The 72,089-nt window shown below is 37.0% G+C and overlaps 2 protein-coding genes, 3 long non-coding RNA genes and 1 pseudogene across 7 annotated transcripts; 2 read left to right on the top strand and 4 right to left on the bottom strand.

Annotated features, from left to right (window-relative positions):
• Positions 1 to 4,600: 4,600 nt before the first annotated feature.
• On the top strand, positions 4,601 to 6,996 carry LOC110701568 (replication protein A 70 kDa DNA-binding subunit B-like). The gene is made up of 10 exons (XM_021879201.1): positions 4,601 to 4,744; positions 4,840 to 4,969; positions 5,214 to 5,310; positions 5,396 to 5,520; positions 5,592 to 5,676; positions 5,767 to 5,905; positions 6,250 to 6,410; positions 6,495 to 6,615; positions 6,717 to 6,720; positions 6,989 to 6,996. The coding sequence occupies exons 1-10, from the start codon at positions 4,601 to 4,603 to the stop codon at positions 6,994 to 6,996; spliced, it is 1,014 nt and encodes a 337-aa protein (XP_021734893.1).
• Positions 6,997 to 7,550: 554 nt separating this feature from the next.
• On the bottom strand, positions 7,551 to 13,405 carry LOC110700953. The gene is made up of 3 exons (XR_002507304.1): positions 13,266 to 13,405; positions 10,798 to 10,882; positions 7,551 to 7,817 (listed from the first exon to the last, which is right to left on the bottom strand). It is a non-coding gene; the product is annotated as an uncharacterized LOC110700953 (long non-coding RNA).
• LOC110700951 lies at positions 9,859 to 25,591 on the top strand (annotated as a pseudogene).
• On the bottom strand, positions 23,029 to 27,729 carry LOC110700952. The gene is made up of 3 exons (XR_002507303.1): positions 26,198 to 27,729; positions 25,933 to 26,087; positions 23,029 to 23,078 (listed from the first exon to the last, which is right to left on the bottom strand). It is a non-coding gene; the product is annotated as an uncharacterized LOC110700952 (long non-coding RNA).
• A 1,895-nt stretch (positions 27,730 to 29,624) lies between these two features.
• Positions 29,625 to 36,760, bottom strand: LOC110700954. The gene is made up of 7 exons (XM_021878515.1): positions 36,126 to 36,760; positions 33,858 to 33,913; positions 32,863 to 33,758; positions 32,047 to 32,242; positions 31,752 to 31,937; positions 31,259 to 31,632; positions 29,625 to 30,157 (listed from the first exon to the last, which is right to left on the bottom strand). Exons 1-7 carry the CDS (start codon positions 36,338 to 36,340, stop codon positions 30,017 to 30,019), a joined length of 2,064 nt encoding a protein of 687 aa, XP_021734207.1. The 5' UTR covers positions 36,341 to 36,760; the 3' UTR covers positions 29,625 to 30,016.
• Positions 36,761 to 38,121: 1,361 nt separating this feature from the next.
• LOC110700955 lies at positions 38,122 to 39,581 on the bottom strand. 3 transcript variants are annotated; one of them, XR_002507306.1, is made up of 3 exons: positions 39,287 to 39,581; positions 38,833 to 38,928; positions 38,122 to 38,698 (listed from the first exon to the last, which is right to left on the bottom strand). It is a non-coding gene; the product is annotated as an uncharacterized LOC110700955 (long non-coding RNA). The 3 variants fall into 3 exon arrangements; XR_002507305.1 differs by having other exon boundaries at positions 38,123 to 38,698; positions 38,833 to 38,924; positions 39,287 to 39,579; XR_002507307.1 differs by having other exon boundaries at positions 38,123 to 38,698; positions 38,833 to 38,914; positions 39,287 to 39,578.
• Between the last annotated feature and the right edge of the window lie 32,508 nt (positions 39,582 to 72,089).

Below are 72,089 nucleotides of genomic sequence, written 5' to 3' on the forward strand. Positions count from 1 at the left end.
TGCACAAAATTGTTAGCATCTTTAAACATAGTAGGCCAAAAGAAGCCTGACTCATTAATCTTAGCCACCGTTTTAGTGGGGCCATGATGTCCACCATAAGGTGAAGTATGACAACTGGTAAGGACGCCGTGAACCTCCCATTCGGGAACACACTTGCGAAATAATCCATATGCACACTCACAAAACAAAAAAGGGTCATCCCAAAAATAATGTTTAACATCATAAAGGAATTTCTTTTTCTGTTGGTAGGACAAGTCAGGGGGTAGAGTACCACCCACTATATAATTAGCAAAATCGGCGTACCAAGGGTGATGCTCTACAACTGCATACAGGTTGTCATCAGGGAAAGAATCATCTATAGGTAAAGAATCCTTACCCTCATCATACCTGATACGTGACAAGTGGTCTGCCACTACGTTCTCTGCTCCCTTTTTATCTTTTATTTCAATGTTGAAATCTTGGAGCAAGAGAACCCAACGGAGTAGCCTTGGCTTTGATTCCGCCTTGGCTATCAAGTATTTCAATGCTGCATGATCAGTAAAAACAATAACTTTAGAACCAACTAGATATGATCTAAATTTTTCTAAAGCATAAATAACAGCAAGAAACTCCTTTTCTGTGGTGGCATAGTTGACTTGGGCTTCATCTAAGGTTTTGCTAGCATAATAAATAGCATGCAAAACCTTATCCTTCCTCTGTCCGAGCACGGCTCCTAGTGCAAAGTCACTTGCATCACACATGATCTCGAAAGGGAGGTTCCAATCGGGAGCACATATGATGGGTGCCGATATCAAAGCCTGCTTAATCCTGTTAAAAGCCTCAAGACACTCGTCAGTAAAAATAAATGGGGCATCCTTGAGCAAAAGCTGTGTTAGTGGTTTAGCAATTTTAGAAAAATCTTTGATAAAGCGGCGATAGAACCCCGCATGACCCAAAAAGCTTCTAACTCCCTTAACATTGACTGGGGGAGGTAATTGCTCAATCACTAATATTTTAGCTTTGTCTACTTGTATGCCCTTATCAGATATAATATGGCCAAGGACTACTCCCTCTGTCACCATAAAGTGACATTTTTCCCAATTAAGTACTAAGTTGCACTCTTCACATCTTTTCAAAATTTTAGCGAGATTAATTAAGCATGAATCAAATGAAGAACCATATACGCTAAAATCATCCATAAAGACCTCCATAATAGACTCTATGAAATCAGAAAAAATGCTCATCATGCAACGTTGAAAGGTAGCAGGTGCATTACATAAACCAAAGGGCATTCTACGATATGCAAAAGTGCCATAAGGGCATGTAAAGGTGGTCTTTTCCTGATCTTCAGGGTGAATCGGAATTTGGAAAAATCCCGAATACCCGTCCAAATAGCAAAAGAATTTGTGATTAGCTAACCTCTCAAGCATTTGATCAATAAAGGGGAGAGGGAAGTGATCCTTTTTAGTGGCGATATTTAATCTACGATAGTCTATGCACTTACGCCACCCTGTTACAGTTCTAGTGGGAATTAATTCATTTTTATCATTAGTTATCACAGTCATCCCACCCTTCTTCGGTACTACCTGCACCCCACTTGGAGTCAGAAATAGGATAGATGATACCTACATCAAGTAATTTCATCACCTCTTTCTTGACTACTTCATGCATGTTTGGATTTAATCTTTGTTGGGGTTGAATGCAGGGCTTGTAATTTTCCTCTAGATGAGTCCTGTGCATGCAAAAATCAGGGCTAATACCCTTGAGATCATCAATACTGTACCCTATAGCCTTCTTATGGGTTTTGAGGACCCCTAGAAGTTGGGAAGATTGTAGGTCAGTGAGTGCAGTACTGATGATCACGGGGTGTAGTTTCTGCTCATCTAGAAAAACATATTTTAAATGAGAAGGGAGAGATTTTAGCTCAAGTTTCTTGACCTCTGCAGGTTTTGATTCCTGAACTAAATTTACTACCTTCATTGTCTCCTTGGGGCTTAACTCTTCTAAGGAAAGAGCCTTTTCAATATCCTGTATCTCATTACCCCAAATGCTTGCATTGTCGCTAGATAAATTCCCGCAGAGAACTTCCTCTAAGGGATCCTTCGCAAGAACCTGTGGCAAGCTATCAACACAAATATTGTCCATTATATCAATTGTATCAATATAACAACAATTTTCCTCTAACATAGGCCCTTTCAAAACCTTTCCTAAATTAAAGGTAACATTATCGTCACCTACAGAAAGGGTTAGTTTACCATTTTTCACATCAATAATAGCTCCTACAGTGTGGAGGAAAGGCCTACCTAATATAATGGGTATTTGTGTGTCCTCTGCCATATCTCAAACAACAAAATCAACCGGAATAAAAAATTTACCAACTCTGACAGGTACGTCCTCTAAAATACCTAAGGGATATTTTACCGAACGATCTGCCATTTGCAAAGTTATATTAGTAATTTTTAATTCCCCCATATTTAATTTAGCACATATAGATGATGGCATGACACTGACACTAGCTCCCAAATCACATAAAGCTTTATCAATGAAAACATTCCCAATGTGACAAGGGATAGAAAAACTACCAGGATCCTTTAATTTAGGAGGGGATTTATTTTGCAAATAAGCGCTACACTCCTCTGTGAAAGCTACAATTTCTACTTCATTAAAGGCCCTTTTCCTAGTCAGGATGTCTTTCATGAATTTAGCATAGGCAGGTACTTGAGTGATTAAGTTAGTGAAAGGAACTGTTACCTGCAGGTTTTTCACAACCTCTAAAAACTTACCGAATTGTTTATCAAGCTTACTCTTCAGTTGTCTATTAGGGAATGGAAGCTTGATAACTGGGCTCTGCACATCTCCTCCCTTATCCTGCAATTTACCCTGCACAGAAACATTAGTAGGGTTAGTATCTTTTTGTAGCCCTGCAGGGCTAGCCGGATTACCGTTTGGTATAGAGGAATCTAGATCAGAAACTGGTCCATCTTCCTTTGGCATAGGAGGTCCATCATAATGTGAACCACTCCTTAGAGTGATTGCATTAGCATGATCTGTAGGATGGATAGGTTGTGATGGTAGAGCTCCCTGCTGACGGGATTGTAGGGTAGATGAAAGTTGTGCAATTTTATTGTCTATAATTTTATTATGGGCTAGAATAGAATCAATTTGCGCATCCCTACTCTCCATATGCTTTTGCATATTAGCTAGCATCGCTCTAATTTCTGTCATGGCAGGGTCGGTAGATGATGAGGGTGATGCTTGGCTTTTCTGGCTGGCATTAGGATGGTAATATTTTTGCTGTGGTGGGGGTTGCTGTTGTGGTTGTTGTGGAGGTGGAGGGTTTTGTACATTGGTACTCCGGTATGAAAGATAAGGATGGTTTTTATAACCGTCATTGTAGGAATTGGAATAGGGGTTATTTTGCCTATAGGTTTGGAAGGCATTAACTTGTTCCATAGAGCTCCTACAATCTTGCTCCCAATGACCTACAATTCCACAATTTTCACAAAAAGCTTCATGGTTAGCAACAGCAGAAACATTAGCTACAGAGTTAGGAACAACAGTAAGATTATCTAATTTTTGACAAATAGACGTTAATTGGGCTTGCAAAAAGGATACGGAAACGGCATTATGTTTTCCCTTATTTGCAAACCCCCTCGGATTCCCATATTGGAAATTGTGCATTGCCATGTCTTCGATAACCTGTCCTGCATCATCCACATTTAAATTCATAAACCTCCCACTAGCTGCCGAATCTAATACTGATCTAGAAGAATTTCCAAGTCCATTATAAAATGCTTGGATCAATTGCCATTGTGCTAGATTGTGGTGGGGGCACTCTCTCTGTAGATCCTTAAACCTCTCCCAAGCCTCATATAATGTTTCGTCGACCTCTTGAGCGAAGTTCTGAATAGCACTTCTTAGTACCGCTGTTCTCTCTGCAGGATAATATTTATTATAGAAATTCAAAGCAAGAGTTTCCCAGTCACAAAATATATACCGCTGTATATATATATTATTTACTTGGCAAAATTGGTACGTCAATCTATACTTAGCAAATAATCTCTAAAAGTTTATGATTATATCTTATTACATGTATGTGAAAAGGCAGAGAATCACAAAATAATATTCATTCAAAATAATATAGTGGAATATGTGGAATATATTAAGTAAAATAATATAGTGGAATATGTGAAATATATTAAGAATATTCACAAAGATTGTATAGTAAGGATCATATGTTACGAAATATAGTAAGAATCATATAGATTTTTAAGTAATAATATTCACAAAATATATTAAGAATCATATGTTACGAATATAATGGAATATGTGGAATATAGTTAATTTGTGATTTGACAAATCATTTTTATGAACAATATTTTTACTATATTCCACAATTAACGTATCTCCTTACTTAGTTATTTTAGTAAAATCTCAACATTCCACTATCATATAGTTGGTTGATTATTTAATAAAATGTAGTGTTGACATAGTTACCACCCTTACCTTCCTTAAATTAATAAACACTATATTTGAGTGTAGAAAACATATAAATATACACTTATCATTCTAATTGATATACAAGAACCAAAAGTTTGTATTTTATATCATTAAATTCTAAATGTCGTACACCATGTTGAATTATATCACCCCTCTTAAAGAAAATTGGAAGATCAAAGTTAGGATTGTGAGAGTTTGGTATGTTCCAGATTACAATAAACCTGAAAAAATTGGTTCAATTGAATTCGTTTTGGTTGATGAAAAGGTACAATGTTATTTTTATTGTTTCGTAATTTATTCAAACTACTAATGCGTTCTGTTTATTTATGTACATAACAATTACTACAATTTTTATCACAGGGATCAAAGATGCAAGCCAGTATCAAACAAACACTTATTCAGCGATTTGAAAAACTTGTGAATGAAGGCTCAACTTGCATCATTTCTAACTTTGGAGTAGGAAAAAATTATGGAAAGTATAGAGCAACTTGTCATACTTATAAAATCAATTTTTTTATAAGACTTCAATCAAAGATTGCAAAGAAGTTGGGCTCTCCTTACACGGATTAGATTTAGTCCCTTTTCACAAAATACTTGAAAAACAGTTAAATGACATTTATTTAGTCGGTAAATCTCATATTACCTTTTAAATGACACGTATTTTGTCCCTTTTAATTTCTGTTTGTTTAAAAATATAAATTTTTAAAATTTATATATTTTGTGGTGTCTTATAGATGTAATCGGAACGATTACGGGAATTGGTAAGATGATAGATGAGTCGAAAGGTTCTACACCAAATTTCAAGCTGCCACTTGAGATAGAAGATCAACAGTGAGATAATTTATTGTATATTATATTTTGTACAAAAAAATTAAATTTTGCTTAAATTTATTGTTTTCTTCAATACTATTGATAGGAAGAACAAATTGAAAACTACTTTATGGGGCAAGTATGCTGAACAAGTGTCAAATTTTGTAAAAGATGACATTCAAGGACACGTTGTTATCATAATACAATTTGCTATGATTAAGATCTTTAGAGGTAATTCTATTTTATTTCAACTTATTTTTCAAAATTGATATAATTGAATATTGATAAGTTTTGTTATTTAGATGAAGTTACTCTACAAAATTCACTTTTTGCAACAAAGATATTCCTTAATGAAGACATGTCCGAAGTGCGTGATTTTAGGGGCAGGCATAACAAATCACTAAGTTAATTTTATTAAATACGTGTATATTGCCAACTAACTAACATATATCGAACTGATAATATTTTTTTTACTAGTGTTAGCATTATCGGTGGAGATGATTCTCGTTCACAAAATATAACTCAGTTGCCAAGTCAAATGTCACATTCTTTGTCCGATGAATTTTTGATAATGTATGAACGCAAGCAATTGGACGAGATATGTGAGACTAATAAAGTAAGTTAATTTGATAATTATGTGTGTATATAAATAATTAAATATTAACAAAATTTATAGAATTTTTTTTTTGAATAAAAATAACGCATATATAGTTCAGTTATTTTATAGATAGAATATAGTTTAACAAAAATTCTACTAGAATGTGTTCTTTTATTAATATATTCTATAAGATTTTTTTATTAATCCAATCGCACAGGTCGTAATAAATACGGGATAATTAAATATTGCGAGATAATATATTCCCTTTGATATATAATTATAGATTTTTCACTACATTTAAAAAAAAAAAAGAGAGATACATCTTTTTTAAAAATAGTTAATATACTATATGGATTTTACAGAAATGTTATTTTGTGACATTTGCTACCATCGTTGGTATAGAATCTGATACCGCATGGTACTATAATTCTTGCAAACAATGTAACAAAAAGGTTGATTATGAAGGAGGTGGAAGATATTGGTGCCAAAAATGTGACGCACATGTGCAATCTGCTCTGCCAAGGTACTTTTTCAAAATATAGTACATGATTATATGAAATATTTAAATGCTTCATACTTTGCAATATTTACAATTCTATTCATGTAGGTACAAAGTGACTCTGACGGTGGAAGATGATAGCGGAACAACAACTTTTGTCATGTTTGATCGTGAAATATTTCAAATTCTTCAAATATCAGCTATGGATTTGAAGGATAAGCTGTCAAAGGTATTTAAAAATATGAGTATAACATTTGAGTTTTAATACTCATATTGGACTATCCAACCCTTCTTTGTCCAACCATTCTAATACAATTTCTTTTTATGCAGGAAGGTAAAAATGATCCATATCCAAAAGAACTTGATTTACTTTTGAACAAAAAAATTTGTTCAAGGTCCAAATTTCGAAGTACAATCTCGAAAAGAATTGAGATAAGTTTACGGTCCTCAAAATAAGTGATGATGAGAATTTAATCAAATCCTTTTTGGAAGTCAATAGTAATGTGGAGATAACTAATGACATTATAAATCTCATTATAAAATATGGTCAATTATGATGGAAAGTAAATTTTTAAATGCATTTTATTAATCAATATTTGCAGGAAGATGATGTCGATGTCCAGTCTTCCAATAAACCAATAGAAACTTCATCTGAGAAAGAAAAGGTAAACTTTTTATATATAAAAAGTTGATACATAATTAAGTATATGATTTTTAATTATGTATATATAATTAACTATTGTACTAAAAAAATCTTGAAACTTACATTATAAGAATCTAAATCTGTGATTTGTGATAATGGGGATCCAAGTGATTTTTTTATCACTCCAACAAAAATACCTCTTGAGAATGTTTCATCTGTTGAGATTGAAGGCGAATCAAGTTCTGCACAACACTCTACCAATAAAAGGAAGATAGTAGTAAAACAAGAAAAAGAGGACAACACTCGCAAGTTGCAAGGATTGAACTTTGTATGAAAGATAGTTTATGGGGTCAAAGCTTTTAGTATTATTGTTTTGTATCCAAAGAATAATTGAATTTTATCTTTTAGTACAAATTATAATAAGATTCGTGGAATATAACTTTGCCTACTTTTGATTGTAGTAATTTTACAAAGATATTTTATTATTTTATTCATCGTCTAATATTACATTGCCTATTTTATATTTGAATTGAATAGTAATAAGAATAATTAAATAATACACATGAAAAAATTGTTCTCCAAATGTTAATGCAAAAAATAATTCTTTGTTTGAGGTACGTGTAGAATATATAATGAGTTCTGTACAAAAATAAATAAATAGTTGACAGCAAACTTAAAACATATTTAGGCATTATATATTTCCTAAAAAAAAGGCATTATATATACATTTGTGTATTGACGTACACAAGATTCCATTAATCCCATAGAGTGAATTCTGCACAGTATTCCTATACCAAAAAATAAATAAATAAAATTTCATGATCAACTTAGGTAGTAATGAAAATATATACAACAACCAAACTATTTATTTCCTAACTATTTAATTTATTTAATGAAAAATCATAGTCATCATAGAGTAAAAAAATCCACTAAATTCAGTTTTTTTTTTTTTAAAAAATAAAAGTTTATGAAAAAATAATTCAAATGATCTTTTTTACAATAATCAAGCATCATATAGAGTAGGTTCATTTTAGTGCATCTTGCAACTTATAACATAGAAGGTAGATAATGGAATATACACTTGGCAAGGAAATAAGAATATATTTAGGCGGCATACGCATAGTAAATAGATTGTCAGAATGATTTTCTTGATTCCAATATATCTAAAATATATGATTAGTTGATTAAATGACCAATTTAGGTATGTATGAAAAGATATACAACAACCTAACTATTTATTTCCTAACTATTTACTTCGTGTAATAAAATTCAATATATTTATAGGGTAGAAAAATGATCTTATATAATTTTTTGGCCGACTAAATTATGAGAAAGTACCAGTAGCAAAAAAGTAGTTATGGAAAAGCTAATGGAATATACACTGGGAAAGGAATTAACATTATATTTAGGTATAGTATATATGATTAAAATACTTGCTCCGTTAACTATTATTTGCAACATATACTATAAATGGATGCTAACTATTATATGCAACAAATGTTTTCTTTCCTTTTTAGGTTATCATTTCTCTCTATCTCTCTCCTCATCACATGCACCCAACTTTTTCTCTCTCTATTTTACACTCACAAACAAATTTTGCCTAGGAGTCTGCAAATACCCTTTTTGTTGCAAATAATAGTTAACGGAGGAAGTAGTTTAGTATTTCCTTTTATGACAATTTTATTTCATTCTATAGTGATAAGCATAAAATATTTTATAAGTAATACTACTTTGATACATGGTAAGTTAATTATATCATATTGAAAAAAAAAAACCCTTCTAAAAGATTTTTTTTAATTGATTTTGGTCTAAAGGTATTGAAATTCATAAGTTGCATGCGGTAGAACTATACTTATTGCATACAATTTTAATGTTTTATTTTTTCTTTTGATGTCATACGCAAACAACTTCATATCAATATATATAAAGTACGTCACATTAACAAATGAGTTCATCGTATAAAACTTAATTTTTGTTATATAAATAATTTGTCCACATATTGTCAACAGATTTATCCATGAATCCAAATTTTGCACGGCTTGCAAGGCTAAAGAGAAAAGCGATAATCACAAGGAAGCGTAGAAATCGTGATAGTGAAAATCATGGTAATTTCTAATTTACATATTGAATAAAACTACTCTCTCTATGATCGGGCAAATTCAACTAAACATGAAAAATATATTTTACAGGTGATATAGAGCAAACAAAGGATAAAGACGTGCAATCAATTCAAAGGAACCCATTAGGCGACATTTCAAATGGTCAAGTCACTCCTACTTTTAAATTTAGCTACAACACAATAGCTAGCATGTATAAACTACCTTTAAAATCTTTTTTTTTGTTGATTTTTGTGGGTGAGGGGATGAGATGGATAAAATAGAGCGCAACTATACAAAACTAGAAATTAATAGAGCACAACTACATAATAATATACATGCATATACATTTGAAAATTTTAATTAGAAGTAGCATTCTTACAATTACTTGGTTTATAATTAATTGATCTTGAAAATTGTGATACTTAATACAATGTATCAAATTAAAGTAAGAGCTCATAAGTTGAAGTCATTTTATAATTTCCATCATTGTTGTAGATACAATTATAATTTTTTTTTTTTGTATAAAACCACCATTTAAACAACTTTTTGGTTCTTAGTATTTTAACGTGCTCTGTTTGCCGTATTAGTTTTGGATGATTTTTTTAAATCAAGTGCAAATTGTTCCCAAACAATTTAGGAGAATCCATACTTCCACTCTATGTGATGCGGCTCAACTTAGAAGAAAAAGTACCATTTGATGCCCGGAAAAAAAGTAATTCAAAATGGAAGAATCATAATGTCAAGAGACAACAACGTTCCAAACTTGGTAACAATATCAGGAGGTACATACTACTAATTTTTGTATTGTTATTGGTGTTGATTAAAATGTTCGTAGTATATTCTAAATGAAATGAATGTGTCTATTCAAATACAGGTGAGGGTAGCTCTGCTTTGCCTTTAGAGGAAAATTCTACTATGAATGATGACACAGCAGTTAACCAAGGTATTATATATAAAAAAAATATAATAATTATTATTATAATTGAATAACGTTTTAAGTAATGCAGCAACCTCCTATATAGGTGATAGTAGCTCTGATTTTCCCTTAGAAGAAAATCCCAATGTCAATGACGACACTGCAGATAGCGAAGGTATTATATAACAATGTTAACATTATTTAAAGTTTTAAGTAATTCAACAACCTCATATTTTAATATTTATGAAATTTTTGTGTTTAGGTGAAAATGATATCTCAGCTAACTCATTGAAAGGTAATGTGTTTCTCCTTACAATTTATTTTCCTAAATGTATTAGTAATCAACTAACGTGGTTGTATCATAAAACAGAATACTGGGATGTAGGAGATCCAGTATATACTTGTAGATTTTGTGGTGCGATGTTGTGGTATGAGGAAAGACTAGAGAAGAAGCGGAATTCAAGAAATTCTGATGAATTCGAAGATGCAATTATTGATGACCTCAAAACAATGCTTGATCTACACAACCCTATTGCTAAAGCTTTTAGAATGGCAAGAGATCGATTTAATCCTAACGATTCTCAAAATGTCAAACTAAAACGGAAGACTGATGGGAGCACATACAACCTCCCAAGTGCATCTGAAGTGGCAGCTCTCATTATGGGAGATATTGGATGTGCGGAAGATAGGGATATTATTGTTGAAAGACAATCAGGAATGCTACAACGAATTAATGAACTTCATCCTTCTTACCTTGCTATGCAATACCCGTTGTTTTTTCCATATGGTGAGGATGGATATAGCGGTGATATTCCGTTGAGGGACACCGATGAAAATTCTATGAGGAAACGACAACGATTAAGTATTAGAGAGTATTTTACATTTAGGATTCAAGACAGGTTACATGAAGCTGCAACGTTGTTGTTGTTAAGAAAGTTATTTCAACAATTTTTAGTTGATGCGTATACAATGATAGAGGCAGAATGACTAAATTACATTCGAACACATCAGAAGCAATTAAGGTCAGAATTATACAGGAACCTTTCTGATGTTGTAATGTGGGGAGACACAGATCCATCCTCCATTGGAAAACGGGTAGTTTTACCTTCATCATTTACAGCAGGACTCAGGTACATGATGCAAAATTATCAAGACGCCATGGTCATATGTAAGTGTTATGGATACCCAGATTTATTTATCACATTCACTTGTAATCCAAAATGGCCAGAAATCAATAGATTTATCCAAAAGAGGGGACTCAAATCAGAGGATAGACCTGACATCCTATGCTGAGTTTTCAAGATGAAACTAGATCAATTAATACATGATCTCAAAGATAAAAAAAATGTTCGGGAGAGTTAATGCTTGTAAGTTTGTAATGCTATTCTATTATGTCATTTATATGCTATGAGATTTTCGAATATTGATATTGTATCATAAACATATTTGATTATAAGCTAAATGTAATAAGTTTTTTTCTTTCAGTGGTTTACACAATAGAGTTTCAAAAGCGTGGATTGCCTCATGCTCATATCCTTCTATTTTTGCATCCCAATGATTAGATTTCAACCGCAGAGGATACTGATAGAGTTATATCTGCTGAAATTCCGGATCCAATAGAGAGCCCTGAATTATATGAAATTCTTGGGGATAGTATGATGCATGGTCCTTGTGGTGCGATGAACAAAAATTCTCCATGCATGAAAGAGGGGAAATGCTCGAAACATTTCCCTAAGAATTTCACTGAAAGCACAAGATTTGATGAAGAATGGTATCCAATGTACAAAAGAAGGGATGACGGCAAATTTATTGAAAAGAACGGAGTCAAACTGGATAACATATTTGTTGTTCCCTACAACCCGACACTCTTGCTAAAATATCGTGCTCATATCAATATTTAATGGTGCAACCAACACAGGTCGATCAAGTAATTATTTAAATACATAAATAAAGGAAATGATCGTGTTACGAATGCACTTTATGGAGAAAATGGTGATAATGTTGATGAAATAAAGTCCTATTATGATTGCAGGTTAGTTTCCCTGATTACACTTTTTAAGTTTCTTAAAATTATATAGTTATTTTTTTTTTGGATGTATGTTGGTTAAGAAAGTATTTATACATATGTATTAAAAAAAAGTATTTAACATATTTTCTAACAAATTGCAGGTATATTTCACCTTGTGAAGCAACTTGGAGAATTTATGGATTTGACATGCATTATAGATTTCCTCCTGTTGAAAGATTGAGTTTTCATCTTCTAAGATGAGCAAAACATTGTGTTTGAAGACGATGATCCTATAGATTCAGTCATAAACAAACCTTCAATTGAGAATTTAATGTTCTTAGCATGGATGGAGTGTAACAAGACTGATGAGGAAGCTAGACAACTCACTTATGTTGAATTCCCAAAAAGGTTCGTATGGATCGGAGAATAAAAACGATGGAGAAAACGAAAAATTAAAGGAAGATTTTCTATTGGGAGAATCTACCTTGTTCCCCAGGTTGTGGAGAGAGATACTACTTAAGAGTGTTACTAAATCATGTCAAAGGCCCAACATGTTATGAGGATATAAGAACGATCGATGGTGTTCTATATCCTTCATTTAAAGATGCTTGCTATGCACTAGGACTATTAGATGACGACAAAGAATACATTGATGGGATTAAAGAAGCAAGCTTTTGGGGATCTGCACATTAATTAAGAAGCCTTTTTTCTTTGCTACTGTTGTCTGACAGTCTATCACAACCAGAGTATGTTTGGGAAGTGACATGGAATTTACTATCTGATGATATTATTCACAGACAAAGATGCATTCTACATATTGATCGTAAACATCTTCTCTAAGCAACGTGCTCATTTCTTATAATAAGTTGCATATTAATTAGTAAGAAAAACCATCTTCAATTTTCTATGTGCAATCTAGATTTCAATTAGCAAGAAACATACATAAATGTGACTAAGTATACATTTGATCATGCAATATAGAAGTTGGTAGGACAAGCACCAAAGACATTAATGATTAAATTTAATATTCAGCTTAAACTCACAAGTAATAAGTCAAATAGGACAGTCCACAAAGCTTAAACTCTGTTAGTAAGAGAAATAGTTATTCTAAAGCATAAATGTTATGGCTACTTATTGTCCTAAAAGAGATTGCATGAAAGATGCTATCCATAAAAAATAGATATAGTAGAGATAGTAGATATATACTACTTACTTCTCATGTTAGCCTGCTTCTGATCTAACCACATCCTGAACATATCAGCTTGATCTCCCAGTCACGTACAATCTGTTGGGGTTTAGTGAGTCCGACTCACCGCGGAAACAAACCCCGACCCGAGGAACCACTCGCAATAATTAAAATCATAAAGCATAAATAAATAATCACAAAGAAAAGATAACAAATCTTACCCTCGAAGCGAGTTTAGCCCAAAAATCGGGGCTCTTACTTGAAAGCTACGAGCACGTCAAGCGCCGCGCCTCCGACGGTATCCACCTACAAAAAGGGCGAACACAACTTTAAGGTCCGCTACCTTGGGGTTAGCAAGGTCCGACCAAAACCCAAGTGTTATATGAGTTTAAGAGTTTTCCCAAAATTATGGAATGCTCTTTTTAACTCTCACTCAAGCATCATTTCCAATGCCCCAAGTTGGGTATTTATAGGGAATGATGAGAGTATGAAAATATCTCCCATCAATGTGGGACAATGAGATTTTAACATTTTATTTTAAAGCTAAAATAAAATTATTAAGCAAACTAGTAATAAATCAACAAGTGTCAAGCATACATGAGGGAATAGGTGAGGACCACTTGGAGATGGGGACCAAACTTGCTCCCCACTCTCTCCCTCACCTTGCGCCACATGGCAACCCCACTTACTCCCATATTCCAAGCTTCCCCTTATTCACGGCCCTATGGCCCAAGCCCAGCCACGAGCAAAGCCCGAGCCCGACCCGCACCTGGCCCGCACCAGCTGCTGCTGTGGTGCGGTGCTGCTGCTGCCGTGGCGCGGCGCGGATGCTGCTCTGCCTAGCCGCGACTGGCCGTGGCTGCCAGCACGGTGCGCTAGCTCGTCTTGCCCCTAGCATTCGGATGCTCGGGGCACTCCGATGCCAGGGGTATTTTCGAGAATATGGTCGATTTATTATTATTTTGCGCGTCTCGTCTTTTATCATTTAGACTCGACTTCCGACGATCGGTTTCGACGCTCTAAGCTCGAATTACCGACGTCTAAATATTTAACACTCGGGCGACGAATTAATTTCTTTCGAATTAATTCGTCGAGTTGGTTCGTATATTTTTCTTGGGTGTGACCCGAATGGTTCAGTCAAGATTAAGCTGTAATATTAATTATATTAATATTACTGATCGGAAGCGGCCTCCACCCAGGCATTCCGATCACTTGACCTTACTGAATATATTAGCTTTCTAATAATTCTGAACCCGCTATCAGAATAATACACTTGTTCGAAGGACACCATTCCTTTCAATCTCCCACTTGTCCTTCCGGACAAGTGTGCATTTAGTGTATAGCCCTTATCCTATGTCTCTTCATGTCTCTTCATGAACTACAGAGTAATATTACTAGTCATCTCTGTTACGTCCAGAAGTGTTTCTCGAAATCCGAGTTTGACTGTTAGTAAGCAGATGATTTCTAAAATCCATCTGAGCACGACCATGCATTTTTCACAGTCTCGCTCTTCAAGAGGCCTTGTAAACAACAAGACATGTTCCCTATTGTTAATAAGGGGACATTTCCAGTCTTGTAATGTAGCTTCTCTTACTAAGAGGACTCACCCGCCCGATATCTGTCTTTATAATCCCCAGTTACGGCAGACGTTTGGCGGATACCAAAGCGGACCAGTACTCAAACAAGAGATCTCCCACTACTCATGGTCAAAGGAAAAGAGTTCCGATAGTAATAATGAGAAAATATTTATGACGATTTTTAAATCTCTTAAAGTATCCTCATAGGTCGATCCAGTATGGTTCTAAACCAATACCTGTGCAAATGATTTATATCCTCATAGCACAAGAAACGGTGCTACAAATCATACTACACACTAATCTCTGATGGTCATTAATCGTCCATAAAATATGACCTTGATTAGGGATAATTTTCGATTAAAATATTCAATGTTCACTTAATAGGTGTTTCTTTATCCAAGCCATTGACTTGATACCCTATTTTTAATATTTATTAAAATCGAATGGACTCATTATTTAATTCTAAACCACAATTAAATAGAGACAGAGTGATTTAAATTGCATGAAAATTTTAATTACTCCAAAACTGAATGGTTCATCATGGTGCTTTACATCAACATTGTTCAAAATTTGATTAAAACACTATAAAATGGAATTCAAAGCCAGTTCATGACATGCTTGATTCCCATTGCCTCAATGTGTTTGTTGTGCTTCACTTGAGGCAAAGGTTTAGTAAGTGGATCGGCTACATTGTCATCCGTTCCAACTTTGCAAATTCTGATTTCACCTTCTGACTTCCATTCTCGAATCATGTGAAATCGCCTCTGGACATGTTTGACCTTCTGATGTTCTCGTGGCTCTCTAGCCTGAGCAATAGCTCCATTGTTGTCACAATAGAGGTCTATTGGACCCTTGATGGAGGGTACAACACCAAGTTCATCAATGAACTTGCGAATCCAAACTGCCTCCTTGGCTGCCTCAGATGATGCCAAGTACTCGGCTTCAGTTGAAGAATCAGCGGTTGTGCTTTGCTTTGCACTCTTCCAACTAAACGCTCCTCCATTGAGACAGAATATGTATCCTGATTGTGACTTAAAGTCGTCTTTGTCTGTCTGGAAGCTTGCGTCGGTATATCCCTCAACAACCAATTCATCTTTACCACCATAAACCAGGAATTTATCCTTGTTCCTTTTCAGGTACTTTAGAATATTCTTGGTCGCAGTCCAATGCGTCTCTCCTGGGTCTGATTGGTATCGGCTCGTAGCACTTAAGGCATACGATACATCAGGCCTAGTACATATCATGGCATACATGATCGATCCAATAAGCGAAGCATATGGAATTCGACTCATCCTTTCTCGCTCATCAAGTGTCTTTGGACACTGCTTCTTGCTTAAGGTTATGCCATGTGACATGGGTAGGTGCCCTCTCTTGGCTCCTTCCATTTGGAATCGAGCCAGTACCTTATCGATGTAAGTACTCTGACTCATTCCAATCATCCTTTTTGATCTATCCCTATAGATCTTGATGCCTAATATGTACTGAGCCTCTCCCAAGTCTTTCATTGAAAAACATTTCCCGAGCCAAGTCTTTACAGACTCTAGAAATGGAATGCTATTTCCAATGAGCAAAATGTCATCGACATATAAGACTAGGAAGGCGATGTCACTCCCACTGACCTTCTTGTAGACACAAGACTCATCTGGATTTTTGATAAAACCAAACTCACTGATGGCTTCATCAAATCGCAGATTCCAACTTCTGTTTGCTTGCTTTAATCCATAAATGGACTTCTTAAGCTTGCATACCTTCTTAGGATTATTCTGGTCGACAAAACCTTCAGGCTGTGTCATATACACAGTTTCTTCCAAAATCCCATTGAGGAAGGCGGTTTTGACGTCCATCTGCCATACTTCATAATTGTAATATGCAGCAATCGCTAGAAGAATTTGAACGGACTTAAGCATAGCAACTGGAGAAAAGGTTTCATCATAATCAACGCCGTGAATTTGCCTGTAACCTTTTACTACCAGCCTTGCTTTGTAAATACATACATTTCCATCTTTGTCGGTTTTCATCTTGAAAATCCATTTACATCCGATAGGTGTGTAACCTGCGGGTAAATCAACCAAGTCCCATACTTGATTTTTAAACATGGAGTCCATTTCGTATTTCATGGCCTCCTGCCATTTTGCAGAGTCGGGGCTCGTCATAGCTTGCTTGTAGGTTGCTGGCTCATCTCCATCCACTACTAGGATGTCCTGATCTTCGGTTAATACAACACCGAGATATCTGTCAGGTTGAGATCTTGGTCGAGTCGACCTACGTAGGGTAATGGACTGAGCATTTGCATTGTCGGGTTGACTTTGCATATTTTGACTTTGACCAATGTCAACAGCTGCTTGGTAAGCACTTTGATTGTCAACTTGTCCTTGTTGCTCGTCCTCTCGAACTTTGTCGAGTTCGATTTTCCTCCCACTTGTCATTTTGGAGAGATGCTCCTTCTGCAAGAAGACACCATCACGAGCAACAAACACTTTGTTCTCGGATTTGTTGTAGAAGTAATACCCTTTGGTTCCTTTTGGATAACCCACAAAGTAAACCTTGTCAGATTTCGGATGAAGTTTATCAGAAATGAGTTTCTTGACATATGCTTCGCATCCCCAAATCTTGAGAAAAGACAACCTTGGCGGTTTGCTTGTCCATAATTCATATGGAGTCTTTTCCACTTCTTTTGACGGAGCATGATTTAGTGTGAGTGTCGCAGTTAAAAGTGCATGTCCCCAGAAAGAGATTGGAAGTTCACTAAGACCCATAGTAGATCGGACCATGTCTAACAGGGTTCGATTCCTCCTTTCAGATACTCCATTCCATTGAGGAGTTCTCGGAGGTGTCAACTCTAAAAGTATTCCATGTTCTTTCAGATAGTCATCGAACTCTTGGCTCAAATATTCGCCACCTCGATCCGATTGAAGCGCTTTGATTTTCTTGCCGAGTTGGTTTTCAACTTCGTTCTGAAATTCTTTGAATTTATCAAACGATTTAGATTTGTGCGACATTAGATAGACATAACCATATCTACTAAAGTCGTCCGTGAAGGTTATGAAATACCGATAACCACTCCTTGCGGGTGTACTCATTGGTCCACATACATAGGTGTGTATTAGTCCCAACAAGTCACTGGCCCTTTCTCCTAACTTGGAGAATGGTTGCTTTATCATCTTGCCTAATAAACATCCTTCACAATTCTCAAAGGATTCTAAATCAAATGAGTCAAGAATACCTTCTTGTAGAAGTTTCTTGATGCGTTTGATGTTAATGTGGCCAAGGCGACAATGCCACAAATAAGTTTGACTAGACTGTGTAGTCTTAGCTTTCTTTGCAGGATTATTAACGTTATAAATTTCCTTGTCTAGTGATAACACATAAAGACCATTTTCTGAATGTGTCGTACCATATAAAACATTATCGAGATAAAATGAACATGATTGGTCTTTAACTCGAAATTCAAAACCTTTGGCGTCCAACGCCGAAATTGAAATGATTTTTTTGGTAATGTTGGGAACACAATAAACATTGTCAAGTTCCAAAACTAGCCCCGTGGGCAAAGACAAACTAAGAGATCCTATGGAAATAGCACCAATCCTTGCTCCATTTCCTACCCGGAGCTCGATCTCTCCCTTCGCTAGCTTCCTAGTGTTCCTTAGTGCATGTGAATTGGAACAAAGGTGTGAGCCACATCCGGTATCTAATACCCATGAAGCCGAGCTAGTGAAGTTAAAGTCTATAACGTAAATACCTGATGTAGAAGCAACGGTTCTGTTCTTCTTATCTTCCTTGAATTTGAGGCAGTCTCTCTTCCAATGTCCCTTATACTTGCAATAGAAGCATTCGGAATCAGACTTAGAAGATGCTACCTTTTTCTCCTTGTTGTCTTTGGTAGCTTTCGGCTTAGGCGGAAAGTTCTTCTTCCCTTTCCCTTTGAAGCCCTTCTTCCTTTTGCCTGCCCTTTTGAACGGCTTACCTTTCTTAATCATGAGCATATCATGCTTTCCCTCATCCTTGAGCGTCTGCTCAGCTTGCTTCAACATCCCATGAAGCTCGGTGAGGGTTTTCTCCATGCTATGCATGTTGTAGTTCATATTGAACTGGTCATAGCCTTTGTGAAGGGAATGGAGAATGATGTCAATAGCCATTTCAGTTGAATACCCCGCATCAAGCCTTCCCATGTTCTCAAAATCCGATCATTTTGAGCACATGTGGGCTGACTGGCTCTCCTTTCTTGAGCTTAGTCTCAAGGATCTGCCTGTGGGTTTCAAACCTTTCAGTTCGAGCCTGCTCTTGAAACATATTCTGTAACTCAGAAATGATCTCATAGGTCGATTCCTTCTCGAAGAAGGTTTTCTGAAGTTCAGGAGACATAGTGGCTAGCATTACGCACTTGACATCCCGATCGGCTACTTGCCATCGGTTAAGGGCCGCTTGAGTTACCTCCTCATTTGGAGCGTCGGGCATTTCCTCATCAAGGACATACTCTTTCTATTCTTGCATAAGAACGATGCGCAAATTCCTTTTCCAATCAAGGAAATTGGTAACACTCAACTTCTCTTTGTCGAGAATTGAGCGTAATGAAAACTGATTGTTTAGGGTTGAAGACATGATTCTACAATTGAAAGAATTTTAATGAAAAACCATTCAAAAATACTTAATAAGATTGAATTTTATTCATGCAAATTTTCAATACTTATTTAACGTCTTATTCACACGCAAAATTTGTCCCTATTTTGTGAAAATAAGGCGATTCCAAGATCCGAAGAAACAAAGAGTGGTTAAGCATGCTTTGGCTTGTCTTAAACACTCAATCTTCTTGGGTAAGCATTGCTTTGCTAATAGCTCTAAGCCACTCTTGGTTAGATAATCGTCGCATCTAATGCATCTTTGACGATGTATCTCTTTTGCCACAGTATGTGAGGACTCCTCACTCATACCGATGAGTTAAACCAAAACCAACGTGCACACCCGGTGTGCCTTATGCCCCTTGGAGAAGTGATGGCACCTCGCTTTGGCGTAGCCTACCATCACTCTCGTTCGGTTAGTAAGTGTTGTTTTGGAAAGGCAAGTTTGACTCAATATTATTAGGGACCTAGGATTTCTATGTTGGTTGATTTAAGTGAACTTAACTAATCATCGCAACATCAAGAAAACCTAAAACATGCATCTAACGAATAATTCACACATATATATATAAGCATAAAATATAGAGCGAAATTATAGATGCATATTGGCAACTAGCATGACCCCTTGAAATCTTCATATCTTCAAAAGGTCTTCATTTGCAATTCAAAGCTTTGTCTTCCAAGATACGCCGTCTTCAAGACTTAACCAAACTATGCAAAAACTAGTGTCTACAACTAGGAATAATCTAAATATTAAAGTACAAAAATACTTAACGGTGCGTAGACCGTATTTAGATTTACAAAAATACATAACGGCACGTAGTCCGTATTTTCTATCCTAGTCGGGTCCCACTAGTTGCCATTTCATAAAACCTGTGAGAGAGAATATATATATTCCATTCATCCATTCACTATTTGTGAATGGCCCATGCAATTTACAAATTAAAACAAAGTAAAATGCATTTAAACAACGCGCGCACTAGTAACTAATCTAGGTGGTTAATCCGATTAACACGCCTAATTAAAACTAGTCAAAATTGTTTAACCGATTATATAATTTACGTCATTAATAATTGAAGCTCCCACTAAATTTCGCATTTCCTTAATTAATCTAATTAATTAAGTCGGTAGCACCCAAACTTTGTCAAAATGAAAATTTTGCCAATGCCGCTCAAAACCGAGGCCTAGCCTCCCAAAATTTTAATTAAAATAAACAAAATTAATTAAAATAAATAAACGGCAAAATAATTAACATTAAGCCTACTACGGCTAGCCACCTCACCTCACCGCACCAAGCATACGCACACGCCAAGACCACGAACACACGGCACACGGCCGCGAGCTGCTGCCACGGCACAGCCGCGTGTGGCTGCTGCAGCCCGCGTACTGCTGCCGCGCGTATGCTGCTGCCGTGCGTGGCTGCTGCCGCGCGTGTGGCCGCAAGCAAGGCGGCGCTGCCACCTTGGCAGCCACATATGGGCTGCTATGCAGCCTGGCTCGCCAAGGTGATGCATTGCCTCGTTTTGCATGCCACGACCTCGGGATTTGATCCCTTTTCGCGAGATAACAATAATTAATTCTAAATTAATTTTAGAACTAATTTAGAGAGAAAAATAAAATTTTAAACAAGTCTAACTTAATAAAATTTTCAAAGTGCAAATAACCTAAATAATTCTAAGAACCATTCTTAATTAAATTGGTTTAGCTTGGTGCAACATAAAATTGAGGCAATTTCTCACTTTCAATTTAATCAATTTAAATTAAACTTGAGAATTTGACAAAGTAAAGGGAAGTTGGAAAAATATGAACTTTAATGCTCATAATGAAAATTCCAACATCTAATTTTTTTGTGAATCCTTGAAAATTATATCTTCCAACATGAAGATAACCAAATTTCTATCACAAAAATCGAAACTTTATGTTTCCAATCAACTCAAAATGATTAAAACATCAAAGTTTAACACAAAATGACATGGAATTTAGTGGTTTTTTAAAGTTTCAATCACTTATCACAAATAAAGATTGAATCTTTAACACTTAGGAAGCCTCAAAATAAAACTTTCACACTAAAAAGCAATTAGTTTGCAATTATGTGAAAATAAATCAACCTTTAAGCATCAAATACTACCAAGTAAGTGTGCTTTAAGGGGACATAAAAATGCAGAAAATAATGCAAATAATCAACCATATAATCAACAATTTATGCCATTAATTTCAAGGTTAGAAAAGACTTAAAAATTTTCATCAAAAACGAAAAACCCCTCGAAAAAGGAATTTCTGGTCAGAATTTGGCTAAAATCACAGGCCCTTTGGGAGTAAAAACCTTTCCAGAACACGTTTTCCACCCAAAATTCACTAGTCTTGGGCGAAAATCTGGGTTCTGGGCCAAACTCGACATTAAAAACGGGATTAAAATAAAACCGAGCTACTAATCTAATTAGCAACTTAAACCAGAAAATTAAGCCAAAATAAACCTTGAAAAACATGATTATAAAAATAAACGAGCGGGGCTCCAATACCGCTGTTGGGGTTTAGTGAGTCCAACTCACCGCGGAAACAAACCCCGACCCGAGGAACCACTCGCAATAATTAAAATCATAAAGCATAAATAAATAATCACAAAGAAAAGATAACGAATCTTACCATCGAAGCGAGCTTCGCCCAAAAACCGGGACTCTTACTTGAAAGCTACGAGCACGTCATGCGCCGCGCCTCCGACGGTATCCACCCACAAAAAGGGCGAACACAACTTTAAGGTCCGCTACCTTGGGGTTAGCAAGGTCCGACCAAAACCCGAGTGTTATATGAGTTTAAGAGTTTTCCCAAAATTATGGAATGCTCTTTTTAACTCCCACTCAAGCATCATTTCCAATGCCCCAAGTTGGGTATTTATAGGGAATGATGAGAGTATGAAAATCTCTCCCATCAATGTCGGACAATGAGTTCACATTTTATTTTAAAGCTAAAATAAAATTATTAAGCAAACTAGTAATAAATCAACAAGTGTCAAGCATACATGAGGGAGTAGGTGAGGACCACTTGGAGATGGGGACCAAACTTGCTCCCCACTCTCTCCCTCACCTTGCGCCACATGGCAACCCCACTTACTCCCATATTCCAAGCTTCCCCTTATTCACGGCCCTATGGCCCGAGCCCAGCCCGCACCAGCTGCTGCTGTTGTGCCTAGCCGTGGCTGGCCGTGGCTGCCAGCACGGTGCGCTAGCTCGTCTTGCCCCTAGCATTCGGATGCTCGGGGCACTCCGATGCTAGGGGTATTTTCGGGAATATGGTCGATTTATTATTATTTTTCGCGTCTTGTCTTTTATCATTTAGACTCGACTTCCGACGATCGGTTTCGACGCTCTAAGCTCGAATTACCGACGTCTAAATATTTAACACTCGGGCGACGAATTAATTTCTTCCGAATTAATTCGTCGAGTTGGTTCGTATATTTTGCTTGGGTGTGACCCGAAGGGTTCAGTCGAGATTAAGCTGTAATATTAATTATATTAATATTACTGATCGGAAGCGGCCTCCACCCAGGCATTCCGATCACTTGACCTTACTGAATATATTAGCTTTCTAATAATTCTGAACCCGCTATCAGAATAATACACTTGTTCGAAGGACACCATTGCTTTCACAATCTGCAATAACGCAAAAAATAAGCATGTAATTTTCAAGGCCAAATAATAATATTAGAAAAAAAAAAATGATAATAAAATAGCCTTGCTATACTGCTAAAGGCACATTCAGGCTAATTGTAAATTTTAGTTTAATCATTGCATAAACAGAATAATGTAATCATAATTGATAACTATAAGCCACATTACATACCTCTGCTAACCCAGTAAGATACTTAAAATACATAAAGATTCACCAAATACTCTTTCTATATTTGTTTATATATATTCATTTATTAGATGCATAATTTACATATTACATTAAAATGCACAGATTTGCAGCTAAATGAAGATCAATTGAAAGGCTACACTCTTAGTGAAATTGAAAAATTTTTACAAGGTAATGGTGGTACGCTTCGAAAATATCCCATGTTACCATTCCCAGATGACATGCTTATGTCAGAAGGAAGAAACAAGCTAATTCAAGATGAACTTCAATATGATAGACCAGCTTTGCATATAGAGCACGGGAAAATTTTTTCAAGTCTTACAGATGAGCAAAGAAAGATATACATGAAGATTATGGCTGTCGTTTCAAGAGGTCAAGGGGGTGTATTTTTCATAAATAGATATGGTGGGACTGGAAAAACTTTTATTTAGATAACTCTCTGTGCAGCTCTGCGGTCTAAAGGAGAAATTGTGCTTCCCGTTGCTTGAGTGGAATTGCATCACTCCTCCTTCCCAAAGGAAGAACAGCCCATTCTAGGTTTAAGATACCTTTAAATGTGACTGAAGAATCAACTTGTAATATTAAACTAGGAAGCGATTTGGCAGAGCTTTTAATGAAAACAAAACTTATCATTTGGAATGAAGCTCCTATGGTCAACAAATTTTGCTTTGAAGCTTTAGATAGAAGCTTAAGGGATGTTCTAAGGCCCACGGAGAAACCTTTTGGGGGCAAAGTAATCGTGTTTGGTGGAGATTTTCGACAAATTCTTCCGTTTATCACAAATGAAAGTAGACAAGACATTGTTTTTTCCACAATCAACTCATCTTATTTGTGGGATCATTGTGAGGTCTTGAAACTTACAAGGAACTTGAGGCTTCAAGTGGGAAGTTCAGAGCTAAGCAATCAGGATATAAAGGAATTCTCAGAGTGGATATTAAAATTTGGTGATGGTAAGTTAGGAGAGCCGAATGATGGTGAAGGAACAATAACAATCCATGATGAGAATCTAATAAGAGAAGCATGTAATCTAGTTGAAGCTATTTTTGAAAGTACTTATCTGGAAATTTTGCAGAATTTATGGGATCCAAAATATCTTCAAGAAAGAGCAATTTTAGCCCCAACTCATGATAATGTAGATATCCTCAATGATTACTTGCTATCTTTATTACCAGGTGAAGAGAAGGTATATTTAAGTTCTGATAGCGTATGTCGGGAAGATGCAACCATGGGTATTGAAGACATCTACCCAACTGAGTTCCTAAATACCATTAGATACTTTGGGGTGCCGAATCATATAATCAAGTTGAAAGTTGGTGTTCCTATCATGCTTCTTAGGAATATAGATCAGTCCTCTAGCCTATGTAATGGTACTAGATTGGTGATCACTCGGCTTGGAAACCATGTTATTGAAGCTAAATTCATTTCATGTAGTAATATAGGGCATAAAGTGTTCATTCCTCGAATGACATTAAGCTCATCAGATACCATCAATTTGCCAATCAAGCTTCAAAGAAGACAGTTTCCATTGGTTATTTGTTTTGCTATGACGATAAATAAAAGTCATGGACAATCACTTTCACATGTAGGTTTATATCTCCCAAGACCAGTATTCAGTCATGGACAACTCTATGTTGAAATATCCAGAGTGACAAGCAAGAAAGGATTGAAAATTTTAATATGTGACAAGGACAATGAACTTTCTAATACTACAAATAATATAGTTTACAAAGAAGTTTTCCAGAATTTACCATGAGGTATTTGTATGCATACTATTTATTATTATATAGGATTATATTTTCATATGTTCTTAAATTTATTCCTCTTATTTTCTTTCATGCAGCCTTATCTCCCAGTGGAACAATTCTTTACCAAGTTGTCAATGGTACGACTGTACGAGCTACTAATTTCATGCTTAGAATATTTTTGAACTTTTTGAATCATTCAAGTTATGTGTTGACTTGTGGCTATTTTTTTTGGAGATTCTAATTCATCCTTTACTGAATTTTAAAACTTTTCTTTATGAATATGATGCATCTGAAACATATATATAAGTCAATTCTCTATTTTAAATAGTACTCGACTATGCTACATAAGTTTGTATTGTAGCATAATATTAATTCACAATGGAACCGATTATGATTTTTCAATTGCTCCTAAATATGTTAGTTTCAATATAATATTATCTTTCTCTTTGTTAATCTGATTTATTGCAAAACACAATAATTGTTTATCTAAGTCCATGAATTGTACTGTTTGCCCAAATTGTATTTTTATCGATATATCATTAGATTAAAAAAACCCCCTACTTTATTTAAGATCGGAAAACAAACCCCCCCCCCCCCCCTACTTGGTAACCTCTAATTTTCCAAATGTATCCTCTAATTTTACTTTTCCAAACTTAATGTCCAATTACCAAAAACTTTTGAAAATTAGCTATCGCACGTACTATAACATCAAAATCCAAGAAATAAATAACAAAATTAGGCAACCTTTAGTTCATTACAAAACTTGAATTGTCACAATCAATTTAGCAAACTTAGTGAAAATCACATAAATTGCAACTATATTTCAAAAAAAAAATGCAACTACAAAGCAACATAAGAATCATCAGCCAAAATCAAACAATGTAAATAAATATAGAAATCTTACCTTTAAAATTTTGTGAGCTTCTTGAATTAGTCCGAACATCGAAAATGAAGCTTGGAGAAGATGAGTTAATTTAATGGGCTTAGTGGGCAACTTGTGCATGTAGTTGACCAAAAACTTGTGAGAATGATCGGATAGTTTACATTTACATATTGTAACTAACATCAAACAAAAAATTATGAGCTAAGAAACATTATAAATTATGGAATTGAAGAATAAAGATAAGCTAAGAAATTAAATCAAATGAAAAGACAAACATAAATCTAACCTTTTGCAGCAAAATCGAAGTATGTAAACTGCGAATTTCGTGAACATTTGCAATAAGAAATTGATTGGAATTACTAAATGTTGATCGGTAGATTGCTGGGAACCAAAGCAATGGAGTAGAGAGAAAGAGTGATCAGAAAGGTGGAGAGAGAGAGATTTTAGATCTGAAAGCTAATCATATCTACTTTGATGGATTAACATGATTGTAAGATGCATGAAACCAAAATTAAAACTCAATTGCACAATAGTACCCGTGGTACAATATTTAATTTTTTTTTTTTGGCAAAAAAATGGTGCTATAAAATAACTCAAGTACCTAAAAAAATATGGCATTAAGATTTAAAAAATGATGGTATTATGTTAGTTTTTTTTTTTTAAATGGTAGGGTTTTTGTTTTTTTTTTTTTTAAAAAAAAAAAGACAAAAATGAGAAGGGGTAATTTGGGAAAGTGAAATTTATCACCCAAAACCCCCTTTCACTTTATATATAGGATATTACACGTACTCCATAGTAAGTTATAGTTATACATAAGTTTTCAATATATTGGATAACTTGTATTTATAACATGGCAACTTTTATTTATCTTGGGACAATTTAAGTACGAGTACCTTATTTAATTTTTTATGACCACAAGGGACAGAGAAAGTATTATTATCTTGATTAAACCAAAAGTATGTACATATGCATGTGCATGAGTAGTTCTAATCTAAAAGGTAAAATGTATAAAGGGCTTGAAACTTTTTTATATCTCCAAATCTATTTTTTTTTAATTCAACATTGAATTAAATTTATGATATGCAATATCATGATAAGATCGGTTTATATTATTGCGAATGAATAATTAAATAATGTAAGAAAATAACACTATCATGCATTAAGCTAATTTTAGTTTCAATTTTATGAACTTTAATATTTGAACTTTCAAAACCGTGCAATTGTACGGTTACTATACTAGTTCTACACTAAAACTATGAACAATTCAAGAGAGAAAACCAAAACTTTATTTAAAAAAAAACAGTAGAATTAAGCTAATAAAAACTAAGCCCTAAAAATCGAATCAAATACTAAAATACCTCTTGAAAGTGAATTTTAAGCACTAAAATTGAAAATCTAAGTTAAATTAAACTGAATCGGACGATTTACACAGAAAATTGAACTTATTAATCGAAAACTACCTTTGCAAGGCCGCCCAACTGATGATCATATGTATCCTCTTCGTTTACTCCAATTTGATAAAAATTTCACATCTAGTTTTGATTGCCATTGTTGATTTTGATGAACTTCCTCTTCTCGCCTTCACCATTGTTGAAGTGTAATACAGAGAACATCAAAGGAGGAGAGAAAAAAGAAAAGAAAGAAGAGAGAGAAAATAATTTGTCAGGAGGAGAGAGGAAATTAAAAGAAAGAGAAAGAAAAAAAAAGTTTGATAAGTCACCTGGATCCACGATAATACTAATGTGGACATGGTTTTTTTATAGTCTTTACCTATAATTGAAGGAAAGAGCAAAGCTATTAAATGCATCGCAAGTATGACTTTATAATCTTTCGTTATGAAATATTAGCCAATGATGTTATATAGAAATAGTAGTTAATTAAAATCTTGCTTTATATTCGATTGGTCAGTTCAATTCCTAGAAACAACTAAGTTTATTTATAAATTGAAGAGTTGCTCAATTAGCAAAAATCAGCTACAATAATTACTAAAGAAATTTATTTATACATTGTTTTGTAACTATCTATTGTATTATGGTACTTATTTTGTGTATAGTTTCCTAGTTTAACCTAGAATATTTTTGTATATATTGGTTAATCATTAATGAGAAAGATACGTCAAATATTCTCATATTTTCTCATGGTATTACAAGTCTAGGTTATTATCCTAACCTAATTCTCCTTTCCACTCTTCTCTTCCTCCCTCATTCTTTGATTTTCGGCCACCATCTTCTTCCATGGTTGATAACTCCAAGCTTCACCCAGCTACCCTAGTCACTAACATCAAGACATGCATGTGTGCCTATTGTTCTTGATTACGACGGTTTGCAATGTAACAACTGGTCGACTCTCTTTCAACTCCATTGATGGGCTAATATGGTCATTGATCATATTATTCCTCCACTAGTAAACCGTACAACCAAACCATTCGAACCAACGGAGGCCAAAAAATCTTAATGGCAACAACTTGATGATATTGTACGTCAATGAATTTATGGGACGATTTCCAACAACCTACTCTTCCATTATTGATCCGGATAATAAAGCGGTTAATACGTGTAATCGATTGGAATTTTTTTTCACAACTAGGGCATTACAATTGGATGCCTAATTTACAAATACAAAGCTTGAACAATTTGATGGTGTCAAGCCATAGTATAGCTTTTGGTACCTCTATTTAACTTCTGTTACGGTTACCGTTAATGGGGCCCAGCTATCGTCCTGCCACCTTCCAGCAACCCCTACCTCCTCCTCAACCACTACACTGCTAGTCCCCTTTTCCATACCGACTGTCGGCAACCTTAAAAACTACCCCTTCACCTTCAAATGCACCACCAACTCCAACCACCAATACAACCCACAACAGCAACTGTATCAATAACCACCTCTCGCTACCCCCTTAATGGCAGCAACACCACAACTCCCCCAACTCCACCTCACCACAAACTGCAGCCCACTCTAACACACAAAGCCAACGCAAATACCAACAATCACAACCCACAAAATGGGCCACCTTAGCCTCGCACCCAACAACAAAAACCACCATCCATCTCCACTTGACCACTGGCCAACAACATCAATTCGCAGCAGCCCCTACCTGCAATTCTCTTCTTTGCATCCGCAACCAGCATTGCCGCCCAATGATAGGTCAAACACTCCTCCCTCACCATCAAAAACCCTAACGGCAAGGGTTTCGAGTGGGGGAAGGACCGAATCGGGGTTTATAGGAGGGAGGGAAGGGTTTTGTGGTGGTTTATATACGTAGGGTTGTGCTAGGGTTTTGAGGAAGGGGGAAAACAGGGGTTGCAGCTCCTATGATTGGAGGAGGCAAAGGGAAGGGGTGGGGTCGCCGCTACCGCAACGTTAGGGCACCAGCAGTCGACATGGGGAGGAGGAAAGGTGGATGAGGGGGAGGGGGGAGGGGGAGGGGTGGCAGTGGCCAGTGGGAGGTTATTTTTTTTTTATAATTTTTTTTTAAATAAATTAAATCATTAAAATAATTAGATAATGGGCCACACTTAACGAAACCTAACGGATTCTGTTAAGTGGTACCAAAATCTATATTTTGTAACTTTAATGAGTAACAAAATAAAATAAAATTTTAGATGGATACCAAAAATTAATTAATCCTTTGTTAGTCAAACACATACCTAGAAAGGCAAGATTACGTCCATCACAACAGCAATCTGCTCATACGAGAGGAGGGGCAAAGAAGGTAGTCAAAATACACCTAGATTAGCATAATCATCTAATCACAACAATATTTGCAACTATCTTTACTAACAAGAAGACCCAATCGTACGAACCCCTAATGAACTAGATCATACGTAAACCCCGTCACCTTATTACAATATTAGCAATTATCTTACTAACTAGAAGGCCCAAAGTACAATCCCCTAATGAACTAGGTCAGATGTAAACCAGTCGTTTTACAAAATTGTGGCCTAGGGCAAAGAAAAGCCCCAAAAGCAACAATCATGCAGTCTGTGCCTGCTCAAAACAGCTGTCTCACTACAATGCCTAAACTACTCCATCAGTTAGATGTAAAACAATGTAAACTTTAGGGAGAGGGGCTTCATATTGTATTGAACTAAGGCCATAACAAAATTCAATTATCGTCTTCTGATTCCAGAAGTGGCAGGATGTTTAATGCAGTAGAGCCAAGATGTACACCACGAACAAGCCCACCATAAGCAATCTTTATCCTGTGACAAAGAAGCAAGATAGAATCCCATAGTGCAGTTCTCCCCTGAAAGTAATAAGAAAACTAAAGCTGAGACTTTTGAAAGAATTTTAAGACATGCAATATTCAATGTCCAAAAAAGTAGACTTAAATCAACACTGGTTATAGCAGAAGACAAAAACAAATGGAGCAAGCATTTCAGCAGGTGTTATGAATAAAGGGTAGGGTTTAGGGAATATACCCTAAACACACTAGGTTTGAATTTACAATATAAATTATGGTGTATTTGTATATGGTGGAGACAAAGGGAGGAGAAAGAAAGAAGGAGGGGGGGGGGGGGGGGGGCGGGTTTACATACAACACAACCTTAAGGCATGCACTTTGAGGTCGAGATTATATAATGTAAATGAACAAATTAATCAACATAATTTTAGCACATGGTACCTAACTCTTTCTTGGTGAAAATTTTTTTGTGACAAAATCATTCGTTTACCGCCACTTCACCACCTAAAATGCGTGCCTAAACATTGTGTTGCAAGTAATAGAAAACAGATAAAGTATCTTTTTTTTTTTTTTAATTATATTCATCCTAGAAAGGCCAAATATAAAAAAAAAAAGGCAAATATTTCTCTCCTCTATGAACTTACTCTTGCTAGACGCTAAAGTGGCCCACATCTTACACTTTTACAGTACAATCCCTCCGTATTTTATTACTTGTTCCACTTTCCTTTTGTGGCCGTATTTTATTACTTGATCCGTCCCTTTGGAAACTTTTAACAACATTGTACAATTTTCCTCCCCACTAGTGGTCCCTTCATATCATATTTTAATATTTTTTATATTCTCTCTCCTCCACACTTATACTCAATTTTGCTTTTTTACATTTTTATTATTCAACCAACCCCACTTCCATCATAAAACAATCAGATCTCTTACAAACCCCTTACAAATCCCATAAAGGTTCCTAAAAGACTCAAGATCTCAGAACATCGTAAAAGCTAAAAAAGAAGAACCAATCAGATCATCTCAGCCAGCAGATCCATATAGACTGAACTGACATATATAAAGAGCAAACAGCTTTCAAAATCAATATACACGAGAATAATTATACTACATATATCTTCTTTAAACCAAGGAAAGTAGACAAGACTTAGTTACAAATATTACCTGAAGACAGAACTGCAATTTCTTATCCCAATACATCACAAATACTGGAGGGCATTGTCTTCCAATAACTAGGACACAGGATCCTGGATGGAGTATTGTGGGGATAACTGATAATACAGCTACATACTTCTCTGGAAACCTTTCTTTAGGAGGCAGAACTCCCAAGAATAAAGGATTTTTGCTAGACAGAGCTCCAGAATAGGATGATGGATCAACATGTAACATCCATTTTGGATACTCCAGGAAAGCACAAAATAGATATAACAGCAAATCTGAGTCAGATGGAAGCTCAATAGTCCACTTCTTTGCTTTATCAGAAGCCTCTTCTTTTCGCATGTACTCGTAATTCCTCAAGCAAGTCCCTTCAGCTAGTTCTATATAATTGCCAACAAGTAAAAACTGACAGTTAAGGTTTCAATTCCTTCAAATAATGATCTAAGATGATCTGTGCAAGGGCATCCATACAAATATTAGATAATAAATACGCAAGTACCCTTGATCCTTCGCACTGTATATTCAGCAGGAACACTACTTTGCGGTAGCAAACCTTTGATTAACTCTCCCTTTGTCAAAGCAAGCAGCCTCTGGTGCTCAGTGATGGCATCCACACACTCCTGTATGGTAGGAAGAAATGCATTCTGCTGTGGGGTTTGTAGCTGATTGGCAGTACCCACATTTTCTGAAGAAAGTTAGAATAAAGAAAAAACAAAAATTGTAATCACCAGCATCAACTTATACGAGGAAATATAAAGATGGAGATAGGGTAAATCTGAGGAAGGGGTGCTCACGAATAGATGAATCTAAAGCTTGCACAAGGTAAGCTCGTAGCTGGTGAAGAAGCCCGTCTTCATCTGTAGAAAATGCAGACTGCCATTCTTTAGCACGATCTGCCGGAGACATGCTAGGAGCTTCAGCACCAGAAGAATCACTACCTACTGAAGTCACTGTGATTGATATTCCTAATTTAGCAGCTGCTTGCATTACCTAAAAACAACAGATGCTGTATAAGAAGCCAAAACAGAGACACTAACATCAAGTGCATTTCAAGTCCATGTTTACACTTTACACAGCACATTCCATTCTTGTTAGACCAAATTGAACCATAAATCAGAATCAAACATATAAACAATACTGTGAAATTAGAATTAAGACCATAGACAACTCCGAATGAATCAACTATTACACGTCGTTTGAAAGGAAATATTTATCCATAAGTGATAGCTTAAATTTTCCATAAAATTCAATGACCAAACCACAGTACATTGCTTTCAAGCCCACAAGCCTCACATATACACAACACAACATAGCCCTTTTGAATGTCATTATCATACACATTCGCAAAAACTCATAATTAAATAAGTACGGTATTTCTTATGTGAAGATATTACCAATATCAAGAAATTTCAAGTTAATTGGAGCAGTACACTTTTATTTTGGCTTTGTTAACAGACAAAACACTGAATGGCATAGACGTACCACTAAGAAAGACAATTGAAAGCAAGAGAGCATGAAAAATTGGGCAGAATGCATACAATTTCTGCAGGAGGAAATCTCATAAAAGCAGCAATATATGTAAATTGAGGAGTGAGCAAGTGAGCACAAACCTTGTTGTGACTATTTTCAATTTTACTCAGTAGAGGGGTTAGTAAAACAGAAGAAAACCATTGCCGCAGATGGTCTCTCCACCCCTCAATCTGCGGATATATGCCTAGATGCTCAAAAGCTTCAGTCATCTCTTCCATTGATAAAGGAGTAGGTATATCAGCCTCTCCTTTTTTCGGAGGAGTATTAAACTTCTGTGAACTGGGTGAAATCCGAACAGGCCTCAAGGGTGTTGTTCTCGTTGTTCCAGATGTATTAGCTGAACCAGAAATTGTACTAGGACTACTTATACTGAAACCACTCCTAGTAGGAGGAGTTGCCAGTTTTTCGGCTGATTCAGTGATTTTCTTGTCCATGTCTGCTAGAAAGTGTTCAAGTTCGTCTTCTGTTAAAATTTCTCTAGCGGGAGAAGCTCGCTTGTTTGACCAAGGTGTTGAAACCAACTGATCCAAACCAGTTGAAGTCTTAGCTGATGACAGCTGGGGTGAGGAAGGAGAAACAGCATGAGTAGGAGAATTGGATGGCTTTGAAGGGACAACAAAAGTTTTATTTTTAAGAGCCGTACTGCTAGACTTTTCAGAACCAACTCGTGATAAACGACTAGAGCTAAACGATGACTGGTGAAGAGGGATGAGTGGATCTAAAGCAGCTCGTGGTTTTAATACAGGTGGTTTTTTGGACTGCTCTGGTACAGCCTTATCCAATTTTTTTACTCCCAAAAGCCGCAATTGATGATCTGAAAGGCAACTTTCAAACTTGGTCCCATTAGAGGAAGATGTTGTTACTACAACACCAGCTCCAACTTTAGCTGTTGAAAAGGCAATAGCTTTGACAAGGGCAGCAGAAGCTCCAATGAAAGTTAAACCCATCACAATTTTCGCTAACTTGATTAATAGATCTGAGGCATAAACATATAAAGTTAACACAGTAACACAATACAGAATGCCTTATGTCAGCCACAATTTGAAAGAAAACATGCAATTCTTATATGACTTACAAGCTATCTCTTCAGAAAAATTGCTGACTTTAAATTTGTCAATGACCCTGTGTTCCCTTCAGTGGCCACCAAAAGAGATAAAAGGAAGTGTCAGCTAAACAAGTTAAACAATTATGATAAGGCAAGATATCTTAATGCATGGCAAGATTTTGTAAGTGCACTATGAGTACTTGCACCTGACAAACAGTATCTGTGTGTACACGCACACCCAAAGGAATGGTGTAAAAGTGTGCTGTGTCCCTTTTCTAGGGACATGGGATACTTCCATTAAAACAGATAAAACAATGTTACAGCTTCAGAGGATAAGGCATCTTGAATCAACCAACTGCTTAATCAATCAAATAATGTGCCAAACCTCTACCAACAAGATCGTTCCTATTTTTATGCCAGGCAAAAAAATGTCTACTCATTCTTTACAGCCATAGATAAATATGAATATAACATGTGATAGCAATTGATATATTGGTCACAGAAACAACATCTCAGTCATTTTATGTCACTGCTGTCATGGGGAATTGACAAGCAAATAAGTCAAACTTCATAGTCATAATTTAGTTGATTCTGAACACATGTTTCACTGTTTCAGGTTGCACTCGAAAATGCATTGCGAATATGAAGAAAGAAGAGGTTCTAACATGTTCCACGACTAATGATAAATTAAAGCATTTCCAAATATGAGATCCAAGGAACAAAGCTTCAGCAATCTGTAACCTTAAGTAGATAAAAATTAAATCTAAAGTGATATTGTGGCAGACACAGTACAGCATTTACAAGCACGGAGCTTCTGCACTCCGACTATGTAAATCAGGCAGCTCCACATAATCTTAATAATCTCCTCTTTTAATTTGCAAACAAATCGTTGAAATCTACCTTGCTGAAAAAAAAAATGCTCCAAATGATTGAAAAGGAGAGTTCGTCTTGTAACTTTAGTTTATAGGAGCTTTAAAAAGAGGGGGGGGGGGGAGGTTTAAGATGATTCCGTACATTTACCAATATTCCCCTATAGTTTAAGAATGTCAGACCAAATAATAGAAAATGGGTTACAAAGCTACTAACCAAAGGTACAAACAATGTATACAGGAAATTGTTGCATGATTTAGGTCCACGATGAAAACTCTAAGAGTCATACCAACATTCCACATAGGTTACAACTTCATGACCATTATATGAAATTGTTTCATGATTTCAGTCCACAATGAAGCGTTCAAGTGTCATACCAACATTGCACATAACTAACAACTTCATGGCTTGGACACCATGAAGTAGATGCTCAAGAACACGAGAAGTCTAAGGTTGTGTTCTATTCACTTGATTGAGATTTGAACATTTTTCCTATCTATTATGAACTTAGATAAACTATATGATCTTATTAGAACTTATCTAAACTTAATTTAGTGGTAATTTGAATTTAAGTAATTGTTATCACAATTTGTGTTTTATACACTTATCACTTATTGTATCTGACTATAACTTAATTTTTTTCTGAAAAACAACTTTGTAATGCCTAAAGCTTAGTTTCATACTGAAAAACAACTAATCCATTCAAAGAAGCTTCGAATAAAGAAAACTTCACTACATAAATCTGTCTACCATCAACTTACCCATTCCTTGTTCCACCAAAAGAAGAAAAAAAAATACTTAATGCTCCACCTTAACTTAAGGCAGGAAATCTTTTACATTAATAGGTCGTGTTTCATGCATTCCATAGTTCCATAAACTTCACATAAGTTCATTAATATATGTTTAGTCCTCTATACCCTTTTTTTAAGGATCCCATAAATTGTTTTGACATGATTGTGGAAAGAGGATTCCGGCCAAACAGTGTAACCATGAAATCGGGTACACTGAAACAGATAGTTTTCTCTTGGATAGCTTGGCAGCTACATTACAGAAGTGCATTGAAAATCAGCCACAAAATTCATTCTAATCACCTAAATATATCTACAATCAACAATCAAATAATTACATGATGCCGAAATTAACCGTGAAATTATAGCTTCAATAAACTCTACTCTATAAAATAACCAACACAAATTTGTTCACAAATACACGTTCAACAATTGACATTTAAATTCCTGAACTAAAATCAAATGGAACCCATCCAAATTGAGAAACCAAGCACAGGCAATAGATTTCCAATTAGAATTGTGGAATTCAAAAAAAACCCTAATTAAACCTCACAAAAGCATCAGAAATCCAAAATTAGGGAAGAACAACAATAATTCATCAAATTTGACAAGCAAAAGAGAAAGAAGAAGAGGAGAATACCTCGAAGAGAAGGCGAGGAAAGCGAAGGCGGAAGCAGAGGAAAGGAAGAAAAGAGTAAGGAAATAGGAGGAGGAAGGGCGGAGACTGGTGGAAGTAAGGGCGGCGGAAAGAGCTGGATTTTGATACACGGCGAACTTTGCAGGCTTTTGGAGCGGCGGTGATGGCGAAGAGGCGGCAGCTCCGCCATTGTTGTTGTCTCTTCTGCTGGTTTCCATGGTGAAGATGGTGGTGTTGACTGTTGAGTTTGAGGAGCTCAAATGACGATTTCCATGGATTCCGACGCCATTGATAGGGGAGTTAAGAGTTTGAGGTCTCAAGTGAGGAGGGCAGTAGTAGTAATGTAGTATCTAGTAGTATGAGCTATGAAATGTAAACAAACGAAGTTATTCCCCCCAAGGGCCCCAACCGGCAAAATCTCTAAGTGTCTAGCTTTCAAAATTGACCGGGTTGATCCATGGGAGGTTGTGGTTTCAAACTTTTAATGTATCATACGGAGTAAGTGAGTAAGGCAATTTACCCAACTATCATAACAAAAGCTGGATAAAGAACGAGGGATTTGATTAAAGTTTTCTTTCGATTTTCGGTTAATCCTGAAATTGATGAGCTTCCCCCGGTTAATACGGCATATAAACAGTTTGAAAGTGATATTGCTGAATTGGTAAATTTTCTTATCTTGAAAACCCTAGATTTTGCAAACCCTTTAATTGCTATTAATTTTGTGAATTGTTGACGTCGTTTGTTGCAATTGTTAAAGATATGCTTGTAATGGGTTAAATACAGTTATTTGGTGGGTAAAATGAGGTTGATTTTATTAATGTTCTTCCAATTAATCGAAAATGGAATTGGAGTGGAGTGAAGCAAAAGGTAATTGGGAAGTTTCTAAATTATAAAATGCTCTGTAATTGTGTTGGATTGCAATATCCTAGTTGTATATGGACTGATTTCAAAAAATGTACTAATTAATTTGAATGTCGTGTGAATATTGTTGTTGTTGTTTTTGCCCGGGGGGGTGTTAGTGTATTTGTTGTTATATTGATTTGAAATAGGAGTGAGTAAAGTGATTTCTGGTGGAGAAGTTGTCAATTCGAAATTGGATTTCTTTCATTGCTAAAAATTGCTTGTCAACTTTGATCCTTTGTTGTTCTAATTATTGATTTCAGTGAATTCTGCTGAAGGTGTATATGTCTGTAGTGATGAGTGTTGAGTGTTGGAATCTTTATCCCTTTGTTGCATCTGCTATTGAGTCTGAACTGTTAATACCTTCCCCTCCTCCACTCTTTCATTTTGAATAGACTACATAATACAACTTTTCTGCTTTTTTCCTGGCATGCACAATCTATTTGGTATCAGAATACAACTAATGCAGGTAGTTTTCTTTCGTATCAGGATACAACATGTGCAAAGATAGAATCTTGTTTTACTCCATCCACTTCATACATGGGAGATGTCGATCTTCCTGATTGCTTGGCAGGGGAGTCTTAGGCTCAAGACCCTGGTCTTGATGACCCGTTGCTCTGCAAAGAAATATTTACTTCTTGTGCTCCTCTCGACGACACCATGAGATTAAATGACTTGGACGACTATTGCGGTATTTCCAATCATATGGCATCAACAATTTTTATACTGAGCTTCAGTTTACAGTAAGTTTCCTGATTTATCTTATTGTTGTATATGCCTAATTTTCAGCCTGATATAATATATGATCTCATGATTACTTACTACAGGAATTACTGTTTGGTTCTCAAGACAGCGTTCTTAATTGTTAGACAAGCCATGATAGAATCAGCTGGTGGATTCCCAATTTTGTAGGGATGCCCCATGCAAAATATCTTCGCCTTTGCTTTCTTTCAGGGTACACTAAGGGATTTTCGTCTAATGCTAGCATTCATCCCCAAGTTTTCTTTGTTGCGATCACAAGTGATGGTTTACAGTAAGAATTATTAACATATTGGTATATGTTTTGATTAACGCAGGACGCATTTCTTCCGAGGAATCCATCATGGAAAGCGTTAGTGTACAAAGGAGATGTTAAATCTAGTATGTGAACTCCAGAAAATGTAAACTCCTCAAATACAAGCTCTGTGATGCTATTTCAGTTGTCACATTCAATGAATGAAATGTATCATGCTCAGAAAAAGGGTCTTGTAATTGAAAATACATATTATTATAAATAATATTTGCTGGTTTTCTTCATCTCCTTGTACTGTACATGATACACAAGCAGTAGTAGTACATTACAGTCGCTTGACATCTCAAAAGCAATGTCAGTGCAACATTCATGAATCATTATATAACTCAGAAAGAGCCAAAAAGGGATAGGAACACACAATTACAAGTGAAATTTGAGGGACCCCAACAATGATACTAACTGGTCTTATCTTTTGTCTCATCAAGGGATGATGACTTGAACCATGAGATCCAAACTGAGGTGGCTTTTGGTATTGTCGCAATGAAGGGCTGCTTAAGCATTCTCTTCTCAACCAGAACAGTCACATAAGCTAAGCAGTTATAATGACCTTGAATTAGTTGAATATCTCCGAATAAAGCTTCTTTATTTGACCCGGTAGTCCATCCTGACAAAATCAATTTTATTCTTATTTGCTTGATTACACACATGGCACTTGCAAAATTGACGGGGACATGAATATAGCAGGGTTTATAGAGAGGTTTATATGCTGTAGCATAAGTTGCATAGCAGGGTTTATACCTCAGAAAAATTTCCAGTTCTGCACATTTTGTGCTTCCGGTTTGTACTACCTAATGAATCCATTCTTCCTGCCAACCAATCCCTGCATAGAACTTCCTATCAACAATTTATATCAATACACTATCATTGTGCTAGTTCAATCCCATGTAATGCCATACTCAATTGAAACCTCACTCACTGCCACCTATTTAATCGATAACAATGAATTTTAATTTATCAATTCACTTAACAACAACAATACTGGGCACAATCATCAATCCCAATTGCAACAATAGTTCATTGCGACAGAATGCGTGGAATCCCTTTACACCATCAATTGCACAAATTAATCCACAGGCAATACAGCAACAATTATACACAGTTTTACCCATATCAATCCAATTCTTAGCAATAATTGTCAAGGCACACTCGACCGGATAAAAAAGGTATTAATTAGGGAGAACACGACACATACCTTTTGAAACCCTAGATGTACATCACTCAATCGCGCCTCAACATTTACCAAGAGATTTCGCATCAATTCTTCACCAAGTTACTGCTACCTCCATTAGCAGGAGCTGAAAGGCAAAATTACTCGGAGTGAACAACGAGGTCAGTATAATTATGAACAGGGTCAAACAATTGCAAACAGACGTTAGATTGCAAAGAATTAACGACGCTAGTCTTCAGTTAAGATGATAACTCCCTGTTGACGACTTTACCCTTATTTTAGCTCGCAAAATGACTCATATAAACGCAGCTCGTTTATATGGCATATTAACCAAGATTTTCTCGAAATTGATTCTTATCTCCATAAATAAATAATTATAGTACAAGTAATAAATATACTCTTTATATCATACGGAGTACTTTCTTTTAAGAAACTCCGTATTATAATTACCATAGATAAAAAAAATTAAATTATATTAAAAATAGAAAAATATCAAAGTGTTCGCCTTTCAAAATTGACCCAGTTGATCTATGGGAGGTTTCGGTCTCAAATCTCAACGCCTCGAGTACGGTAATTTCCTTATATATATATATATATATATATATATATATAAGGAAATTAATGATAGGATTTTTTTACTTTTACCAAAAAAAAATCACAAAATTGTTTTTTACTATTAAAAATTTTAAAAGTTTAATTTTACCACCAAAAAAATTTAAAAATTGTTTTTTACCACCTGCCGTTAAAAACCTAACGGAATATTTTATATTCTTCGATTTTCGTGCCAAACACGTCATCTTTAGGGGTTTTGAGGGGCATTTTGGTCCTTTGAGTCTAATTTGAGGTCAGAATTGACAAAAAATGATCGAAAATGCTTCCTTTTGCCTATTTAAAAATACCTCTGTTTACGTGAAACACGCAAAACGAGGCATTTTTAATATTTTTTTGTCAATTCTGACTTCAAATTGGACTCGTAGGGCCAAAATGCCCCCTAAACCTAATAACAACATGTTTTGTGCATGAAAATTGAAGAATTTTTTTGAACCGTTAAATTTAACGGTTTTCTTAACGGTATGTGGTAAAAAAAAAACAATTTTTTGGTGGTAAAATAAAACTTTTAAAATTTTTGGTAGTAAAAAACAAATTCGTGATTTTTTTTTGTGGTAAAAGTAAAAAAATCCTTAATGATATAACACTTTTATATCGATTTCAAATATTTATACTAAAAAGTGTTCCTAAGAAAGTATTTTTCACACCCATCCCACAATCAACATTTTTATTTGCCATGTGACACCCGAGGAAGTATAAATGTAGGGTTGTGAGACAAATGAAAACGTCTCACAACATAAAATAATATAACAAATGTACTAGTAAGAAGGAGAAAGGAAGAGAGATATAGAGAGAGTGAAAAAAAGTTTAGGTGGGGCCCACCTAAATGGTAAAAAATGGTTTCATGTGCAAAATAGACAAAAAAGTATTGGGGCCACAACTAATGAGAATATATTTTGTAGCACTGAAGATTTTTGTAAGTATCATTGAAATTGTATTGTGTACCACTGAGAGTATATTTTGTACCAGTGAAACTCCAATGAAATTAATTGATAGCTTAATGGGACATTTGAACCTTTTTTTGAAATACCAATGAAATTATATCTTGTACCATTAAGAGTATATTTTATACCACTAAATCTATAATGACAAAATTTAAATCTCGCGTGAAATGACCAACCTGCTCCTGCGAGATACTTCTAAGTCTCTCTCAACCCTCCGTTTAGAACACCTCTGTGACACCTTTCTCAAACACTAAAATACATGCCACGTCATCGGCGCATTCCAAATGGAGGATTGAGAGATATATAGAATTGTCTCGCAGGGCAGGTTGGTCATTTTATGCGGGATTTAAATTTTGCCTTTGTAGATTCAATGGTACAAAATATACTCTTAGTGGTACAAAATATAATTTTAGTGGTTTTTCAAAAATGGTTCAAATGTCTCATTAGACTGTTAAATATTACCATTGGAGCTTCATTGGTACAAAATACACTCTCAGTGGTACACAATACAATTTCAGTGGTACTTACAAAAATGCTCAATGGTACAAAATATGTTTCAATAGTAGTTGTCCCAATTCTTTTTTGTTTTTTTTTTCAAGTGAAAGCACTTCTAACAAAAAGGTGGGCCCCACTCCACCCTTTTTTCAGTCACTTTATCTCTTTCTTCCTTTCTCCTTCTTCCTAGTACATTTTGTTATATTATTTTATGTTGTGAGATATTTTATTTTGTCTCAGAGCCCTACATTTATACTTCCTCCAACATCATCCATTATCAACATTTTTATGTGCCACATGACACCTTTATCAAACACTAGAAATATGCCACATCATCCACTATCAACATTTCTATGTGTCACGTGGCACTTTTCTCAACACTAAAAACATGCCACATCGTCCATAATCAATTTTTAGGTATGTTTTATATTTAATGCTTTTATACAGTTTGAATTCATGACCACCAATATAAGTTGAATGTCTAACCATCTTAGCAAACTTTCTGGTATATTGTTATATTTAACGCTTTTAATTACATATCTAACTTTGATTGGAGTTGTTTAATTTATATATATTTCTCCATTAGTTCTTCTACTGTTTAACAATATTTATCATAAGTTGTGTATAAAGAAACTTAAAAATTACGATATGATAATTGTAAAATGACCTAGAACATCTTTTAGGCCACTAACTAGCTTAGTTTATATTAAAATCATCAATAAAGTTGATCCATTTCATGTAATCAATATTATTTCTTTCACATTCTCACTAACTTTAATATAGATCATATAACCTTAAATGGTTAAATATTATAGGCATTTCGTAACTGGCAAAATATAAGTAACAAAATAAGGTGTATCATTATTTAAAAAACACAAGTCAATAAAAATAATTTTTTAAAAATAGAACGTGCGTCATCGAACGGGCCAAAAGACTAGCTGAATGTGCATACAGCTTTTGGATACCCAATACGTGCTCATCCTTACAAAATAACACAATCTAAAGTGACCGTATCAATCCAAAATTTGATATGCATAGACACAATAATTAAGACTCATGTTCTAAATGATCGATCCTAAACCCAACCAAAGACCAAAATTAACACCATTAGAAAAAAAAAAGAATGTTGGGGAACTGTAGACACCCAAATGTGTCTCCCAAAAAACCAAACTCAATGATGAATACTTTTCACGTCATTGATTATCAAACGAAGTGAAAGTGTGAAAAGTCTAAGTGATGCAGTTGTTTCTCTTAAAATACCCTTCTTTGTGTTTTTGAAAATGTACTCTATTTATGAAGATAGCCAGTCTAATTTAATTTGGTCCATGACAAGGGTCCAATAATAGTGTAGTTGAATATGGCTCGAAAAGAGCTTTTCAATGATATATTATAAGCCCAATTTCGATGAATAATGAGGAAGTTATGGCACAAATACTAAGTTGAGCTCGAAATGGTTTTATGGCCCAATGATCTAGTGGAGGGCCTAGTAATTAATATTCCTAATTTAATCTTCTAGAATGATCTAGAAGGTTCTTTTAAGTTCTAATAGAATTAGGATTAATAATTATTTTTTTAGAAGATAAAGAATTTGATTGGGAATAAAATAAGTGTTTTATTATAATATATGATTTAAAAATTGATAAACACGGAGTCTAATTACTTAATTATATTAGGAAAATGATTCAGTACAAAAGCGCTTTTTATCTTTTAAGCAGCGCCAAATGAAAATTTTCCTTCTTGCTTATGAAATATATTGAAAACAACAACTAAAAACAAACTATATCTATATAATCTTAAATTGAAAAACCGATTTAGTTTCTTTATCTAATTTGCTTCCAGGTTGTGATGAATATTCCATTTATCGAAATGTTGAAGAAGAAAGTCAATATTTGTGAGTAGATCTATATGTTACGTAGCTGCCCATGATTTTTACATTGAATTGATGGCCAAAAGATTGTCCATTTAATATGTACTTCCTCTATTTTTTATTACTTGACCTACTCCATTTAGGCACAAATATCAAGGAAAAGTTGTGAAGAATACTAAAAGACCATATTTCCCTTACCCATGCTAACTGACCAACTCCTCCTACCCTTCCCGTCACAGCCACCCACCTCACCACTAGAACCACCATTACAACTCTAAAACCACCACCACAAATACAATCCCTTCACTACTGCAACAACCCCGACTAACCCTTATATCTCCTCTACGACAACCATTCCTCTACGGCGAACAATCCCATCAATGATTGGTGGCCAAATTCGACCAAATTTTTCAGAAATTGCTTGTAAAAAAATGTTGTCAACAATTTCTAGCCAAATTCAACCACCCCTGAACAGATTTTTATAGAAATTGAGAGCTCGGTAGTCGAATTTGGCTATGGTGGTTTCAGATCTACAATTACTAGCAAAATTCGACCACCATGGCCTCGATTTTGTTGAGCTTGAGGTCGATGTTGGAGCGAGAATGAAGAAATTTTTTGAATTCGAGATCTTTTTAGATCAATTTCCATTTACCAGGGTCGTGTTTAGCAACACCATCTCGTAGTGCCTCTTCTTCTTCGGACGTGCGGCAACGACGCACAGTAAAGCCGTGAAGGTGGCGAGAGAGGGTGGGATGGGGGGGAGTTTGGAGACCATCAACGGTGAAAAAGGGAGATAAGTGTGACGATTGATGCTGTGTTGGTGTTCAAAATTATTGTTAGATCATCTCCAATGGTGAGACTCAATTCTCAGTATTAAAATACAAGTTGAGTTGTTTTTCACTCCCAATGGTAATACTCAATCCACTTCTCAATTTAGCAAGTCATATGATTTATAATTTTCCAATGGTAAGACTCACATTTAAGTATACTTATTGACAGGGTAAAGTCGTATCCCCAAATCAAAAATAAATACCTAAGTCCTTTAACTAAAGTAGATAGGGAAGTAGGGTCGAACTCCACAGGGAAACAAGTCTTTTTATTCCTAATTAACTAATATAATCTAGATTATGAAGTAACAAATATATAAGTTGAATATGAAACTAAACTACGAAGGATGAGAATAAGGAGAAAACAATATATAAAAGGATCTAGGGGATAGGTTCACCAATAAATAATACTCCAGGGTAAAACATAATAATCAATCATTGACATTGCATAAATAACATGATTAACAGGCTCTCGCAATTTATTAATCAACATAGATCTAACAGGCTCTCGCAATTTACTAGATCTAAGTTCCTATTGAAAATAGCCTTTAATATCAAATTAACATCTGCTCAATTCATCAATTCAATATTGCTATACTTTTACAAGCCATAATTGTAAAGCATTAAAACAATTCAATAAGAAATTATCATGCAATATCAAAAATCAATAATAGTCAATCATCAATGCATCAATTAACCAGATCGTAAAGGGCTTTCGCTACGTATTACAATCACAGAATTAATCTACTGGTATTGAATCTCATCTCTCGAATCTCGACTTAACCATTTATAAATTAATCTGCCTATTGAAATTAGACCTAAACATCAATTCTCATCTGTCGAATCTCGAATCAATATTTTCAAACTCATGCATAAAAGATCAGGCCTAATCTAGTCACAGAGCATTAAATCAATCAATAGGAAATTAATCTAGCATTGATAATTAACAACAATAAATTACCCCTTTATATTATTTATGGATCCCCATAAACCCTAGAATTAAACTACTCACACATAATAGAAACTAAACTAATCAAAACAGATAAGCAAGACATGATTAAAGGAACAAAATAACAACTAAGATTAAGAGAAGAGAAATAGTTACCAAACAAATCTGGAATTAAGAATGGATTAAGAACAAAGGTTTAAGAGAAAGAAATCTAAGAAAACAATTAAGAGAGTAAAGAAAGAGTAAAAAGAAAAAGGAGATAGAGGGAGGAGAGAGAGAGGAGAGAGAGAGACGAAAATCGTATTACGGAGGAATATTTATACTCCGTACAAATCCTAAATTAAAACAAACTAAAACGACGCTAATCGTCTCCTAATAAATACATGCGCCCGATCGGGCGCGCCTTTTTGCTCATCAATACTAATCTCGCGCACGGCCGGGCGCGTCACCGGGCGCCAGCCTTAGCTTCTCCCGCCCAGCCGGGCGCGCCTCCGGGCGCCAGCCTCTTTGGCCGGGCGGCTATCTTGGGCCACTATTTGGACTACAATTGGGCTCCAATTCTTCGGGCCAATCTGGATTTCCTCTTTCGGTCTTGAATTCTCGGTCCAAATGCCCCGGTATCACCTATACCAAGCCCTTAATCACCGGTTCGATGGCTCTAACCGGCGCTGGACTATAAAATCTGGTCGTGCTTTTCCAATGTTCGTGATTGCTCCAAAATATCTCGGGAAAATACTCCAAAAGTATATATCCCTGCAAAAGTCAACCAAATCTACGAAAACACTAGAAAACACCAATTAGTAATAAAAGTGGCTCTTAAGAGCCAAAAACACTACTAATTATGAACAAGGGATGAGGGTAAAATACTATATAAAATAGACACATCAAACTTCCTCAAGCCAAACCTTTGCTTGTCCCTAAGAAAAGATCTCATCAATTAATCAATAAATATGCCTCACCCCAAAAAGTAAAAATCAAGCACAAACGATCCAGGGTAAATCAAATAAACATGCTTCAAAGTCAACCAATCAAATCCATCTAATCACTAATCTTCCCTTACAATTGTCAAACAGAGCAAACCACAAGAGCATATAGAATTCAAGACTAGTGCTCACACACTCGACTCTCATTTTTGTGGCGAGTAAAAGATGTACTCGATCACTCTCCATCCAACCCCTTTATGTGAATAATGCCCTCCCAACTCACACTCTCGTGTGTATAAAACAATGAACGCTCAACCTACTAGCCGACTCGAAATATGTCAAATCATAACTTGCATTGATAAACAACACTTTCACATTCATACAATTCTATGCACAAAGGTCGGAAGGTCTTTAAAGCTTGTAATGTAAGGCTAGGAAAAAGGGTAGGAATCATTTGGGAACAAGTGAGAGAAAAGCTATGCTTAAGGGAGCAAATCCTAATAAAGCCCATGATCAAAATAAATAATGGTCAACATCTCCTACATAACCAACTCTAATATCAACCCAATATACTCCAATTATAATAAATAATCCCAACACTTACAATTTCACTCATAAAAATATAATAATGAAGAAGTGGAGTGAATAAACAAACTTTAGTTCCAAACTTGAATTTTTCATTGAAGCTCAAAATTATTTTTCTTTGGATCAACCTCCAACTAGAACATTTGAACATTTTTTTTCTTTTCTTTTGAAGTTCACTTATTTTTTTCCAACATATTTTTTTCTTGAACTTCTCTTTTTTTTCTTCATAACATCATGCTTTATTTTTTCAAGAAAGTATAACTCTCAAACTCATCAAAAATAAACATGATCAACAACAAAACAACTTCTCAAAAGCCCACCCAAGCTGTGCAAATAATAAGCACACTACAAACTCCCTTACCTCACTCACTAATAGCTCCCCCAAGCCAAGCTTGGGACTAGTAACCAATGGGGCAAAATAGGCTTGTAATGTGGCTAATAAACAACAAAAAAGTCAAGTCAACAACATGGGTAGCAAGAAGGGAACAAATGTATCTACAATCATCTGGAGGCTACCTAAAAGAACAAATGCCTTCGTCCTCCTTAATGTGCATAATAATGAATCATATAAATATTACTAATAGTTGCAGACCAATACTCAAATTCATTGACATACCAGGAACTATGGAACTATCACACATTCCTAACCAAATCAACTAGTCAAGCACTATATTCACAAGTAGTTGGACAAAATTGATGCATGTTAAGGTTTCAGGGCAATCAAACTTCAAATCATGATCAACTAATCCGCAATGCATATCATCAAATACCAGGAATCAAAACAATTTTTCTCAAGTAAGGGGCACAGGGAAGCATAATTTACAATTCATTGGAACGTATTTTTGGATTTTTTATTTTTTTTCAAGTATAAGAAAGCAATAAAACTAAAAGCAATAAATCTACCCTAAGAACACACCAAAAATAAAAGAAAAGAGAAAAAGAAATATACCAAATCCAAAATCTCCCCCAAGCCAGAATCAGACAATGTCCTTATTGGCTCGGGAACTAGCCCAGCATAGCTATTCCTGATCATCCTTATCCATCGAGCCAAAGCCCGTACCTCCACTGCCACCTGCACCAGAAGAGCTACCACCAAAATAATCAGCATGAAAACTCCCCCCCTCCGGTCCCCCGAAAGGAATGTCCTGGCCATACCCATAGAAGGAAGAATAGTCCGTGTAAATACCATGGGCAGTGGGATCCCTATCGTATCCCTGGGGTGGAGGCTGAAACTAGTCAGGGTGAATAGCGTCGTCGGGAATGTTGCCCCGACGAGCATAATCATCATACATAGGGTAGAGAGCTCTACCCTGGTTCCTCTCCAGGTACCCTAACCTATGGTCTATGGAGCCAACCATCCTCCTAAGGTTAGTGTGGGAATGCTCGATACGTCCTAAGGCCTAACCTATACTCTGAAGGTCCCAAACCGGGTCAGAGTCAACATGAGGGACGGAGTGAGACATATGAGGTGGAGAGAATGCCACCTCAGGCTGAGGCTGAGGTGGTGGAACTGGTGGTGGTGGTGCCTCCCCCCTAGCGTTGGCAACTAAAACATCATAAGTGTAATATGGTTGTCCTGGGGGAAAGGCGGTCAAGTCAGGACTGGGTAGGGGAAAGATGGGCAAAGGTTGCTCGCTCCCAGTCCTAATACACCAAAAGGGTGTCTGCTCGCTATTCGGTCGTACCCACCCCAACTCCTCAAAATACCTAGCAGTCATATAGGTATCTGGTCCGCAGTTGGTCAGCTAGTGGGGTCCATCCACTACAAAACCGACCTTTTTAACTTATATCCGAGTGATAAGGCCTCCTAAACGGATGGGGGTTTTTGATGTGGTGCTGGCCGTGGCATGCCTACTCAAATGGTGAACAATAAACCTACCTATGTTCAATTTCCCGAACCCATACACATAGTGTCCTATGATAGCTAGTTCGTTAGATTGGGCATTATGGGGCTCGTTCCTACCTAAAAAACACAAACCCGTAAATCTTTGCGAGATTTTTGGGACAGGGTGGTGAATAGGTTTGGTACTAGCGTGTTGGGGGTCGGGAGTAGGCAAACCAGTCAAAGCATGATATATGTCACCCATTTTATAGTCCGCATGCCATTGGTGAGATAGTTCAGAATTTAATTCAAATAATTTACAAAATTCTATAAAAGTTAAACTAATATTTCTATTGTTCAATCTAAAAAATAAATTTGGCCCATTTCTACTACTAACAACATGTAAAGAAGACAAGAATTCACAAGTAAGTTCTCGGAATGTAGGATAGTTGTAGGCATCGCTCGAAGTGCGCCTACGTTAAAAGCATGTGGTGAATATGCTTGGCACTCATAGGAAGTAGGAATTGACATAATACGATTAGGGACAAGGAAAGTAGGGAGCCGCCAACAAGTTTTTAAGGAACTTGTAAACCGTTCACGGATCATAAAAGGCAACCACGAATAAGGGACAACGAAGGCAACAACGATTGACCCGTGAAGGTTACACCCCATTCATAATCCATGAGATTACTAACTCCATATGGTTCGGAACCACGAAAGGAGGATCGGGGATGATGGTACGAAGTGAATCATGGAGTCACATTCGCCCGTATTGGCCTCTACTCGATTCTTATATTGAAAAGCATTCCTGTGATCTCAAAGGCATAGAAACAATAATTCAATTCGCTCCAAACTATTATTTAACTAAATTGGTGGAACATTAATGCACACATAATTCTAAAATATTTGTGATCAGTTCAATTAATAATAAGATTAAAAGGATCCTAAACCGATTGTCCAAATTATCTTATTAGGCGTGATTTTCAATTACATATTCCCTTTAAACATGCAATACGGTGATCAATAATAGAATAACATTAATATTAAAACCAAATTAATCACAATTTTAACAACATAAAATCGTTAGAAAAATAATAAAAATAAAAGGAGCATGATCCTTACTTTGATTCTGTTTGTTTGCAACTACAAAATAATAAACGAGTTAGTAACTTCAAGGAAATAATAAAACGATGATTAAATTAAATTAAATAAAGTAAAGTTGATTTTGGGGCCAAACCCTCAAACAATTCTACCTTTCACGCCTTGGCTTAAGGATAGAACCACGAGTAAAGTATGGACTCCTTTGAGTACTTGAAGAAGGAATTTTGAAGTAGAAAAGGGTAGGCTAGTGTTTAGGCTAAAGCATAGAAGAGAGAAAATAAAATAATCAAATTACTCGGTGCCCCGTTCATCAGAAATGAGGGGTATTTATAGGGAAAATGTGCTGAGGGAGCACACGGAACCCTAAAATGATAAAAACCCTAAAAAAGTATCCCGTGACACGGTCAAACTGTACCGTGACACGGGAAGCTCCACCGTCAGACGGTACACTTTCCCGTGAGGGGTACATTTTTGGTGTGACGCGGGAAATTTTCAGAAAACGGAATAAAAAACGCGTTAAGGGTTTACGCGGAAAAGACACGGAATGTCCTATGTCACGGCAGACCTCCCGTGTCACGGGAAATCCCACCGTCAGACGGGAAGGATTCCCGTGACACGGTAGGTATCTGCCGTGGCGCGGGAAATTCCAGCCTGTTTTTCCGTCTAAATACATTTTTAACCCTAATTTCCTTCGGCAATTTAAGTGTCGATTGATAATTTTGGGCCTTTTCTGACTTTTTATTATTCGGGCTAAAATAAGAAAATAATTAAATAAAAATAATAAAGGGTTTGGGCCAAAAATAAATAATAAAACAATAAAATAAAAAGGCTTGGGCTAAAAATTAATTAATAATTTGGGCTGAAATTAAAACTATGCTTTTACCAAACATCAAAACTAATCCATGGACTGTTCAAAAATATGAATTTAATAAAATACGATTTTTTAAGCACTCTCGGGATTAAATACTAAACCCGACCAATAGTGGCGGTGAAAGGTTGTTCATCATCGGGTTTGGTTTTGGGGAGACATTTTTAGATGTCTACAATAGTGCATATCAACAAATTTTCTCATGCCAATGTCATTTAAAAATCGTTTTACAAAATCATACAAACCAAATGATTCTAGAGTAGGGCGGTGTAACCACCGAGAAGTAATTACCTCACGACCGATTAAGTGTTCTAGCCGCTCCTTTTGCTCTCGGCTAGCAATACGGATCGTCGGCCAGTACGGAAGTTGCAAATCTAGGTCATATTCCTCCCTCGAACTGGAGCTCCTACTGAAAATGGACCTAGCCCTCTTTAAAGCCATGGTAGAAAATGGGTTTGAAAATTTATTTGAATAAAATCTGAAAATTTTTATATGGAAATGTAGAGGATGAAGAGGGGATTACAAATATGTAAAAAGTTTTGAAATTGGGTAAGAAATAAAGAAGAAATCTTAGAGAGAAGGTAGAGAGAATTTGAGTTTTAGAGAGAGAAAGTAATGGAGGAAAGAATGAAATGAGAAAACAGAAGGAAGAAGAAGAAAAGGGGCGTCGGGTATCTCGCGCCCGGTCGGGCGGTGGCTCGCCCGCTCGAGCGATCTAATTTTTAATTTTTGCTGAGCTCTCGCGCCCGGTCGGGCGGCGTTCGCCTGGTCAGGCGATCTGATGTACCCGATTTCGTATACTCTCGCGCCCGGTCAGGCGCCCTTCGCCCGCTCGGGCGATCTGGTGATGTAATTTTTGCCTCTTCTCGCGCCCGGTTGGGCGAGAATCGCCCGATCGAGCGGACAATTTAGTCCGTATACGACGAATTTCGCGCCCGATCGGGCGAAAATACATAATTTTGAAGCCTTGCTCTCGCGCCCGATCAGGAGAGCTTCGCCCGGTCGGGCAAAAATACGTAATTTTGAAGCCTTGCTCTCGCGCCCGATCGGGCGAGCTTCGCCTGGTCGGGCCCAAGGCTAAATTGTCGAATTTTTATTTTCTTCTTTTCTCCAAAATTTGGCTAACTCTTTTCCTTCAAACCTGTACAAACACTCATAAGACTCATTAAATTCCCTCATCTCTCCTCTCATAAGAAAAAGGAAAGAAAAGCTAGTCTAAAAGGCATTAAAAATACGGGTTGCCTCCCGCAAAGCGCTGGTTTATCTAGGTCCCGCACGACCTTCTTACCAAGTAAAATAACTAGGACCCTTGGCCTAACGCTTGATCGGGTGGTTTCTCACCCGGTCTAGCGGTGTTTAGGCTACGACGCGGCTTCCTGACATACCCTGTGGGACGCCAAATCACCTTATCTGGTGGATCCTCCCTGACTTGGACTGGGAGATCTTCAACGCTACGCACTAAAGATCCTTCTTTGATCGAGGGCTGCCTCAAATTGTCATTGCATTCAACACTTGCAACTCGATCTGGCGGAATACTAACCGTAGGCTCAAATCGCACAACTTGCTTGATCGGTTCCACCTTTTCATCCTCGAAACCAAGACCGACAGTGTAAAGTGCTCTTTCTATTGCATTGACTTCCTTCTGCCATTTTTCTATCTCATCTGAAAGGGATGCAACACAAGATACCGCCTCCAAGGGATCTTTCTCAAGAGCTTGGGGCTTGTTAGAATAATTCTCAACCACATTAACAGTGAAACATTTTTCCTCAAGCATGGAGCTTTTAGGGGCATTATTAAGATTAAAAACAACTTTATCATCCCCTACTAATAGTGTTAACTTACCACTTCTCACATCTATGATTGCTCCTACAGTGTTAAGGAACGGTCTACCCAAAATAATTGGGGTTTGCACATCCTCAGCCATATCAAGAACAACAAAATCAACAGGTATATTAAATTTACCTACTATAACGGGGACATCCTCCAAAACACCTAAGGGGTATTTAAAAGAACGGTCGACCATTTGTAGAGTAATATTGGTAGATTTTAATTTACCCATATTCAGTTTGGAACACACAGATAATGGCATGACACTAGCGCTAGCACCTAAATCACACAATGCATTATCAATCATTAGATTGCCTATATGACAAGGGATAGAAAAACTACCCGGATCTTTTAATTTAGGTGGAGACTTATTTTGAAGTACGACACTACACTCTGCAGTGAAAGCTACTGTCTCTACCTCACTAATAGACCTTTTCCTCGTCAATATTTATTTCATAAATTTTGCATATGAAGGGATTTGTGTGATTAATTCAGTGAAGGGAACTGTTACCTTCAAATCTTTTACCACTTCCAGAAACTTACCAAACTGCTTATCCAAATTTGTCTTCAATTGACGATTGGGGAATGGAAGTTTGATAATTGGCTTTGGAGAATTATTGCTCTTACCTGGAGTAGCCACCTTCTCTGGAGTCGTACCCTGCAATGTAGAATTAGATATGTTAGTACTATCCTTTAGCTCTGCAGGGCTATTAACTACATTGTTTGGTTTAACGGAATCAAGATTAGCATTATTTAATAAAACAGGTTCATCTACTCTGGGCATAGAGGGCCCTTCATAGTTTGAACCACTCCTTAGAGTAATTGCAAATGCTTGATCCGTAGGCCTGGTGGGCTGTGCCGGTAGAGCTCCCTGTTGGCGGGCTTGTAGAGTAGAGGAAAGTTGCACAATTTGATTATCTACAATTTTATTATGTGCTAGAATTTGATCAATTGTCGCATCTCTACTCTCCATGTGCTTTTACATATTAACCAAGATTGCTCTAATTTCTACTAGAGAAGGGTCGGAAGATGAGGAGGGTTGTTGTAGTTGGTTCTTCTGGCCAGCATTGGGATGGTAATATTTCTGCTGCTGTTGCTGTGGTGCCTGTGGTTCTTGTGGTGGTGGATTTTGAACATTAGTACTCCGGTAGGAAAGGTACGGATGATTCCGATACCAAGGATTGAAGGTGTTGGAGTATGGGTTATTCTGCCTATAAGCTTGAAAGGCATTAACTTGCTCCACGGAACTCCTGCAATCTTGCTCCCAATGACCTATAATACCACAATTTTCACAGAAAGCCTCATTAGAATTATTATTAATTGCAGAAACATTAGTTACATTGGCAGTGCTAAGATTATCTAATTTTTGGCAAATAGAGGTCAGCCGAGCTTGCAAAAAGGATACAGAGTCAACACTATACTTCCCCTTGTTAGCAAATCCTCTAGGATTCCCATATTGGGAATTGTGTATCGCCATGTCTTCAATAACCTGACCTGCATCTTCAACATCAAGATTCATAAACCTCCCACTAGCTGCAGAATCTAAAATTATTCGAGAAGAATTTCCAATGCCATTATAAAAGGCTTGGATTAACTGCCATTGTGCTAAATTATGGTGGGGGCATTCTCTTTGTAGGTCCTTGAACCTCTCCCAAGCCTCATATAAGGATTCATCGGCTTTTTGGGCAAAGTTCTGAATCGCACTCCGTAGTACGGCTGTTCTCCCTGCAGGATAATACTTGTTATAAAAATTCAAAACAAGAGTTTCCCAATCATTTTTACCAAGTGCAGTTCTATTTAAGCCATTAAACCACAATTTAGCTTTTCCAGTTAAACAGAAGGGAAAGAGAATCTCCCTGATTTGGTCTTGAGTGACCCCGGCTTGCCTGATGGTATTGCAATATTGACAATAGTCGGCAATGTGAAGATTCGGGTCTTCACCCTTAGCTCCACTAAATTGCTTCCTCTCTATCATCGTTATAAATTGAGGTTTAATTTCGAATTGAACCCCATCAAGAGCCGAAGTAGGGTGAGATGCGGAAAATCTGTAAGCTTGGGTTGTGAGTAATCACTAAGCTTCTTTGGAACCGCCATCACTGATTCTGCGTCTGATGATACCTCTAAATCGCTAGAACCAGTTGGAGGATCGCGGTGATTATTATTATTATCACCAGAATCCGCCAGGATTTGCTTGTAGAGATTTTTCTGTCTATAGAAGGAACGTTCGATCTCAGGATCAAATGGGATGTAACCTGATCTAGAACACCAGGGCATAGACAAACTAGAAGCAAATATGAGATTTGCCTCAGAGAACTAATGTTCTCTGAGACAAGAAGAAAATAACCTAGACTAAAAAAATAATCAGAAATAAAAATAAAACCGTCTCCCCGGCAACGGCGCCAAATTTTGACAGGGTAAAGTCATATCCCCAAATCAAAAATAAATACCTAAGTCCTCTAACTAAAGTAGATAGGGAAGTAGGGTTGAAATCCACAGGGAAACAAGTCTTTTTATTCCTAATTAACTAATATAATCTAGATTATGAAGTAACAAATATATAAGTTGAATATGAAACTAAACTACAAAGGATGAGAATAAGGAGAAAACAATATATAAAAGGATCTAGGAGATAGGTTCACCAATAAATAATACTCCAGGGTAAAACATAATAATCAATCATTGACATTGCATAAATAACATGATTAGCAGGCTCTCGCAATTTATTAATCAACATAGATCTAACAGGCTCTTGCAATTTACTAGATCTAAGTTCCTATTGAAAATAGCCTTTAATATCAAATTAACATCTGCTCGATTCATCAATTCAATATTGCTATACTTTTACAAGCCATAATTGTAAAGCATTAAAACAATTCAATAAGAAATTATCATGCAATATCAAAAATCAATAATAGTCAATCATCAATGCATCAATTAACCAGATCGTAAAGGGCTTTCGCTACGTATTACAATCACAGAATTAATCTACCGGTATTGAATCTCATCTCTCGAATCTCGACTTAACCATTTATAAATTATTCTGCCTATTTAAATTAGACCTAAACATCAATTCTCATCTGTCGAATCTCGAATTAATATTGTCAAACTCATGCATAAAAGATCAGGCCTAATCTAGTCACAGAGCATTAAATCAATCAATAGGAAATTAATCTAGCATTGATAATTAACAACAATAAATTACCCCTTCATATTATTTATGGATCCCCATAAACCCTAGAATTAAACTACTCACACATAATAGAAACTAAACTAATCAAAACATATAAGCAAGACATGATTAAAGGAACAAAATAACAACTAAGATTAAGAGAAGAGAAATAGTTACCAAACAAATCTGAAATTAAGAATGGATTAAGAAGAACAAAGGTTTAAGAGAAAGAAATCTAAGAAAACAATTAAGAGAGTAAAGAAAGAGTAAAAAGAAAAAGGAGAGAGAGGGAGGAGAGAGAGAGGAGAGAGAGAAAGAGAGAGGAAAATCGTATTACGGAGGAATATTTATACTCCGTACAAATCCTAAATTAAAACAAACTAAAACGACGCTAATCGTCTCCTAATAAATACACGCGCCCGATCGGGCGAGGCACCACCCGATCGGGCGCGCCTTTTTGCTCATCAATACTAATCTCGCGCCCGGCCGGGCGCGTCACCGGGCGCCAACCTTAGCTTCTCCCGCCCAGCCGGGCGTGCCTCCGGGCGCCAGCCTCTTTGGCCGGGCGGCTCTCTTGGGCCACTATTTGGACTACGATTGGGCTCCTATTCTTCGGGCCAATCTGGGTTTCCTCTTCCGATCTTGAATACTTGGTCTAAATGCCCCGGTATTACCTATACCGAGCCCTTAATCACCGGTTCAATGGCTCTAACCGGCGCTGGGCTATAAAATCTGGTCGTGCTTCTCCAATGTTTGTGATTGCTCCAAAATATCTCGGGAAAATACTCCAAAAGTATAAATCCCTGCAAAAGTCAACCAAATCTATGAAAACACTAGAAAACACCAATTAGTAATAAAAGTGGCTCTAAAGAGCCAAAAACACTACTAATTATGACCAAGGGACGGGGGTAAAATACTATATAAAATAGACACATCACTTATGTCACTTTCCATTGGACCCACCATATGCAATTATTTTGTTTCCATCTTTTTTATTTGAGGGATTGTTAGCTTGTATTTAAAAACAAGTTAAATAAATATAAAATTATTATAATATTAATTAGGAGGGCCCACATATTTTGTCAATTGAGACTCAAGTTGAGTATCTAAACTTAGCAACTTTGTTTTAGAGTTGCTAAGTTTATATATCAACTTATTGGTATTCTCTGCAAAAATAACTTTCTCTCTCTCCTAAACAATATTACTTGAGTCTCACCATTGGGGATGACCTTAGGGTGGTGGAGATGGGTGGCTACTATGGTTAACTAGGAGGAAGAAGGGAGGATATGGTGGTGAGTTACGTTGGTGACTGGTAGGTGAACTATATATGAAGAACTAAGGGGTTGAATTATTGAGGTGAGAGAAAATAGGGAAAGGTAACAAAGGGTATATGGTTTTAATTGTGTTTAAAATGTGAGGGTAAATAAGTAAAAGTGTAGTGTTAAATTTGCCAAAAAATAAAACAGGTCAAGTAAAAAGAAACTTTCCAAAAAAGAATACGAGTCAATTAATAAAGAACGGAGGAAGTATTAACTAGCGTGTGGCCCATGCGATGCTCTGGGTTTTTTTTTGGACACTTCTAATTGAATAGATAGGTTCATTCTTTATATTATTTGCTTATAATTTATAATAGTTTTTCATTAAACATTTGAATAAATTATCTATGGAACAAATATTGTTTAATTATACAAATATGTTCCTATATATATATATATATATATATATATATATATATATATATATATATATATATATATATATATATATAAACATGTCCTTTGTTTATAATTTATAATATAATGAAAATAAAGACATAGTTTTTTTCAAAATAATTAAATAACTAAAATTAATATATAACAATAGTTATTTTTTCTTGCTTGTATGTATTACCTCGATTAGCATAATTAGCAAATAATAGGATCGTTTTTTTTTAAAAAAAAAATTTAAAAAGAATTGCATATATTAAATGTTCAGATGTCCATCCAATCCATATACTTATGTATTTATGAGTTGAGTATAAAAGCATGATTAATATATGGATGAGATGGTAAGATACCTAATGTATATATTTGTGGTTATGAGTTCAAATCTCATGATAAACATTTTTATTAGAATATGATCATAGTTGGAAGGTGACATGGTGAGGGTGCCACATGGCACATAAACGTTTTTAGGAACGCTTTTCCCTACCTTATAAAAAGTAAGAAAATACTCTTATGAATAGTGCATGGACATTTATATCCCTAAAAATATTCTTTTACATATTTACCCTTATTGAATTCAAAAGCCTTAAAATTGTCTCTTGAATCACCAAAATTGATTAATTATTTGTGGTTATTTCAATATTTAAAGCATTTTTTGGAGTTTAGACTCTCCATTTTTTACAATATATGTGATTATATGATGAGTTGTACTAATTATTTAAAAATTACTATGCAAATAGATATAATAAAATATATACCATGCAAATATACATAAGGCATAAAGACCACCAATAATAATTCTCCTTAAAGGACTAGCCATCTGTGCGCATCGCGCACGTAAGAATCCCTAGTTAATATAATTGTATAGATGTAATGTCTTTTATGCCTTTATTAATTACTGGTTAGATGCCTTTTATGAAGAGTTTTTGCTTCAATTATTACACCTTTGTACTACCAAGATTGAAAGCTCATATGTTGATGATATTGTCCTTGTTATCTCAAATGGTGACACATGTTGTTGAGTTGTTACAGATTAAAGCGTCCATATGCAACTAAAATAATATTTGATGGGAAGTATAATATTAATTGGATTTCCTTAGAGGAGACTCGGTGGGATGAAAGGTAATAGATGGGGTTCAATAGCACCATTAGCTCCATTCAATCGGTATTCCCTGTGTGTAAGTTTTGTATTTCCACTTATTACAGATGAATTTCGCTCGCTCTATAAATGCTTAGGGTTTCATCATGGAATAATGGAATATGGAAACATTACATTCTTTCCGTAAACACCAAGTGAAAAGACTCAAAATAGGGAATTTTGGTGTTGTGCTTTATTTTTTTATTTTTGGTGAAAAGAGAGGGAGAAACCCAAAGCAAACAAAGAAACATAAAAACAAAAGACAAGAACAAAAACAAACACAAACCCAAACTACTCTAGTCCTTGTCCAAAGGGACAAGTCTAGCCCTAGTCACACCACTCAAGTCCTCCAATAAAATAACACGAAGGTCCTCCGGGACCGCCCCAAAAATTACCATCTTCTCTACCGAGTTGACACCATAGTTGGCTAGCCAGTCCGCAGCCCGATTAGCTTCTCTATAGCAATGACTAAGCGTCACTTTCCAACCGTCTCGAGAAATGATGGCCTTACACTGTCTGATGATATTAATAAAGGGAGAGTTAGCTGGGCATGGCTCAACTAACATTCGAAGCACTGAACCGGATTACCCTTCGAAGCTTCATCCGTATTGAGCTTAACCCACCCGACATTCGGAAGTTCCCACCTAATATATCTCTCAACTCTTCTGCTTGAACCTCCAGGATTAAACATTATGGGATTCACCATGGCTTGATTAATGTCGAGGACCCTAGCCATAATGAAGGTTGCCTGATCAAGGGGAATCTTAGGAGAGGCAACAAAAGTCCTCTCATTTCTCCAACGCCACAACCACCAACAAGTAACCATGAACACCACCTTGCAAGCCTCACCTTCTAAAGAGTGCTCAACCATAATATTATGCAAAATCCACTCACTACAAGGCATCGAATTATTTATCAAGCTAGCATCCATCCTAATTTTCTCCACACCAAAGAAGCTGCTGGGCACACACGAAGAATATGATTAATGCTTTATTCATTGGCACCACACACACCACACCGAGGATCACTCGTCATCTTGCGAGTAAATCGCATAGCATTAGTCATCAGACGATCTCGAACAGCTAACCAAGTGAACATACGAACTCTTTGCGGAACACGAGCCTTCCAAATAGCCTTCCAACCTTGACTCTCTTTTGCTGGGATTTCCACCAGCCTTCTAATTATCTTGATAGCTGAAGAAATTGAAAAGCCCCCAGATGGGTTACCATTCCAGAACAAATCATCTACAACATCATCATCACTCAACACTTCATGAGAGGCTATCAATTCAAGCACATCCGAGCTAAAATTCTCAGCAAAAAGTTCATACCTCCAAGCCGAATTAAAATCCCAATAATCACGAACCGGATTATCAATAACATCTAGAAGAGGCTTTGGATTAGCTAGTTCATACAGCGGTTCAGAAGCAGCCCATCTATGGGTCCAAAAAGCAATTCGATCCCCTTTTCCCACTGCCATGCTTACACCTTTGTTAAGAACATCGATATTTTCCACTATGCCCTTCCACGCATTCAAAGCATCCGCCTTGACTTTAAAAATCTCTAAGTCACATCGTCCATCACAATATTTACTTCGAAGCACACGAGACCAAAGGGAGTTCGGTTAAGTAAGCAACCTCCAACCCAATTTTGTTAGGAATGCTGCGTTCGCTTGCCTAATTGAACGGAGACCCAAGCCACCATCACACTTAGACTTAGTGACAGTCTCCCAAGCTACAAGGTGAACTTTTCGATGCTCTTCATCACCATCCCAGAAAAATCTTCTATTCTTCCTATCCACTTCATCACAAACTGATTTTGGAATCTTTGTGGTCTGCATTGTGAAATAAGGAATGGACGAGATACAAACTTGGGCTAGAGTATTTCGGCCTGCTAATGACAGAGTTTTCTTTTTCTAGTTAGCAAGCTTCGAAATAGTCCTCTCAACAATGTATTTATAATCTTGTTTCTTTGTCCTACCATTGATCGTAGGAACACCAAGATATCTTACCAAGTCATCCGTGCAACTTACACCCAGAGCATCACAAATAGAATTTCTGACATCAACATCCGTATTATTTGAGAAATAAGCACAAGACTTGTCAAAACTTACTTTACTCCCAGAAGCTGTGCAAAATTTGTCTAAGCAACCCTTTAGACATAGTGCTTGGTCGACAGAAGCGTCACAAAAAAGGATAAGATTGTCAGCGAACGCAAGATGGGAAATATCCGGGCCTCGTCTACTTGCTCTCACTGCCTTTCAGTTCCCAAATTTCACCTCATGTTCTATAAGGTGTGCTAGCCTTTCCATACAAATTACATAGAGATATGGAGAAAGGGGATCCCCCTGCCTAATACCCCGGGTCGGAGTGAAGCTCGATGTCGGTTCACCATTCCAAAGAATTTGCAATTTTGCTGGCGTAACACATTGCATCACAATATCCACCATTGATTGAGGAAGACGAAGCTCCATAAGCGACTCTCTAATGAAAGACCAACAAAGCCTGTCATAAGCTTTTTCAAAATCAATCTTGACCGCCATCAAGCCTTGTTTCCCTTGTTTACGCCTCATAGAATGCAACATCTCTTGAACAATGATTATATTGTCCGTAATTTGACGCTTAGGCACAAAGCTACATTGCGTCGGAGAAATAAGGGTTGGTAACAACGGTTTCAACCGATTAACAATCACTTTAGTCACGATTTTATAAGTGATATTACAAAGCCCAATTGGTCTAAAGTGATTCAGTTTCTGAGGGGACTCCAATTTCGGGATTAAGACTAAGAAAGCATCATTCAACCCTTCCGGAAAAGATTTTCCTTCAAGAACATCCTTCACCAAACTAATCTGACTTGGGGCAACCAACTCCCAATAATTTTGGAAAAAAAGCGGCTGGAAACCATCGGGTCCGGGAGATTTAAAAGGCTTCATCCCAAATAAGGCTTTCTTCACCTCACATCTTGTAAATGGACGAGAAATCAAATCCCAATCCTCCTGACCAATGTGCGGGAAGTGATCAAGAAGCAAACGTTCCCCAGTAAAAGGAAGTTGGTTCATCTTTGAAAAGATTGCTCCAATAATTCACAACCATATCCTTAACTAAACTTGGACAGGTAATCCACTCACCGTCCGAATTTTGAAGGGACTCAATACGATTTTGTCTCCTTCTGATAATGGTTGATAAATGAAAAAACTTTGTGTTACGATCCCCATCTCTAAGAGCCTCCACCCTTGATTTCTGGAACCACAAAATCTCTTCTTGATCCAAAATATCATCCATCTCCTTCCTCAGCTTTAATTCTAGTTTGATAAGATGTCTGTCACGACCTGTAGCCAACTTTTTCTGCACACCTTCAAGCCTAGCCCATAACTCTGTCTTCTTCTTAAAATTTTTATGAAAATTTCTTTATTCCATGAAGACAAAAATTCAGCAAAAGTGCGAAGGAAAGGGATAATTGGGGCGCTATTATCCCACTTCGAATGAATAAATTCATCGAACTTAGCATGATTCATCCATGCCGCTTGGAACCTAAAAGGTTTTAGCGACGACGGAATAGGAGCAAACCCATTCGTACTTATTAAAATAGGGCAGTGGTCACTTCTCGTTTAGGTAGATTACAAAGGGAACCTTCATCGAACTTCAACCTCCACTGCTCATTACACAATCCTCTATCCAACCTTGCTGATTTGAACGTCTCAGCAGAATTCCCTCGAAACCAAGTATGAGCCAGACCAGAACAACCCAAATCAACCCTGATTTGGTCTTGAGTGACCCCGACTTGCCTGATGGTATTGCAATATTGACAATAGTTGGCAATGTGAAGATTCAGATCTTCACCCTTAGCTCCACTAAATTGCTTCCTCTCTATCATCGTTATAAATTGAGGTTTAATTTCGAATTGAACCCCATCAAGAGCCGAAGTAGGGTGAGATGCGGAAAATCTGTAAGCTTGGGTTGTGAGTAATCACTAAGCTTCTTTGGAACAGCCATCACTGATTCTGCGTCTGATGATACCTCTAAATCGCTAGAACCAGTTGGAGGATCGCGGTGATTATTATTATTATCACCAGAATCCGCTAGGATTTGCTTGTAGAGATTTTTCTGTCTATGGAATGAACGTTCGATCTCAGGATCGAATGGGATATAACCTGATCTAGAACACCTGGGCATAAACAAAAACTAGAAGCAAATATGAGATCTGTCTCAGAGAACTGACGCTCTTTGAGACAAAAGAGAAATAATCTAGACTACAAAAACAATCAGAAATAAAAATAAAATCGTTTCCCCGGCAACGGCGCCAAATTTTGACAGGGTAAAGTCGTATCCCCTAATCAAAAGTAAATACCTAAATCCTCTAACTAAAGTAGATAGGGAAGTAGGGTCGATCTCCACAGGGAAACAAGTCTTTTTACTCCTAATTAATTATTATAATCTAAATTATCTAAGTAACCATTATTTATATTTGAGTATGAAACTAAACTACAAAGAATAGGAATAGGGAGAAAACAATATATAAAAGGATCTAGGGCATAGGTTCACCAATAAATAATACTCCAGGGTAAAACATAGTAATCAATCATTGACATTGCATAAATAACATGATTAACAGGCTCTCGCAATTTATTAATCAACATAGATCTAACAGGCTCTTGCAATTTACTAGATCTAAGTTCTTATTGAAAATAGCCTTTAATATCAAATTAACATCTGCTCGATTCATCAATTTAATATTGCTATAATTTTACAAGCCGCAATTGTAAAACATTAAAACAATCCAATAAGAAATCATCATGCAATACCAATAATCAATAATAGTCAATCATCAATGCATCAATTAACCAGATTGTAAAGGGCTCTCGCTACGTTTTACAATCACACAATTAATTTACCGGTATTAAATCTCATCTCTCGAATCTTGACTTAACCATTTATAAATTAACTTGCCTATTGAAACTTAGACCTAAACATTAATTCTCATCTCTCGATTCTTGAATCAATATTGTCAAACTCATGCATAAAAGATAGGCTTAATCTAGTCACAGAGCATTAATCAATCAATAGGAAATTAATCTAGCATTGATAACCAACAACAATAATTTACCCCTTCATATTATTTATTAGATCCCCATAAACCATAGAAATTAAACTACTCACACATATTAAAAACTAAACTAATCAAAGTAATAAAATAAATCATGATGAAAGGAATAAAATAAATAACTAAGATTAAGGGAAGAGAAATCGTTACCAAAATAAATCTGGAATTAATCAAAGAATTAAGAACAAAGGTTTAGAGAAAGATTAAGAGAGAGAAAACTAAGTAGAGAGAGAAAGTCTAAGAAGAAGGTCATTCCTAATAATCGTCCTAAAAACGTACTTAAAAACAAAACTAAAACAACTCCTAATTAGAAACTAATTGCTCGACAAAAGAGCCTTTCCAGAAACACGCGCCCGATCGGGCTAGAGGCCGCCCGATCGGGCGCGCCTTTTTTCTCGCACTGCTCTTCTCACAGCCGCGCCCGATCGAGCTAGCTGCTCACCCGATCGGGCGCGCCTTTGGCCACGCACCAGCACACATCTTGCGCGCCTTGCCCGATCGAGCTAAGCTGCCCGATCGTGCCCTTGCTTCACCTCGAGGCTCGGAGCTTCGATTGGGCTTATTTATTCGACCCAATCGGGATATCCTCTTAGGGTCTTCATCACTCGGTCCATATACCTCGGTATCCCGATTACCGAGCCCTTAATCACCGGCTCTCACCGATCTTGGGCTCCAAAAGCGGTCGTGTACTTCTAGCTTCCGTAGTCGATCCAATAAAGCTCGGGAAAATGCTCCAAGAGTGTAATTTCCTGTAAAATACAACTAAAACTACGAAAACGCTAGAACACACAAATTAGTAATAAAAGTGGCCCGAAAGAGCCAAAAGCACTACTAATTATGACCAAGGGACAGGGGTAAAATACCATATAAAATGGACACATCAATAGTCTAATCGACTCTACAGTCGGACATGCCCTGATGAGCTTCATGGATGCCTATTCAGGCTTTCATCAGATTCCCCTGTGAAAAAAAGATCAAGAAAAGACGGCATTCGTCACTACTCAGGGGTTATAATGTGATGCCGTTTGGTTTAAAGAATGCGCCTGCTACTTTCCAACGCATGATTAATATAGTCTTCATTAATAAAATTTTGAGGAATGTAGAGGCGTACATTGATGACATGATAGTTAAATCCAAACATCGGGCAGATCACCTTGCAGACCTCCGAGAAACATTCGCCACACTCAGGCGACACAAGGTCATGCTTAATCCAAAAAAGTGTGTCTTTGTTGTTGAGTCTGGGAAGTTTCTCGGATTCCTGATTGACCAAAGGGGGATAGAAGCTAACCCTTAAAAAATACAAGCGGTAATCGACATGTAGTCGCCCCGTACTATGAAGGAAGTCCAAAAATTCACCGGTTTCCTAGCAGCTCTGGGTTTCTCAGTCGGTCAGGCGACAAGTGCCTCTACTTCTTCAAGGCAATCGGGAAGAAGACTGGATTTGAATGGGGGGGGGGGGGCGATGCTGAGGTAGCCTTTCAAAATCTAAAAAAGCATTTGCACTCTTTGCTAAGGTTGATCAGCCCCTTGCCCAAAGAGGCGCTCTATATGTACCTGGCTATTTTAGATCATGCCCTCAGTGCTGTTCTCTTAGCTAAAAGAGACGACATCCAGCTCCTAGTCTACTTCATTAGCCACGTTCTTAGAAACGCCAAACTTCGGTACCCCATAGTCGAAAAATTTGGTCTCGCCCTTTACATGGCTGTCAAGAAGTTGAAGCCTTACTTCTTGGCACATCCGGTCATGTTCTACTCTGACCAACCACTCAAGCAGCCAATGACAACCCTGGAATCTTCTGGTCGAATGTTCAAATGGGCTATTAAGTTGCAGGGACTGGAAATCACTTTCGAACCAAGGAAGGCAATAAAGGGGCAAGCATTCAACGACTTTATTATTGAAATGACAAGGCTGGCTAAGCCAGACAATATCAATCAGGTTTGGAAAGTGTATGTGGATGGAATTTCCACGATGAACGATTGTGGTGCAGGCGTAATTTGTCGGTCTCTTGAGGGGGACAAATATGAATATGCACTACGGTTCAAGTTCCAGGCCTCAAACAATGATGCCGAGTATGAAGCCCTGCTAGCCGGCATCCGGATGTGTAAGGCGACAGGGGCCACAAAAATTGACGCTTGCTCTGACTCCCAATTGGTCGTTAGCCGGTACAATGGTGTTTATGAGGCCACCCATCCAGTTATGATCAAATATTTGCAGGCGGTAAAAGATGAAGCTGGGACACTTAAAGACTCCAATCTAAGTCAAGCGCCTAGATCAACAAACAATCAGGCGGATGCTCTGTCAAAACTGGCATCATCCGCTTCCTGTGAAATGCCTCGGTCAGTCTTCTGGGAAGTCATGGAAAAAAGAAGTATATTTGATGAAGACCCTATTGGAGTACTTGACCGAAGATCTACCTAGATGGATAGAATACGGGCATATCTTACAAACAGCACCCTCGCAGATTCACCTTAGGAGGCGGCCATGTTGAAAAAACGGGTTGCAAGCTTTGAGATGAGACAAGGAGAGCTCTTCAAAGAAGGTTTTCTGAAGCCTCTTTTGAAGTGTGTGACCCCAGAAAAGGGACAAGAAGTTCTTAAAGAATTGCATGCCGATATTGTGCCTCTCATGGGCAGATCCTTAGATGTTAGGGCCAGGCGGCATTACTTTTGGTCTACCCTTGAGGCGGATGCTATGAAGATGGTTAAAAAATGCGAAAAGTGTCAAATTTTGGCAAGCTAATCCATCGTTTGGTTACCGACCTAACGACAATCCACAGTCCTGTACCGTTTGCAAAATGGGGCATGGACATCCAGGGCCCATATACGGCTGTTCCAGGTGGCAACCGCTACATCTTAGTGGTTGTGGACTACTTTAACAAATGGGTAGAGGCGGAGGCGGTAAAAAAATCAAGACAAAGAACGTCATTTCCTTCATCTGGAAGAATATCATCATCCGTTTTGGGGTGCCTATGTCTATAGTTTTTGACAATGGTCCTCAGTTTGAGACCCCTCAACTAAAGACTTGGCTGGGAGATAAGGGGATCTCCAATTATCTCGCATCAGTCGGCCAAGTCAAAGCCTTCAACAAGTTGATCCCAGTCGGCATAAAAAAGAAAATTGAAAGAGCTGGCGGCCTATGGGCGGATGAATTACCACACGTCCTATGGGCCATTAGAACAACAGCAAAAGGGGCAACTGGAGAAACCCCATTTCTCATGGTGTATGGGGCAGAAGCTGTCTTGCCCATTGGACACTATGAGCCGACTCTTCGCATTATGTTATATGATGAAGAGGCAAACTGAGAGGCCATGCGCCTGGTGTTGGACTCACTCCCAGAGCGCAGGGGCAATGTCACCTTGCGCCATGAGAGCTACTTCCATAGAATAACTCGGGTTTACAACAAAAGAGTACACAAGCGCCCTTTAAAAGTTGGGGACTTTGTGTTACGGAAAATAGAGGCAGTCGGTAGGGAGAATGAGAAAGGGAAGCTAACACCAAATTGGGAAGGCCCATACTGAATTTATAAAGAAGTAAGAGGCGGCACCTACCGCCTGGAAACACCAAAAGGCGGGAAGCTACCTAGAACCTGGAATGTAGATAACTTAAAGAAGTATTACTTCTGAAATTTTGTAAAGTTTTTGACCTGTTAATGAAATTTTACCTTCATTTCATACTTGTCTTTATTTACTTTATTTTGAGTACCAACTGCACAAAGTGCAGAAGGATCATGCTCACAACAATGAAGGATGCCGCATGCACGATGTGCCGACGGATCCTACTTACCTTATATAGCTCCGGCTGCACAATGTGCAAACGGACCAATTTATAACTAATGACGATGCTTGAACATCGCGTGCACAATATGCAGACGGACAACGTCGAGATTTTATGAGCTACCGTATGCACAAAGTGTAGATGGCCTAGTACGCTTTAAAAATTAAAATTGTAAAGGGGCCGTCTTCCCCAACAGCAGACACCCAAGATCCTTAAGAAAAGACCTCACTTCACCAAAGCAGTCGTCCCAAAACTTATTAAATCCTTAAGCTAAGTTAATAACTTAGAAGCTATTTATTCTTTATTCAATTTTTAAGCTAAGTCAATGACTTAGTGGCTATTTATTTGTTAAAAGAGGCCAATGGCCGGATGAACACTATTTAACTACCGTTTGCTCCAACATGAGTACGACTGTCTGCTCCAACATGAGTCAGACAACCTACGACGTCCATTCGGGTGAATTCTTCGAGGAGAAGCATCTCCCATTTGGGTGGCACATTGCTCTACAAATACAACAAGCGGCCCCACCAAATGCGCTAAAGCAGCGCTTACAGTCGTTTGATTTAATCTGATTTGAAATCTAAGAAGCGTTGAGTTTTCCGACTATTTTAGCACAGGCGGAAAACGGCTACTGTTTCATATTAGAGGCTACCTTACCGCCTGTTCTTGCTATGGGGAAAGGCAAGCGGACAATCCTTCTTTCAACAACATGCTAAGTTAAAAAAATTAGCGGCTTTTCTATATTACACGAGGCCTTTGGCCGGATGCATTCTAGAAACCGTCTGCTCTACATGGCCGTCTGTCGCTTGGTTTTGGGCAATCACTATAGTGATTGATTGACTTAGAAACCATTCATACTCTTTAAATTATCAAAAATTTCTAAGTCAATCAATCCACTCAACTGAAACCACCGACATCCGGCCAGGGGGAAGAACATTCGCATACTTTACAAGTTAAAATACTTAGCCAAAAATTCTATGCATAAAAAATTGAAAGCTTTAAATTTTTTTTAAGCACAAACACCAATATGAATAAAACCGGTCAAACAACCGGATTCTTCATAAATAAATAAAATAGCCGTCAAAATAGACGACTGTGAATGTTAGCTGGCAAATCCAGAAATTGTCAAATTACCCGACCCCTTGGTCAGTAAAAGATACATGGTTACTCGGCACATAGGCCGCAAAAGAAAATACTTGGCCATTCGGCCGCTGAAAAAGACAACTTAAAGCTTAAAGATCAGGGGAGTTTCTCAGCATTGGCATTTGCCTTGTCCTCCGGCGCCTGCTTCTTTGTCTCTTCATCCTCCCGTTGACCATCCTCCTCGTCGTTAGAAGACGAGTCATCTGACGAGTCGGACCCCTCCTTGGCGTCTTTGGTAGCCGCCTCCTTTGCAGCTGCCTCCTCAGCTTCCCTCATGAGTCGGACATTGAACTCGTCATTTGCCTTATCAAACTGAACCTTCCAAATTTGATAATCGGCTGACGGGTGCACAGCTGCCTAGGCCGCACGCATGATGGCTTCGTTGTCATCCATCATGTGTTTGACCAGGGTCGATTTTTCCTCCTCCATCAGAGACCTATACTTGGTCCGGAGTTGGGTTTCTTGGTTTTGCAGCCGCCCTCTGAGTCTCTTGACCGTCTCTCCAAGGTTATCTGCCTTTGTTTGCGCCTCTTGGAGGGGCTCCAGCTTCTCCTTGAGGGCCTTGACCTCATCCTGGAGTTCCTTGACCCGCCGCCTCGCTGCGTCCAAGTTCTGCTGGACTTGCAGATTTGCCGATGCCTGGGAATACAACATATCAGGTGTCAGAATCTCATTTTGAGCAATCTCAAACTGAGCTTTGTCCAAGGAAGAGGCGGCCTGAGTAGCGCCAGTATGGCGTCAAGGTCAAGGGTGCGGACTCCTTTGTCAGCCGCCTTGTCATCAGGATCAAGCGTCCTGAGCATTTGCTTGGCCATCTTATCGACAGTCGGCCTCGCTAGAGAATCTGCCAACACAAGTTCAATAAACGAAGAACTTTGAAAAGACTGACATTTCTTAACATTGAAGAGTATGGCCGGATGGCCAAATGAGTTACCTTCCTTTCCCCCTGCGGCTTCACTACCACCTGCTGCGCCAACAATTGTGGTGAGTGGTTACTTGCCATTATTCAATATTCTTGGTGGAGCGTCCGACTTGGATGGAGTGTTAGTAGGGGAAGAGGCGCCCGTTCTCTTTTTAGGATTAGTTGCGATGTGCTTCCTGCGGCTCTGAGAAACATCGCCAGCCGACTACTTACGCTGCTTGGGATCCGGCTAAGAGGTAGGGGCAGGCTTTGATGAGCCATCCTGCAAAGAGTTATTATGTAAGATCTTGTGAAAAAGTCCATTAAGTGGAAATTCACTGGAAAAATTCCAAGTTAAACAAATTGCTACCAGAGGAGTGTCGCCTGGCGGCTACTCTTCCAAGCGTTTGAGGTCCGCACGGTAGAAGGCAGAAGAGGTAGCCGACTTCTTGCGTCCAGGAAGCTTTGCCATCACTACTTCAAAAAACGTGTTTTTTGGACGCTTTTTAGGCCTTTTTTCGACGCTAAAAAGCGTCGCAAAAATATTTCTCGACGCTGCTAAAAAGCGTCGAGAATACGTGAGTCGAGAATTTTGAGGGACACAAAAAAGCGTCGAGAATATCGACGCTTTTATGTGTCCTAACTAATATACGAAGCGTCGAAAAATACTTATTTCGCACATATTCCCAAAATTGTGTAGTTTTTTAGCGACTCTTTTACGTGTCCACATACTCAAATTTAGCGACGTTATTTGTTGTCTCGCGTTTCTTCGTGTCAACCTATGGTATGGCGGGAAACTCTTGAAATATGAAAATGTTCAAAATATTTTGACATTAAAAAGCGTCTAGAATTTTTTTTTTAAGCTTTTTTTTTCCTTTTATTAAATCATTACCATCATACATACATTATAGTTATTTAAGTTTAACATAATAAATTAAATTAATAACATTATAATTTAAATAAACAAATAGTATATATAACTAAATAAAAAAAACCAATAATTAATCAAAAATAATAAGAGTACGTAGTTAATTACCAAATTTATAAAAGAAAACATCAACACAATTAATAATAAAAAAAAGTCTCATATTATAGTAGCTTGTCCCTAAATAAATACATCACTAATATAAGACTAAAAACCAAAATAGATAGATGATGGCCTTATAGACGATATAGTCGCTTGTTTTGATGCTCAAGTGTCCCGGCCTATTCTCTTGTTGCACCTACATTGCCTTTTCCAATCTTCAAAAAAAAAAAATACAAAGTATAAATTAGTACATTACATAATATAGTCTCAAGATTCAACATGTTGTATTTAAAGATCAATGAAAAGCCCAATGTATTTAAACAAGAACATACACATGCTTTTTTAGAGCATATTAACAACTAGTCCACAATTGAAACTAATAAAAGTCTTTGTATTAACCAAGTATAATGAAGCAACTAATGTTTCAAAAAAACAAAAAAAAAAACAGCCACCCACCACCCCACACCACCAGTCCCCCCCATCCAGACCCAACCACAACCACACACCACCACCCCACACCACCAGTCTTCCCCCCATCCGGACCCAACCACAACCACACACCACCACCCAACACCACCAGTCTTCCCCCCATCCGGACCCAACCACAACCCACACCACCACACACCACCACCGACACCACCACAACAAAAAATTAGCCCCAAAAACCATAAAATACCCCCAAAAACCGTAAATTAACCTAAAAAAAAAATTACACGACTAAAGCAAGAAATAACACACAAAACCAGTAGATCTATATATTTAATCAAAATTTCATAAAATAAAACAATGTTTAATCAACAAAAATTAAATCAACTATATAAATATACAATTATCTATTTAAATTTATATTTTATCATTACAATAACATATAGAATTAACTAGATCTACGAATCTATCCTAAATTAAAACAAGATCTACCAAAAAAGACGGTGGTTGTTGGGTTTGATATTGATGCAGCCCGGTTGTTGGTGTTGCGAATCTATTGCGCGCGATTGATGTTGGTGGTGGTGTGTTGTTGCGGTTGTTGTTGTTGGTTGGTGGTGTTGTGTTGTTGCGAATCTCGTTGTTGTTGTCGTTGTTTGATGTAGGTGAAGAGAAAAGAAACGAAGGAGAGAGAAAGGGCGGTGAAGAGAAGAAGAAAGGAAAGAGAAGGAGAAGAGAAGAGGGGAGAACGAAGGAGAAGAGAAGAGGGGAGAACGAAGCAGAAGAAGGAGAACAGAGTACTGAGAAAGGGGGAACGAAGGAGGGGAGAGAGAGAAGGAGAGAGCAAAAACTTAGAGAGAGAAAGAGAGGTGGAAATAACAAAGGGGGAAGGGGCTGCTTTAGGGTTTGGGAATTTAAGTATAATTTTTTTTAATTATTTTCCGACGGAAAATTCCGTCGAAAATTGTAAATTCCGACGGAAAATTCCGTCGTAATTTTCCGACAGACTATAATTCCGTCGGAAATTGTAAATTCCGACGGAAAATTCCGTTGGAACTTTCCGACGGACTATAATTCCGTCGAAAATTGTAAATTACGACGAAAAATTCCGTCGGAAATTAAAATTTCCGACGGAATTTATATTCGTTTGAAATCCGTCGGAAATTTCACTTTTTGCGACGGAAATTCGGGTCCGTCGGAACAAGTTCGTCGTAATTTGCTTGTTTTCTAGTAGTGTTATACCATGATAAATATAAAAGCATAATATAAGATAAACAATTTAACTGACGTTCAACAAGTATATAAGTAAAGATAAACAACGACAAAGCTAATAAAAAGGATAATCGACACTTATACACACACACACAAACTCTAAATTTCACACACACACACACACAAGAATTTTGAATATTAGTTTGGATTTCAAATCTGATTTTCAGTTCTGAAATTTAGATCTGAATTCAGTTCTATATTTCAGCTCTGATTTCAAATCTGATTTTTAGTTCTGAACTTTAGATCTGAATTTAAGCTCAAAATTCAGTTATGAAATTTAGTTCTAGATTCATTTCTAGATTTTAGCTCTGATTTCACAAACTAGAAACTGAACAGCAAAAGTGTGAAGAGCGCATTAAGGA

This window comes from Chenopodium quinoa, unplaced genomic scaffold (assembly GCF_001683475.1).
Source record: "Chenopodium quinoa cultivar QQ74 unplaced genomic scaffold, ASM168347v1, whole genome shotgun sequence".
NCBI classification, from domain to species: domain Eukaryota; kingdom Viridiplantae; phylum Streptophyta; class Magnoliopsida; order Caryophyllales; family Amaranthaceae; genus Chenopodium; species Chenopodium quinoa.

Bases quoted from the DNA above. Each gene is read 5' to 3' on its own strand.
- LOC110701568 (XM_021879201.1), top strand. From the start codon at position 4,601: ATGTCGTACACCATGTTGAATTATATCACCCCTCTTAAAGAAAATTGG. The intron at 4,745-4,839 runs GTACAATGTTAT...TTTTTATCACAG, and splicing joins TCGTTTTGGTTGATGAAAAG to GGATCAAAGATGCAAGCCAG. The intron at 5,906-6,249 runs GTAAGTTAATTT...TGGATTTTACAG, and splicing joins AGATATGTGAGACTAATAAA to AAATGTTATTTTGTGACATT.
- LOC110700954 (XM_021878515.1), bottom strand. From the start codon at position 36,340: ATGGAAACCAGCAGAAGAGACAACAACAATGGCGGAGCTGCCGCCTCT. The intron at 33,914-36,125 runs GTATTCTCCTCT...TGGCCACTGAAG, and splicing joins TTCCTCGCCTTCTCTTCGAG to GGAACACAGGGTCATTGACA. The intron at 31,633-31,751 runs GTACTTGCGTAT...GCAATTATATAG, and splicing joins TACAGTGCGAAGGATCAAGG to AACTAGCTGAAGGGACTTGC.